Source organism: Pipistrellus kuhlii, unplaced genomic scaffold (assembly GCF_014108245.1).
Source record: "Pipistrellus kuhlii isolate mPipKuh1 unplaced genomic scaffold, mPipKuh1.p scaffold_m20_p_2, whole genome shotgun sequence".
Taxonomy (NCBI): domain Eukaryota; kingdom Metazoa; phylum Chordata; class Mammalia; order Chiroptera; family Vespertilionidae; genus Pipistrellus; species Pipistrellus kuhlii.
The window spans coordinates 2251118-2322388 of NW_023425515.1; the positions used below are offsets into that span (position 1 = coordinate 2251118).

Sequence of the window (71271 nt, forward strand, 5' to 3'; positions counted from 1 at the left end):
GGTGTGTGGATGGGAAAAATAATGAAGACTCCAAGCACAATTCTGAGAGCCGAGGCAGCTGCTAGATGGGAGCCCGGTCAGCAGGCCCCAGCGTGGCCTTCAGCGTGGGGCCAGGCTGAGGCATCAGAGATGGGCTCTTTGAACACAACCCCCACTGACCTTTCCATCTGACACGAAGCTGCCAAGGGCCGGCTCTGTGAACACCCCAGGCAGTCCTCCCCGAGCCCAGCCCCGGACACCTAATTGGGCTAAAAGGGACGGCAGGATACAAGATGACCTTTTCATCCACAAACAGGAAGTCATTTAAACCTTAAAATAGCAGCAGCTTCAGGTAGGGCTGCTGCACTTGACACTGGAAGATGCGGCAGGACGGAGCTCCACGGAGCTGTGGCCGCCGGGCTGTCCTGTGCACGTCTGTCTCTCCCTTCCTCTCTTATTGGTCAGAGCTTCTTTCTTTTTCATTAAAAAAAATATTTTTATTGATTTCAAAAAGAGGAAGGGAGAGGTAGAGAGAGAGAGAGAGAGAGAGAGAGAGAGAGAGAGAGAGAGAGAGAGAGACATCAATGATGAGAAAGAATCACAAATCGGCTGCCTCCTGCACGCCTTTACTGGGGATGGAGCCTGCAACCCAGGCATGTACCCTTGATCAGGATTCGAACCACTGAGCAACACTGGCTGGGTGGCTCTTAGCAAGGAGAGAGATTTCGCCAAGTCCAGATGAGCTGGGAGGTCACATGTGTAAACACAGGTTCTTTTTAGGAAGAGTGAAGGACACAGGAGGAAAAGGAGAGAGTTTACAGAAAACACATTTTCAACATCTTTAAAAAGAATAAAATGTACACTGTTCTCCGGAGTGGCCAGGCGAGGGCGACGGCCAGTGCACAGAGGGGGTGGGGTGGGGACCAAGGGGCAGACGTGCCACCTTATTTGCCGAAACGTCGGAAGGCCGCGGCCTAACATTCCTATCAATCTATTTTTTTCTTTAAAAAGGCAACAAAGCACAGTGGTCCAGGTTTCAAACAGGTCCGCATTGCCAGAACATTTTTTTTTTTTTAATGTTTTAAAAAGTTGGCTTAAAACCTGACTGCATAGAGGTTTTTAAATATCATCTCTTTTCTCATTTCCCAAAGATAAAGTTCTTATTTGTTGGCTTTGGAAAGTGAATCTAATTTTATAGAAAGAGGAGTTTACTGTCTTCAAATACATGCACACTGGGTAAAGTGTTGGAGCCAGCTCGGTGCCAGGCACAGGGGGGAGGGGACGGACAGGAAGAAGGGATGGGAGAGTGGGGGAGGGGGAGGGACAGAAAGCTGGAGGGGGCGTGACCTTGCCCCCTTTCAGGAGGCTGAAGTCCAGGAGGTGAGAGGCAAGGTTGGTGTAAACCAGCCCCAGGGGAATGAGTCTCTGCACACACAGAGGCCTGTAGGATGATGTTGCATTTTCACATCCACAGAGAGGACCTGGACGGCCTCCTGGCCCTGGGTCACGTGCGTGACATCCAGAGGTTGGCAGAGGCTAGACTCTGGAGGAAGGATTCAAATTCAAAACTGCAGGGAATGGGGCGGATGAAGGCTGGAGCCCACTGAGCCCAGCCACCAGGGTGAGGCTGAGACCCGGGTGGGGGTGCATGGCCAACCCCCCTCCTTCCCACCCCATCTCCCCCACTATGCTTGGCCTGTGATTGGGGGAGGAGTGAAGGCAGAGGGAGGGAGGATCCCAGCCAGGAGAATGAGCATCTCTCTCTCTCTCTCTCTCTCTCTCTCTCTCTCTCTTGTCTGGAAGCTCAGAGGTTGGGACATGGTGACACGTGACGAGGCAGAAAAGCTCAGGTGGGACCACGAAGCAGGAGCTGGGTGTTTTATAGCCCCCGTGCCCCGGAGGTAGCACACACACGATGCATTTGTTACGTCTGATGGAAAGCCCCGGGCCCTCCCTGCACAGTCCGTCCCTATAAATAATCCCGAAGAGAGGCTTTGAAAGATGGCCCGCGCTGGCTCTGCACCTCCGGCAGGATGGCGCGTCCACGGAGATGACAATAATCTACCGATATCATAGATTTTTTCATAAATTATGGGACCGCACGTCTGTATTTTAATTCAGCGAGGCTGAAGCATTCCCTGAGATCTAATATAGGAAGCTGTAGATCTAATTCTCTTGAAGTCCCTTCAAAATTTATTTCCCAGCTCCATGCATTCAGGGCGTATATTTTTGCTTAGGCTGGCAGATGCGGGTTTTAATATTCCTGCATCGCCGCGGAGAAAAGGCGGGGTTGAGGGATGGGGAGGAGCTGTCAAGTTCGTGCGGAAACGATAGCTGGGGTCAAGGGTTAAGGTGAGGGGCTCTGCTCTGGGACTCCATCTACTGTGTAATGTGGTGTTTTCCTGATAGGAGGAAAGTCACGGCAGTGATGGGCTGCAGCTGCTTACAGCAGATCGGTGCTTGTGACGGTCAAGGTCAACAATGGTAACACAGGTCCTAAAAGGAGGCTGGGGGCAGGAGGGAGCCTGGGAAGTTTGAAAGGAGTGAGAGATGTGTGCGCGCATGTGTGTGCGTGTGTGTGGGGGCATGCTATCACTGCTTCAAGCAATGATTCTCACACGTGACGGCCTGTCAGACCCATGTGGAAAGACTTAAAGACCGCCCACTTACCATGCTGTCCCTCGGGATTCTGAGATGAGGTCTAGGCTCCCTTCTGCTCTCAGCCTCCTCTCCTGGCCTCCATTTAGGACCTGCATTAGCATTGTTGACCTTGATGGACCTCATCCTGGTCTTTGCTGATGGACCTCATCCTGGTCTGATGGCTGGTCATGTTGGCGCACCAGCTCCCCAAGAGGAGGGGTGAGGCTGAAAGTGGGTGTGAGGGCCCACCTGTTGGGATGGGATGGGAGGGGCATTCAGGGGCCGTGAGCACTGGGGAACTGTGTGGGTACACATGCACTTGCTTCATGTGTGATTCATGAGTGCTGATTTCTCAGTCCTCTCTCTGTGAACACCATCAGCGTGCACCTGCGTCCCCTAAACCAGCACAGCTCCACACTCACAGGAGGTAAAGACATCCTGGACAAACTATCGGGTCCATTGAGTGCCACGTGGGAAACTTGACCAAATTCCTCTGAAGATTCTTCTATTCTTTCCGAATCTTCTCCAGGTGCCGGCTCCGTCACCTGTTTCAGAGTGCTCGGCGGCCATGACAGAGCCCCACAGGCGGGGTGGCTGAGACCACAGACATGTATTGTATTTTCTCACAGCTCTGGAGTGGGGAGCGGGAAGTCTGAACATGGGGTTGGTTTCCCCTGAGGCCTCTCTTCATGGTTTACGGACGGCTGTCTTCTCCCTGAGTCTCCACCTGGTCTTCCCTCTGCAATGGGTCTGTGCCTAGGTTTTCTCTCCTTCTAAGGACACCAGAGCTACAAGATTAGGTCCAACCCCAGGACCTCTTGTTACCTTAGTCACCTCTTTCAAGGCCCTATCTCCAAGGACAGTCCCATTCTGAGATCCTGGGGCGGAGTTTCAGGGTGGAGCCTACAGCCTTGGCATCCTCCAGCCCCGCCTTATGTGGCTCCTGAGTCTCAGTATTCCTCAGGGTCCTTCAGTACTCGCTGCAAGCACCTATGAGAGTGAGGTGCCCTCGAGTTTTGTCTGCTACCAAGCAGTCTAGTCTCTCCTCCAATGGGCCTGGAACTGGGGTTCAGTTCAGTTGGAAGTGGAATTGGAGGTGGCATTCAGAGCAGTCTGGAGCTTTTGTCTCCTTCCCGCCAGGGCAATCCTGCTGCACAGCCAACCGTCCCTTCTCTGCACTTAATGTGCACACCTCCAGGGGCTCTGTCTTTCGCCGCTCCCCCGGGGTTCTGCCTCACAGCCCAGGCTCCCTCCGTATGAGCCTGGGTTCCCAGGGTCTGGCCTAGAACTGGGGTTCAGCGCTGTTGGGTCTGGGGTTCAGCACAATCGGAGCTTTTATCTCCTTCCCGCTAGGGAACGCCAGCCAGGCACTCAGCCGCCCTCCTCTCCGGCTCCATCCTCTCCGCGCGCCCCGCGTGTCTCCGTACCTTGGGCTTTTACAGCTCCTCCGCGCTTCCTTCTGGTTTTCTCCTTACTTCTCGTTGTAGAATTCCCAGTCAGTCGACTTTCCTGTAGTTCTGGGTAATGTCCATTTTATATTTTAGTTGTATTTTATTGAAATTGTTGTGTGTGGCTGTGGTTAGGTGTTTACCTGTGCAGCCATCTTGGATCCTCCTCCTGAATCCTAATGTTTTTGCTGATGGAGGGTCTTGCCTTTATGTTGATCAAAACAACATCTGGCCGAAACTGGTTTGGCTCAGTGGATAGAGCATCGGTCTGCGGACTGGAAGGTTCCAGGTTCAATTTCGGTCAAAGGCATGTACATTGGTTGCGGGCACATCCCCAGTAAGGGGTGTGCAGAAGGCAGCTGGTCAATGTTTCTCTCTCATCAATGTTTCTAGCTCTCTATCCCTCTCCCTTCCTCTCTGTAAGAAATCAATAAAATATATTTAAAAACAAACAAATAAACAAAAACACGTCTGTGAAGCGCAATAAAATGAGGTTTGCTTGTGTATGAATTTGGGGGGGATACAGTTCATCCGCCCTCTCTTCCATAGCCTTTCTAGCCTCCCCCCATTTCGTCCCAAACAATGGGACACTCTACTCAGCCCAGCCACAGCCCAGCGTGGGCACCTCCCATCCTGCCCCAACCCCTGGGAACTCCAGCAGCCGCTCACTGCTCCCCTTGCGTTAAAGAACAGTCTTTGTACCTCCCTCGGACTTTGACTTTTAAAGAAACCTCCTTTGCTTCTCTCCCTGACAGAATGGGGAGCTGTGACCCAGGGTGTGCTCCTTCTTCCGTCCACAAGGTGGCCCTGTGTGCTCTCAGATGCCTGCCAGCTGCTCCGCCAGGTGAATGCCTCTCATTGGCTCAGGGAGGCATGATGCCACGGGCAGCCCTTTTTAAGAGGAAAGCCAGGCTGGCGGAGCAGCGAGCCTCCCTGAGCAGTTCCCGTTCTGAGCTGAGCGGCAGGACCGAGCTGTGCTGAAGCATCATGAGCGAGGTGAGTGGGACTTCCCCTGGGAAAGGGGAACTTGGGGAGCGGGTGGGGGTGGGGGGTGGAATGAGGGGACAGAGAAGAAGGGACCTCAGTTACCTCTGAAGACATGAGAGCCAGCCCTGTGACTACGGGCTTTGGAGACCAGCCCTGTGTATGGCTTGCTGTGCGGGGCAAGTGCAGGGACCGGCTAAGTTTGCAACTTTTAAAAAATTCGCCTTAAAAAGAGAAAGGGACGCATTGTTGGCTTCCCATTGGACTGTGAGTCTGGAGAGCGCTCTGGGGCTGAGCCCTCCGCAGAGGAAGCCGATGGTTGGGGTCTCTCGGGAAGATCTGTGTTACTTCCCCCGGTGTCTGCTCAGGGGACAGCGTCCCGGGCAGGCGGCTGGGGCGCCGGCTTCTGGGGGGCGGGTGTGGGGTGTGGGGAAGGGGTGAGCTGCTGGGTGCTGCGGGGAAGCGGGGCTGTGCAGCCAGCATCTGCAGCTCCTCGGAGTCCCGGGAAGGAGCCCCGCGGACAGACGAGCCGTGAACAGGGCACGTGTCCAGGTGTATGGCTCTGAGACGGGGATGCCGAGCGGAAGAGGGACCATTCTACATGGAAGGTCACGTCTCTGAACACGTCTGCATGGAATCAGTGTGCTGGGCTCATTTTATTTTTTAGGAGACCACGCTCTCTTTCTCTCCCCCTAAGGGGGCGATCTGGGTCATGCGACACCCCCTCCAAGGGGACTCTGTGACCAAGATGGTCCGTGTTCACTTCCCTTCGGTTGGCGCGCAGACAATGACTTTGTGAGATCTTTCATCTTCTCTGTCTCTTTCTTTTTTTTTTTTTTTTTTTTTTTTTGACAGATGGGTGATCCTTTTTAGGAAGTCTAGAGTAAAATTAACAACTTCAGAAATAAAATGTGTCTCGGCCGCTTTTCTCTCTCTGATGGGTGGATGGATGTAAACATGACAGGAAGGAAGGAGCGGCTCACTGAGGAGATGTGGGAACGGGGTCTGGGATGGCGCCCAGGGCTTGCGGGAGGAGGAGGAGGGGGAGGGGAGCACGGGGAGAGGAGGGAGAGGCAGACACCCTTCCAACAACAACAGTAGTAACCACGGCAGCAGCTCCCAGTGGCCCCACGGCGTCAGGGCCCCGCTGGGCGTCCGGCTCCCACTCCTGTTACCTTATTTGAGCCTTCTAACAGCTCTGGGAGGCAGGTGCTCGTGTGAGTCCCACTTGACAGATGAGGAAACCGAGGCGTGGAAAAGTTCAAGGTCAACTAGTTCAAAGCTATCAGCATGCGGAAGACAGACCCAGGACATGGGCTGCAATGCTGGGCAGCTGGCCGCCAGGTGGATGGCCAAGTGCATGAGGGAGTCTCTGGACAGCAGGTGCCAGAGGAGAGAAAGGAGGAGGAGGAGAGAAGGAGGAGGAGGAGGGTGGGAGCTGGGGAAAAGGCGGTGGGGCTCGAAGCAGACACAGAGCTGTGAGATCCAGTCCCCATCTCTTGCATGCTTGGGTGGAGGGGCTTTCTGCTAGACTCCCTGGAGACTCGAGAAGGTTCTCTATTTGTGTCGGCTCACCTTGCCTGCAACAAAAGGGGATGCCGTGTGCAGTGGGTGTTTATGTACAATTTCCCGGTTTCATACAGAAGAAGGACTTGGAGGCGGCAGAGCCCCGGGGCTCCCTTTCTTTGATCAGGTCAGCTGCCAGGAACCCTCCCGACAGCAGGCCTCCAGCCAACTCTGCTCACCGGCGCAGTCACCACCTTCCTGCCCTGCGTCGTACCCAGGAGCCTTCCAGAATGCCCAGCTCCGAGGGCTGGCTCTCGTACGGTGGGTCCCCTGGGAGAGAGCCAGTGTCCCAGACCTCACCCCACGACTGGAGTCACAGCCTCCTTTCTGCTGTATGAACTGAGTGCCCCCCTGCCCCCCGCGTTTCACCAGAGGAGCTGGCAGGCGACTGCGAGGACCCTGCCTTTAATGTTGACAACACCCCACCTCCTCCCTTTGCTGCTCATTCACCCTTCCTTCACTCCTGCACCTCCTCCGCTGGCCCCCAGCCCGGCCCCCGGCTCTCTGGCCCATCTCCCAGTTTCTGGGGGATGGGGGTGCTCCTCAGAGAGCTGGAATGTGTCCTTGGACTAAGACTTAAATCTGCTTAAAGCATTTAATAAAGCTGAGCAGAAGCTCTTTCTGGGGAGGGAACCGGATCCCCTGTTTTCCCCCAAGCTTTTCTTCTGGGAGGAATTACACCGGGCTTCTAGTTTTTATAACTCTCAGGCAGGGATGGATTTCAGATGATTCTTGACTTACACTTGTGCCTCATGACTGCGAGGAACAAGGCACAGGATTTTGCCCGCCACCCTCTGAGTCCTGGGTTTATTGGGGTCTGCTGGGCAATGGATCCTGTGCCAGCTGTCAGGGTATGGTGCCAGCTGCAGAGTTCCTGAGCTCCCATGAGCCCCCTGGGGCCAGGCCTTGAGCCCCGCTGGGCAGAGAGACCCTCCAAGGGCCACATGATCCCCGCCGGGGTGGGTGTGGGACGCAGCTCTGCTCCTCCCCGTCTTCCCATCTTTAAGGGAAGGCGGGCAGGGAAACTGAGTGTGGAGCCGGCTTTAGGCTGGATGACTGCACCGCACCATGTCTTCTGCATCTCCCGTAACATCACTTCTCTGGGGGGAATGACAGGTGATTGAAGAGAGCAGCTCAAGTAAAGCGAGCAAAGTCAAGTCCAAAGTTAGGGTAACGCGAGGGAGCGGGGGTGGCTCTGGGGGCGTCTGATTTACATCTCGGCACTGGTGTCTGTCAGATGCGCCTGCAGCAGCTCTGAGCTGAGCGGGGAGAGGATTTCGCAGGGATCACAACGCAGGCTCAGGGCAGGAGCCGGATCAGAAAGCCTGGCGGCGGAGTGCAATCCACACAGCGCCCTCCTCTCCCCGCCGGACTCCCGGGCCCGGGAGGAGGAAAGCCCACTGTGTGTGGCCACCTCGCACGATTGGAAGACAAGAGTCCCACCAACAATGACCCCGAGTCTCTCGTCTTCGGCAGGGGTCTCTTCTCAAGTTGCTTTGCAAAGGAAGTTACTGAGGAGCGCGAGCGGCGAGATGTCACTGCATCCGTGGGGCACATCCGAGAGTTCATTTCCTAAGGAGGCAGTGCTGCCCTGGGGTGAGGGAGGGGGGCTCTGGCTGCCCCGGCACCGCTGACAGCTGTTACTTAGAGCGGAGGCCCTTGGGAGAGCAGCCTCCCGTCCTCCTGTTCCCCCTCACGCCGCCTTTCTCTCACCGCGTGGATGGGCTGCCAGGCTCATGGCCATTTCTTCCAGCCAGACAGCGGCCGCAGGAGAAGGCCTGCGCCTGTCAGAGGCGTGGTCTGAACACTCCACGGACGTGTAAGGGCACATCTTCAGACCCACACGTCTGTCCTTAGCACGGCGTCAGAAGCTACTGCTCATGCGTGAAATCGCTGCGGAAAGCTGAAGGCAATGCCCGTCATTGTGCTGGGCCAGCAGGGCTGGCTGGCCCCACTTCAGTCCTGGGGCCCTGGCGGCGGGGGGGTGGGGGGGGCACAGGAAAGACTCCATTTTCCCTTCGTCCAAAGTAGCCATTGGTTAAAAAAAATCACGTGACACTGGTCTGGGGGCTTACCTAGTTAGCCATCAGGGCAACCGGCCGATGAGACACACAGTAAGATGAAACAGGTCTAGAATGAGAACTGGTATGGGTGTGATAGTGAGCTATACACAGGTGGATGACGGGATGGGATGGTTAGGTCTGTGAGGAACTGTGTATCTCTGACCAGTTAAGCACAGATCCCAAGGGCAAACGGCACAAAATGTGGATTTTGCCACTGGCCCCCAAGGCCCGGCGACAGAGGTCAAATGACAATTCAATGTCTCGTGTAGCTTTAACCTTCTGGGGGTGTGATGCAGGAAAGATATGGGAAGATCCAGCAAAACCCAAGTGGTTTTGCTGTGTCACACAGTGATAGAGACTCTCTCTCCTGTACCCTGAGATATTGAGTCTAAAAAGACACCCATTACGACGTGGGTTCGACGTCTGACTTTTCCTAACGGAGAAGAGGCCTCAGTTAAACATGCAAATGTGTCTGCGGGGCTGACGCATACGGGTTGCCACACGGTTCATTCCCCGCATCCTGCATGTCATTAAGGAATGCCATGGGACTAAACGCTCATTGTTTTTCTTCTCGAAATTCTAAGAGTGCAAGATGTACTGTACATGTGTGTTTTCCTCCCCGGAAAGAGGGAGTACATGAGTTACAGCTGATTTTCTTAAAGGTTCGGTGGAATCGTGTGATCGTGATGACAAGGAGATGGGGGCTTTGTGATGGAAAATGCCTTGAATTCATGATGAGCAGGCTCCGCTGTTATTTTGTGAAATTCTCATCTCTGCTTTCAGGCTTTCTTCGAGGTGCTGTCCTCGGTGGAGGGTCTTGGCCATCTGTCTGTGGCTCGCCTCGCTCTTTGATCCTATGAATAATGTGAGCCCCACTCTGGGGCTTTTTCATTACCTTAGAATGACGTTCTGGAAAGGGCTTCCCACTGAGGGGAAAGAAGGATCTTAGGGAATGCATATGCACAGGTTTTTATTGTATTATAGTTGGCTGGTATTTGAAGAAAACACAGCATTAAAGATCACGCTGCTAGAGCATTGGCTTTCTTCTGTCCCTGCTGCTGTAACAAAACACCACAGCTGGGTCATTTATAAACAGCAGAAAGCAATTGCTCACAGTTCTGGGGTCTGGAAGTACAAGATCGGGGTGCAACATGGGCGGGTGAGGGCCCGTTCTGGGTCACTTGGTGGAAGGGGTGAGGGAGCTCTGTGGGTCTCCTTTATAAGGGCACTGATTCCATTCACGAGGGCCCCACCCTCACTGTCTACTCAGCTTCCAAAGGCCTCACTCCTAATGCTGTTACCTTTGGGTGTTAGGGTTTTACCATTCGAATTTTGGAAAAACATAAACATTCAGTCCATAGCAAGTATTATGGGTTGCATTTTTTTTTTTTAATTCTCACCTGAGGATATTTTTTCCATTGATTTCTAGAGAGAGTGGAAGGGAGGGAGGAAGGGGAGAAAGAGAGAGAGAGAGAGAGATCGATGTGAGAATAACAAACAGATTGATTGATTGCCTCCTGCACAAGCCCTTACTGGGGCTGGGAAACCTGCAACTGAGAACTGAGGTACATGCCTGGATTAGAACCCACAACCATTCGGTCTGGGGGTCGAGGCTCTAACCACTGAGGAAAACCAGCCAGGGCGGCTGCATCTTATTAATCAGTGTTATCCTACCTAGACGGTGAGCTTCCTGAGGACAGGAACAGTGTTCTGGTTTGGCACCTGGTAGTGTCCAGTTCCTGGATGCATAACCGGATTTCGGGGTGCGGATTGGTCAGTGCATGTGACCAAGGACCAGACCCTCTTTTCTCAGTGCTGAGATTTGTGGCAGAAATGGGGTGGGAGGAGAGACGTTCTGATTTCCTCCTGGTTTGAAATCCGTGCTCGCCATGGAAGTCCCTGTGCGCTGGAAAGAGATGCCTTGTTACGTATGCAAAGCAAACACTTTCCCAGAAGGCCAAAGAGATGAGAAAAACTGGGGAGATCTCAGCAGACAGAACTCTTGACCTTTAGGAAAATGTCAAGGAAAACCAGGGCGCGGGGAACTGTAATGCCCTGTGATGTCCCCGGTGACCAAATCACGTCAGGTAATTTCTGTGAAATTCAAACAAAAGGGGCTGCCGGAGCGAGGCAGAGCCCGGCCGAGCCCCGGAAAATACTCGTGTGTTGAGGTGGGAAACCCACTTGGCTGTGCTCAGCGGGGACTCAGGAGGAGCCCATGCAGGCCTGTAGGAAGGCAGCCCCTCACACTGCATCGCCATCAGCCAGGCTGCCCGTCCCGGCGTGTTGAGACATCAGTATCTATCTAGGATGCAGGAAGCAAGTGGCCGAGTTAAACATTACAATTCCTAGCTAAACAGGAATCCTCAGTGTTCATATGAATTAAAACAAATATTTAATTATAGTCCATCTTTAAGTAATGTTAATGTACAGGGATATTTGACAATTCAGTTGTAAAAAAAGATGGACTGGGAAGTTGGACAGGGTCTGTCTCCACTTCCCTATACCCCACAGGCACCAGCTCTTTGCCATCCTTCTTCCAAGCATTGGACTGAAGCCAAGTATAAAGATGAATTGGGAAACATTCCCCATTGGATTTGGGGGTGGGTATGGCCGTGCAATGGATCACTGTCTTGTACCAGGAGCCAGGCGAGCCTGCCACACCCATCGACGGCCCGGACCCATCAGCCTGCATTCATTTCTGGCTGCTTTACATGAGCAATTCCGAGTGCGTTACCATCCCAGGCATCAATCTGCTGGAATATTGTTTGTGCCTTGCAAATAGCCCTAAATTTATGCTTCAGAATCCCACTGAATCACTTCTCATTCCGCTTCTGAAAGGGAAATGCTGGGCCATATTTATCACACGGCCAGCCGGAAAATCAATCACCCGCTAAATGCCATTATTTCATCTTTTACTCTTAAACTGCCACCTTATAAATAAAAGGAAGACAAATTAAGGCCATAAAGCAGGGAGGTAGCCACCCACAAGGTGAAAAGTCCCCTGCAAACATCTCAGGGGGAAGGCACCAGGAAGTGCCAACCATGCAAATGAGGCGATTTTCCTATCGCGAGCCAGAGGGGAGAGAAAGGTGTTTGTCCCCTGGTGTGAGGGTGACAGTCCCCTCATGTGGGCTTGGCCAAGACGAAAATACCTCAGGCCACCCATAGCACACTCTTTTCTCCATGGTCTGCAACGTCTTCTGAAAGCTGGTGCTTAAATGCCAGTCTAGGACGAGTTGAACTCAGGCCGCGTTTGTACCCTGGCTGGTTTGAGGTTATGCTTTTCCTGGTCCTACAACCCAGAGCTGTTGGGGAGAGGTGTGGCAAAGGTCACGGCCAGCTGTCCCCCTCACGCCACCCCTGGGCCCTGGCCAAGATTCTCACCAAGCGACTCGTTATTTTAATTGTATACAAGGCCTGCAAAGAGGACCCCGGAGGTTGACAATCCTCTTGAGCACTTGTCTTAACAAAATAAGAAAAAAAAAAAAAATATTACAAGGAACTATGTTCCCCTTTTCTCTCAAGTTCTTTTGTTTCGCCAACATACTTTCCTGTCCACCATGGGGCTAAGTGCCATTATGTAAAAGCTAATTAAGAAATTACACTTGTTTGAAAATGTAAGATTCTTGCCTTGGCCGGTTAGATTCAGTGGTTAGAGCATCCGCCCTTGGACTGAAAGGTCCCAGGTCCCATTTTATTCCCGGTCAATGGTACATACCTTGGTTGCAGGTTTACCAGTTTACTCCCCCCCCCCCCCCCCCCCCCCCCCCCCCGCCAACCTCCCATGGGAGGCAATCAATTGCTGTGTCTTTTTCATGTAGCGCTCTCTCTCTCTCTCTTCTCTCTCTCTCTCTCTCTCTCTCTCTCTCTCTCTCTCTCTCTCTCTCTCTCTCTCTCTCTGTCTCCCCTTTTCTTTCTCCCTCCTACTTTCTCTCTTAAAAAAAGTTAATGGAAAAACATCCTCGGGTGAGGATAAAAAAAATTAAGATTCTTACGTACATATTTCCTCATTAAATAATATCCATTGTTCCGTTAGGAGGTGTTAGAAAAAGAGAACGATTCTCTTGGGCCTGGCAAAGGGCTGGTTGTGCCTAGGCATTTCCGATCACATTTCCCCACTTGTTTGAAACCCCAGGGCCATGAATGGGTCCACCTGGGAGCCTGAGAGCAATCGTGCTGGATGGCGCATCCAGGGTGCCCATCCCTCCATCCCTGCGGGTGAGGAGGCATCAGCAGACACCAGTGTTGACACAAACCTGCGCACATTGTAGGTGGGCCAGGGTGTTGGGTCTGCCTTCAGAATTCTCATCTCTTCACCCGTTTCAAAGAACTATAGATGGAGCCAGCAATAAGCAAAACTTCAAACCATTTGCCAGCTATTTCCAACCCTTTCTCATCTCATGACACACATAAACTAATTACTAAAATTCTACGGCACACCAATATATAAATATATAAATATATATATATATATATATATATATATATATATATATATATATGTATGTATATATATGACAAAAAAATAGATATAATTCTGATGCGTTCACACCTGTCGGCTATTGTTATGCTGGCCGATGTCATTCTTTAAAATTTGATAATGTAAAGGAAAAGAGGTTAGTGTTCCTAATGCAAGTTAGGTATTGCATGATATAAAATTCTTGGGATACATCAGTTGAAAATTGCTGCCTTCTGCTAGAGGACATCTCCCCAAACCGGTCAAGGTGCTTAGGTATGACCGTCCTCCCCTACGGAGGGCACTCTCCTACCCAGCCCCTTCTTTGACTTTTCCACAATTAGCTGTCATTGTTCCAACAACAGCCATCAGCAACAGCTTCTCAGCTCCCTGGGAGCTATCCCAGCAGTCCTCCCACAATCCAGCCCAGAGCAATGGATGGGGTCCACAGTGACCTTGGTATCACTCCTCTAGAATATTCACCTCCACAGTTTCTGGAACTGCACCCGCTCCGGAAAAATATTTGAACATGTATGCACAAAGCATTTTCTAAAAATTCATTTTAAAATTACGTATAAGTGCTAATGTACTAATATGCAAAGTATAGTTATGAAACATACAAAAATGAATATTGGAAAGATAAAATTTTTGAGCATGTATGCACAATACGTTTTTAAAAATGTATTTAAAAATTGTAAGTGCTAATATATTAAGTGTGGGTATAAAATATACAAACAAATATTTAAAAATGAGAGAATGATGACGCAAACCATACTTCTAGATAGTTTGCTAATGGTAATGGCTTTATTATCCCTTGCACAATATACATTTGTGAAAGTTCATTGTCAATGGAAAAGCATGGAAATCTATAGTTCACATGGCCTGGGTAACTACTTCTTTTTGAGACGAATTTGATGACGGTGGTTTTTAAGCTCCTATTTGTGCTCAGGAAGATATTCTAACAGTAACAAGTTAGTTAGCATTTCCATAGTTTTATTGCTTTTGCTGGCAGTATTGGCATTGTTTTCAATCTGTGAAAATCGTACTCAGGAATTTTTTATTGTGGTCAAAAAACATAGTAAATTGGCCATCTTACCCATTTTTCTCAGAGTGAAATTCAGTAGCATTACGTTTTCCTACCTCGTTGGGAAACAGATCTGCAGAACATTTCCATCCGGAACAACTGAAACTCTACCCCCGTTAGACAGTAGCTCCCCTCCATGCTGTCCCGCCTTCCTGCTCAACACCGTTCCACTTGGTGTTTTTGTGAAGGTGACTACCCTGGTTACCGCATGTAAGTGGGATCATCCGACATTTGTCTGTTTGTGGCTGGCTCGTTTACCTTAGCAGAATGACCCCAAGGGTCATCCATGTTGTAGCATGTGACCGGGCAGGAATCTTTTAAGTCCGTTTACCTACTATGGAGAGATTACTGCCGTTAAAGGTAGATTGGATAATCTAGAAATCCTCTTACGGGGCACGAGGAACTGCCATGCAGCGTGTGGCGGTATTCTGAGAGCAAGCCAAGAGGGAGGGCGTCCTGGGGCCTCCACTCTTCCCTACCCACTGAGTGACAATGTCAGCAGCAGATATCAGCTATGGATGAAACCTATTTTTTCTTATTGATCTGTGATCCTACACAGATATAAATAGAAATTCTAGAGTTCTCTCTATCATGCACGGTTGTGAGAATTAAGCACCTTCGAACCCCAGAGGTGCCATCAGACTGTGGTGTGTGCCAATGGCGCCCCCTGGGGTTGTGCTGTGTACAGCCCACACAGCTGAGTAGGGTGGCCCTGCCCTCCCCGGGTGCAGGCAGCCTGCTGACAGGCCACTGACCTAGAGAAAGATGGTGGTTTCTATGGCCCCACTTAGAATCTGGGGATTAAGTAGGCTGCACTTGTCATTTCATTCAAAGCATTCATTTTAAAATAGGGAAGTGAGTGCCCTAAGGCGAATCTTGTTTAAAATCAGAGCGCTTCCCAAGGAAAAGCCAGTCTAGGCTTCACTCATTTCCTATCCTATTAAATGTCTCATTTTCTGTCATATCCTCTATACAACCCATTTTTTTTTCCCCACTTGTCCCAATTCCATTTAGGACTTAGCCATGGAACATATGAAAAATAATACTGTCCTGGATATTTTTATTAGTCTCCAGTACCAACAAAGGACAGCCACAGAAGTCTTAACAAAGTCCTTCTGTCCTTCACCAGGTCTTTTGCTTTCTTTGCAGAGATTGGGGTTTGCCCTCTGACCTCCTGATCCTCACCCCAGCCCCACCCCATCCCAATCACAAAGGGAGGACATGACGAATGTGGGCGAACCATCTCGTTAAGGTCTCTGTTGACAAAGCTCTCTTCTGCCTTGTCTGGCAGAGTTCCCCTGACCTGAGTGTGCACCAGTCACCTCCCCTCCTTCTCGTACCCCCCCCCCCCCCCCCCACCCCGGCTCTGTGGGAATAAGAAAGAGCATTCTGAAACCCCAAAGGAAACTCTTAGAGAATATTTTCTCAGGGCGTGGTGGCCCTTTCTGTGGTCAAAACCGTCGCATGTACCATCAGTAATCACTTATTTTGTCAGCCACATTTCTTTTTCTTTTCTTTTTAAAATATTTTTTTTTATTGCTTTTTACAGAGAGGAAGGGAGAGGGATAGAGAGTTAGAAACATCCATCAGCTGCCTGCTGCACACCGCCTATACCTCAGAAATGTGAGCTATGTTATCTCCTCTCTCTCTCTCTCTTTTGTTTACCCTCACCTGAGGATATTTTTCTATTGCTTTTTAGAGAGAGCAGAAGGGAGACACACAGAGAGAAACATCGATGTGAGAGAGACATATTAATTGGTTGCCTTCTGCAAGCACCCTGACCAGGGCTGGGGATTGAGCTTGCAACCGAGGTCATGCCCTTGACTGGAATTGAACTGTGACCCTGTGACTCTTCAGTCCCTGGGCCAACGCTCTGTTCACTGAGTCAAACCGGCTAGGGCATAAGCTATTTTATCTCTTCTTGAAGATAAATTCTTTAAAAAGATGCAGCAACTTGTCAATTACTTCTACCAAATACCATATATATATATATATATATATATATATATATATATATATATATATATTTTTTTTTTTTTTTTAATTGAATTTTTTTCAGGCGACATTGGTTAAAAAATTATATAGTGTTCAGTGTATAATTCTAGAATACATCATCTGTATATTGTATTGTGCGTGTTCACCACCCAAGTCAAATCTCCTTCCATCTCCATTTATCACCCCTTTACCCTCTTCTACCTCCCCCACCTCTTTCCCGTCTGCTAGTCACCATACTGTTGTCTGTGAATTGTTTTTCTTTGCCTAACCCTTCATCTTTTCCACGCAGTCCCACATCCTCCTCCTGTCAGCTGTCAGTCTTCTCTCTATCTATGAGTCTGCTTCTATTTTGTTTGCTAATTTATGTTGTTCATCTAGCTTTAATCTTTCTCCTCTTCGAAGCGGGTTCAGCTCATTTCTGGGGAAACTGTGTTGTGAATTTCCATGTCATCATTTTTTTGCTGAGTTCTCACTGAGAGCCAGATTTGGCTGAAATTCCGGCGAGAGCTCCCCACGGTGGAATTTTGGATGAAGATTTTGAATTCGCACATGACAAAAATAAAAATGCAGTGTAATGCGACTTCAGAGCTGGAAGCAGTGCCCTCAGGGGACCCGCCTCCCGCCCCTCCGTCCCAGTGGTATTACAGCCAGGAAGTGTGATGTAGCGAAGAGTCTAGCAGGTCTCCTCAGAAATGAGGCAATTTAAAAACAAGCAACAGTCCTGCAACCATCCGCTCCGCCTGCCTCTGCAATGAACCTCTCTGAGTGCTGGTGGCTCAGGCAGAGTTGGGGTCTGAGAGCCTGCGACTGGGCAGCAGGGACAGGATCTGGGACATTTTATGGGGCTCAGTGGAAAACAGAAATGCGGGGCTTCATGTGAAGCATTAGGAGGGGTTTCATGACAATACTGACAGAGCAGCAAATCAAGCTCAGGGACTAAGCCAGAGGCCCCGTATGACTGCACAGGTCATCTCGCCATGAGGTGGCCTTTCTTTTCCTGCACACCTGGGTAAGGATGGGATTGCCTGATGGCTTTTTAGTGGAAAAAAGACAGATAGACGGATGGATGAACGAATGAATGAATGGATAGATGGATGGATGGATGGGTGAAATGGATGGAGGACAGATATATAGATATAGAGATAGAGATTCCACCTAGCAGATGCTTGAACAAGAAGCCAGGTGATGCTGGCTGACCCTGCAGGCCTATTGTAAGGATGGAGTAACAAAATGGATTCAGAACCCCTGCAAAGTACATATATTTTAAAGATCACATAAACGCTAACCTGTAATCCCATGTGGAAACCCCCCAATTCTGATCCCAATCGTCTTCACAGAGCATTGGTTGTTCACTCAGAGGAACGCTTTGGTGGCCTGTCTTGTCCTGTGACCTCTGTCTTCACCTTCGGTGCCTGGCAGGGGACACAGAGGGCCGATGTCTGAGGCTGTCCCATTAGAGAGACATTTCTGTGCTGGGGAAGTGAAGGGCTCTTATCGTAGGAAGAGCGGGGTCAGTGCGTGCAGATAGGAGGCCCTTCAGTGGCGTGGGTGTCGCCCTGCTCCTGGAAGGCAACCTTTAACCCACATGTGTCAAACACAAGGCCCGCGGGCCAAATCCGTCCCGCCAGGCCTTGCAATGTGGCCCGCACCGCGCTGTCATCACTGCACTCCGCTGCGTTTCCATCACAATGACAGTTTATGACTGTTGAGTAAACCATTCGGCCCGCGATTTAGGCTGGATTTTAGATTTTGGCCCCTTCTCTGATTGAGTTCGACACCCCTACTTTAACCGAAGGACAGCCGGGTTTATTCTCCAGCAAATGATGTTGTTCGGATGCTGGAGAGATTTTTAAAAAAAAGATATGGAGCCAATACCCGCTCTGAAGGAGACACAGCCGTGGGGCTGACTTGGCAGGTGGTGCTGGTGATGATGGTGGTGGGATGTGATGTGTGCATTTCGTCTTCATGGCGAGATAGCTGGAATTTTCACCTCCCCAGGGAGCAGCTGATCACGTGGTCTATGCAGCTTTTGTCCCTGACTTCTAATCCGTGTCTCCACAGCTGGTTTAGGACAAAGCATGCCCCATTCTTCTAAGAGCTTCTCAGGCTTCTGCTGAGCCCCGAAGCGATTTTCGTGTTAGTTGAGTAGGGCACAAAGCTGTCTGCCTCTTCATTACTGAAAAAGAAAGTGTGCCGTCCCGGAGGGAGAGGCCCTGGGCACACAGCCTGCCAAGCTCACATCTGCTCTTCCTCACGGGCCGAGCTGTAGCTGTCGTGGGAGGAGGGTGCGGACAAGAGGCCCTGGAGCTGGTTCCACATGTGGAACTCAGACCTGGACTAGCAGGCAGAAGGATCCTGAGGCCAGAGCTGTCTGCGTGGTCCTGGGGCCATGACCTCACAGGTGCGCGACCCATATCTGCAGGTTTGGTGTCAGAGTGGACGCGGAACCCCGACAATCTTGTGAAGTGTGTTCACCCCATCTCTTTCCTGCTATGGTCCATGCATTGCCATGCACAGGATTTAGCACAATGTCATGGATTTGCACAATGAGGAGGGTCGGGAAGCATGATTCCCTCCCCCCACCCCCACCCCCCCCCGCCGCCCCGCCCTCATGCCACCAGATGGACTGAGGCATAAAGTGTCTGTCTGCTGTTGGTGGCAGAGGGAGCTGTCTAAGTCGGGGTTCCAGCTCCTCAGCCCGTGGCAAGTGTGCAGTCTGCCCTGATCCAAGCAGCCCTGGGTCCTTGGGGGTGTCACCAAGCCTCTCTGTGGCTCAAGCTCTGTCTCTATCAAACAGGCACACTTGTCGCATCCGCCTCCCAGGATCGAGGTGTCAGGCCGTTTTCGCTCGCAGAGACAGGTGCTTGGTGCAAAAACAAGGCAAAGTCTTTGCAAAACCCAGGAGCGTCACTGCTCACTCGGCCCCACATGGGGCTTCTCTGGCTTCGCGGTGGGTGGTGTGTCCTTCCCTCTCCTGCTCACCGCTTTGCTGCCCGGTGAGAAAGTTGCAGTCTGTAGATCGTGGTGGGCTCGCCCATGTGGAGCCACGTGGCCGTGGCAGGTGACCATCCCACACACAGGATGGCTGGCGTCGGGGAAGAGCAGACATGCTGGCCAGCAGGGCCTGTCCTCCCGGCCACGGGGCGTTTTCTTTTCTTTCTTTTTTTTTTTAAAAAAAAATATATATTTTATTGATTTTTTTACAGAGAGGAAGGGAGAGGGATAGTTAGAAACTTAGATGAGAGAAACATCGATCAACTGCCTCCTACACTCTCTCCATTGGGGATGTGCCCGCAACCAAGATACATGCCCTTGACTGGAATTGAACCCGGGACCCTTCAGTCCACAGGCTGACGCTCTATCCACTGAGCCACACTGATTTTGTCCTGTGGGGCGTTTTCATGCTGTGCTCTTCGTCTGCCCTTTGCCTTCATTCAATTACACCCAGCGCTGAGCTTCCCAGCCCGACTGGGGAAGGAGCGGGGGTGGGATGCTGGTGTTACTGTGAAAGCAAAGCAAAGCTGTGCCTTTCTCTGTGGCCCGTGTCCTCAATCTGGGGAACCACGTGTGGATTTTCTGATCTCACGTCAGCTTCTCTGAAATCGAAAAGTCCCCCCCAAATCCCATGATTCCAGGGGGACGGGCACGGTCAGCGTTTTCTCGATGATACAGTATGGGGTTCATTCAGTCTGGAAAACTGGCCACCCTCCTCCCCATCCGTGTGAGGCGCATTTGTCCTTAAATGAGGTCCTTAATTGGCACGTCTCGGGTTCTGCCTTTACATTTATCTTTCACTGACAGTTCTCTGGCTCCTTTGTCCTTGGCATTTGGCTGGTCAGCCATAACCTCTTGGGATGGAGAGAGAAGGCAAACCTCTCCATCCTGCCCTGCCCTGCCCGAACCTGGCACTTCCGTGTGTGCAGGGAGGAGGGATGGACAGGGGGTATCTGTCTTTGTCTCAGAGCCGAGTGTCTTCTGTTCAGTCATAGCAGCCGTTCTAGAAGGCTCCTGGCCTTTCCTCAGCAGCCTGCATTCCGAGGGTCAACCAGGGGAAGGCAGGGAAGGAAGTGCGCTGGACGAGAAGCGTTCCTTTTGGAGAATCTGCCGATTGAGTAAGAGGCACACACACTGTACCGGGCTGCTACGTTCTCCCAGCCCCCTTCCGCGTCCCCCTCCGGCAATCATTCCACGCTCCTCCTGCGTCTTCTTTTCCTAAAAAAACGCAAGCCGAGGTTGGTACCAAACACACGAGGTACATCCATGCCAGGATCAGAGGCCCCGGACACCTCAATTGACATCGATAACTTAACAACAAACAGGCAGTGGCTGCTCCCCTGATGGACAAAGTGATGACACATATGAATACTCTCCCTTGGGAGTCTCCGAATAGTCATGTGAGATGCACATTTAATTTAATTTCGTCCCCCACAGAGGAGAAACTGAGCAGGTAAAGAAGGAAAGGCGAGAGCAGTGGAATCACTGTTTTACTGTCACTTGGCCACACTGCCTTCAGACCGCTGAGCCCAGCGCCCCGACTCACTGAAGGGAGCACGATGGAGAGGAAGGGGCGGGCCTCTTCCCAAGCCTCTCTCAGCATCACTTTGCTGTCAGGTTCCTTTCAGGGGCCAGATCCAGGCCACGGGACTGTTTCTTTATCTCATTTAATTCTCACAGCCTGAAGAGGTGGGTGCATTGATATTCCCACTTTTAGAAGCAGAAACGGAGGCTCAGAAAAGTCAGGTGACCAGCACAGGGGCATCCAGTTGCTAAGACATGGGGCTGGAACAGCAGGACCATGGGATTCCAGGACGTTCTTTCTTTTCTTTTTTGGATCAGGTGTGATTTACATCTGGTAAACATTACCATGTTTTAGTTGCGTAGTTGATGAGTGTAGACACATTTACAGTCTCACAATGGGGAAGTAGATTGTTGGATCACCCCCAAAAGCTTGTGTCTCTTTAGAGCCAGCCCTTCCCTCCAGCTTTAGCCTAGAACCTGCATCCCTCACCATCACACCCTAAAGTGCAGCGACCCCAACCCCCCGAAGCAAGGAGTTCACACCGTCATGAGGGCGGCATGCTCACACAGGCCTGCAAAGCAATGAAATCACATTGCAACAATTTCCAGACCATGCCCAGATCGGCGGCAGCGCCAGGTAGGAACATGACGGAGGTGGCGGCATCTCCTGTCCTTGTCCCTGTGAGACAGTTCCCGTCTCAAACAGCAGGGACGGCTGTCGGCGAGCAGGGGGAGCCTCCGAGCTGGTCTTGATGTGGGATCGTGCCCGGCTCCCTGAGCTGACACTCGCCTTCACCGCCTTCACCTCGGGCTCCGGTCTGGGGACAGGGCTGCTCCGTACCCTGAGGGCCGTCACCAGAGTGAACTCTGACTGGGGGAGCTAGATGTAGTTTTTTGGTTTCCTCCTTGCATATCTATTTCCAAAGTGTTCATAATGACCAGATCCTCCTTTTATAACTAGGAAACAGAGTGGTTTAAGGAGAATATTGGCCCAAAGGAAAACTTAAAGGTAGAAAATACTCCCTTAAAATATAAGGCTGTAAGGGAAGATATAAATGAAAAGACAAGAAACAAAATCCCCAAACATGAGGGGCTCTGCCATAAATGGTCTCCCCAAATGACAGCGGAACTGCTTGTTTCTGTTCCCCCAAAGGTCAGGATGCAACGCAGGGCAGAGCGGAGTGTTGTGGGGATGGGGGTGGAGGTCCAGCCTCCTGGGCTTACAGAGGCGGGAGCCGGAGCCGAGGAGGGCTTTAGAGGGATCAGACAGGGTGATGCTCCTTGCCTGGAAGAGCCCCATCATTTTTTAAAATGACCATTAAAAGAAAAAAGAAAAAAAGCCCAACCAGTGTGACTCGCTGGCTGAGTGTGGACCTACGGACCACTCTCCCGATGACAGGACCAGTTCATAAACTGTAATCAAGGCCCACAAGAAAGTTCCAAAGGCTGTCTTAGGACAACTCCTGAGCCTCCGCACCACCCCCTTCTCCAATCTCTTCCTTACCCGTGACCACAGCCTGGGAGCCGAGCAGGAGCCTGAGGCCAAAGGAAATATCCACCAGCACAGATGGCCCCTGTCTTATGCAAAATGTCGATATTTGCTTATCATGACTTTTTTTAAAATCCTCACCCTAGGATATTTTTCCATTGATTTTAGAGAGAGTGGGAGAGAGAAGGAAAGAGAGAAACATCAATGTGAGAGAAACACATCAAGTGGTTGCCTCCTGCACTAGTCCCCACGAAGGCCTAAGCCGGGGAGGAGACTGTAACAGAGGTACGTGCCCTTGACTAGAATCGAACCTGGGACCGTTCCGTCCATAGGTGGATGCTCTATCCACTGAGCCAAATGGGCCAGGGTACTTATCATGCCTTTTTGTAGTACTTTTGATTTTTCCAAAATATTGAATTAAAATATTATCTTTTCCATCTCATTGAGGTGTAACTGACAAAATTGTAACCCACGTAAGGAGGGCGCCACGAGGGTCGGATGTATGTCTACCCCGTGAAAGATTCCGCCTCCGAGTTAGTGACCACGTCCATCCCCTGGCATATGTACCTCTTTCTGTGTGAGACCCGAGTTCCACTGTCCTGCCACCTTTCAATTGTACGGCAGTGCTAGCAACTGCAGCCACCGTGTTTGACTCAGATCCTCAGACCTTATTCATCTTAGCCCTTTCGCCCTTCCCTCTGTGGGTCCTCACCCATACCCCTGTTAACCGCCGGTCTACTCTCAGTTCCTATGAGTGGAGTTATTTTTCCATATTTCACATGCAAGTCATCCTGTGCGGTATTTGTCTTAATTAATGAGTTTGTTGGTGCCCCTTATACAGGGCTGGGCAAGAGTAGGTGTATAGTTGTTCATATGGAAAAAGACACGCAGGTTATAATTACTAAAATAGATTTTACTTACCGTATTTTCCAGTGTATAAGACGACCCCTAATTTTACAGTTAAAACATAGGTTTAGGCCTATGTTCGCTGTATAAGACTAACCCCCCCCCCCCCCCCCCCTTCAGAGGCAACACCAGTTCTTTTTTTAATAGACCGCCTCTCTGACTCTGGCCAATCTGAGCAGGCTTTTTTTCGTTTCAAAAGTCATCTTATACGCCGGAAAATACGGTATTTGTTTTGCTGAGACATGATCTTACTGATGTGAGACCAGCCCCCGGATGCAGCATGAGAGTCTCAGACGTGCCTCCATAGCCACTCCAAGCTCAAGGTTGGGGAGAAATGGAACCAAAGTCAGTTTTTTACTGACGGGCTGGCATGGCCCGTTCCTCAGGTCGAGTATCTTATGTAAGGGATTGCCCCTGATTTTGCAACTTGGTTGAAAAGAGTCACCCAGCCAAATCCTGTGCTGAGTCACACATCTCTCACCAGATTGATCCGTGTGGACCCTGTGGGTGGCCTGCTCGGTGTGGGCTCCCCGGGCTCAGGCAGGTGTGAAGGGACAGCTGCCGCCTCCTGCCCACTCTGCGGGCCTCTACCACTCACCTCCTGCCTCGGGGCTTCCTGCTTGTTCCCGGCAGATGCCGAGTTTGAGATGCTGCCCAGGATAGCAGCGCTGAGAACTGTTGCTATAGCACATGTCTGGGACCAGGAGAGGCAGGGGCAGGTGATGATAACTCAACTTCCTCCCGCCTGGGTCAGTCCTCAGCCACAGATCGCCCTGCCCGGAGGGCACAAGATCAGCGTGGCATGCACCTGGCAGTGCCATCTGGATGAAGAACCCTCCATCGCCTCTGTCTTCCTCCTTCCCACCCTCCCTCCTTCCTTCCTGGTGCCCCCTCTTCCGTGTGTAGCACCAACAACATCTGTCTCAGGCTCTGCTTTCTGGGAAGCGAAAAGAAGACACAGTCTTTGTTATTGCCTGTAGCCCTTGCTGCAATGGCCTGTCAGGCAAAAAGACTCCCCAAATGACACCTTTTAATACCGTTCCCACCTTATAGACCCTTGGCACTACTAGATTATTAGGAGGAGCAATCAGATATGCCCTCTCTGGTTAGGCTCCTTTAACTGGGGGTTTATGAAATCCTGAAACCCTAGCTGGTTATTTGTTAGCGTCACCGGGAAGGATGTGGGATGGGAGCTGCTGAGAGGTTAGGGGGTCTGAGAGATGTCCTCTCCGCTGTGGTTCGGCCTCGGACCCTCAGGCTTCCTTGCTGTCACTCAGCAGATCCATAGCCTGGGTCGGAGACGAGGGTGACTACAAGGCTGTGACTTTAACTCCTCGTGTCGCATCCTTAGATGGGCATTTACCATTTCCTAGTGGTGAAGTGGGGACAATAAAAAAAACAGGAAAATGCTTGGAGGAAAATGTCTGTGTTCTAATGAGCCGAGGAGTTTTCTTTTTTTAAAAAAAATATTTTTTATTGATTTCAGAGAGGAAGGGAGAGGAGGAGAGAGGGAATGAGAGATAGAAAGATCAATGATGAGAAAGAATCACTGATAGGCGGCCTCCTGCACAACCCACAATGAGGGATCAAGCCTACAACCTGGGCATGTGCCCTGACCTGGAATTGAACTGTGACCTCCTGGTTCATAGGTCGATGCTCACCCGCTGAGCTATGCCGTCTGTGCCAGAGGAGTTTTCTTATTTGTGATCCTGAGGATAAACTCGTGGCATTCGCTTCCTCACACAAGACCCTTGTCCTTTAAAGAGGCCCTGGGAATGGGGACAGGGAAGCTGTCTTGAGATGGTGGAAGAGGGCGTGCCCCAGTGTGACCCAGGAGGATGGGCACAGGGCTGGCTTGAGCAGTGGGCACTCTGGTTTCAGACAGCTGAAAAAGGCAGTGACTGCTATTCTTCTAGACCCTTCGGTAAGCACAGAAGAAGTGCTGGGTCTGGGGTGGGACAAGGTGTCACAGAGGGTCCCACATAGGATTGCTTTATAAATGTGAAGTCATTAGGGTTGGGTTAGGGCTGGAGTTGACCAGGAGAGGACCTGAATGAGAACATCAGTGTCAAGTACCACGACAAAAAGCAGACAACAAGAAACGTGGTGAGATTCTTCTGGAAGCAGAATTATGAGGAGACTCCCGCCTCTGGTTCTGCTGTGATGAAATTGGGGCTGATTTTTCACCTTCATCTGCCCCCCCCAACCACGGCTGTTCTCAGAGGTCATGGCAATGGCCTCTCTAGATCAGGCTGAAACATGGAGGCAAATCTGCTGATGCAAAGGTGTTGAATGCCACATGCAGCAGGCTCTTCTACATGTGTGCCTGGTACTCTAGGCATTTGGACAGTATGTGACACACACTCTCTTTAACCTGGTGATGGTGACTGCATGTTTGGTCAGAAGCTCCCTGCCTTCTGCATGCCCTAACGTACTATGTTGGATTGGTGTGTAACCTGGATGGTGATGGTGGTGGTGGTGGCCAGGATATCACTGGATCACTTCTGAAGTTCCTAGAAAAGAGCCCAACATCTAGAATCTCACATGGGTTTGCCCCTAAGACAGCCCATCATGCCCCTCCCCTCTTATTTATTAGTCCAGTTAGAATAGTGATATTCTCGAGGTGTGGCTACTTCTGTTCAGCAGGCAACACAGGTTCTCAGGATGCTGAGCTCATGATTGGTGCTAATGGATAAAGGAGGAGGGATCTTCCCTCACTTGGTCATGAGAGTGAGTGGGGAGAACAGGCAGCCTCCTCCCTCAGGGCACTAACTTCTCTGACCTCATGAAACAGGACATTTCCCTATGGACATTTGGGGAATGACAGCCCATCCATCCGTCTGTCCATCCATCCATCTATCCATCCATTTCAACATAGCCTAGCTATGGATCCCTACGTTATTTAAACTTCAATAAAAGATCTCACAGTCATTCTACAATTGATTCCTGTTCTATCAGGTTGACTCTGCTTTTTTCTATAAGTCAGATGCCTCAAACTCTCTGGGTGCTAATGAAATCAAATTGACCTTCACAGGGGATGCCCCCTGTCCCGTTACTTCCCACCTGCTGAGGGAGGCCCTCAGGGGGACATGGAAGATGGTCAGGCTCAGTTTTAAAGGGAAGACCTTGGAGCCAGCATCTCTGGGTCAGAGTTATGTCTCTGCCATTTCCCAGCTGCACGACCTTGATCAAATCCTCTCTGTGCCTTTAGGATGCAATCTGTAAAGTGAAGCTGACGAGGACAAGGATGGTGTGTACCTTGTCAGGAATATTGTCAGAATTCTAAGAGTCCGTGATGCCTGGGAGCCTGGAGGGTGCCTGGCCATGGCATGTGTATGTTGTGGCCAGTCCAATACCAGCCTGACTTACACTCTCCTCATTTACCGGGGAATTTCAGCCCCTTCGCCTGGTGATAGACAATCATGGGTGATGATCACTGAAAGGCCGGCAACAGAAAAGCTCTTGGACAATTACCTCACTGCTCTCAGCCTTGTCTTAAAAATGTCCCGACGTCTCAAAGAATTCTGAAAAAAGGTGCTTTCAATGACTAGTTCTTTTTTGTCAGGATCATTTTCGGATCCGAGACACCATCCCCCTATGACATGTATCAGCTGCATTTTGCCTCCATCAGATGAGACCTGACACAAAACCCTGTCTTAGGAATCCTGGAAAAAGGGCTCCTTTTTGTCCCCTGAGTGCACATCATTTGGTTTCTAAAAGGTGATCTTTTATGAAGAGAAGTATTCATGACATTTGAAAGGTGTCAATGTTTAAGGTAGTTAAATACCACAGTGGGGTTGAGTGTGCGCCTGTTTTGAATGTGTAAGCCATTTAATGCGACTTTATTCAGCTCTAGAACACTTATCCTTTTATTTCGTGGAATTTGATTTGTTTTAATGAGCCATCTCTGCATAATTCGGGGACGGGGAGGATCTGAACACCCAGACGATTGTTGGGTCTCCACCATGGTGATGAGATTTCCATCCAGTGCAATGAACTTACCACCTCCTCTGAGTGTGAAAGGGGAGCCATCAGAACAAACCCAGGCAAGAAGGAAGGAGCATTTTTTACTTGCAAATCCATCTTTCAGAAATGTGTGCTTTGGTTTAAAGGAAGAGGCTGAACATTACAGGTTTAGATAATGATGCCACCATATGGGGACCTCATTGGAGTGTGTTGAAGAATGAATGATGTTTGGCTGAGACCTGAACCTTCTCTCTCCATAGGAACATGGGAGAGAGCCAGCATTCTGAACATGTAAGGTGTTCTAAAACATGAAGAAGGGACCCACATGTATGTAAACTTTCCAACTTGTCACCTTTCCTTCCACTTCCGGCCAGAGAGAAGTGGTTTTTCCCCTCTCAGAGTAGTCCTACCACCTGATCTGGGTGGGCATTTGCACTTCACATTGACTGGTGTGGGGTGTGCATGTGCGTGTGGCAGACGTGGTAATAAACAGGAGACTTGAGGTTGCCTCTTTTGGGTTGTCATCTACAAAGACCATATGCATACAAAAGATGGTTAACTTCATTAACACGAGTGTTTATTATTCACCCCATTTATTTACACTAATCAGAACTCTAAAGCAGCATTTTCTCACTCAAGGTTGACTAAGGACCCAGGAATTTCTCATGACAACATGGAATACTAATGGAAACTGATTAATGGATTATTATTTTCTTGATATTATTTTTAGGCTGAAGTCGTGGACCAAAATATAAATTTTGAGGGCACCTTTATCCCTTAGCAGGAGTCACCCATATGGTTTTCTCCTTGCCCCTGCTCTGCCTCTCTCTCCAAGGTGCCAGGCAGATAGTTATGTAACAGTGACAATTCCTGCACCACATTGGACCTCTGGGCCAGAGAGTCCAGTCTCCAGTCTTGTCTGCAACCTTATGCAAGTCAGTCTTCCTATCTGGCTTCATTTTTTTTTCCCCACCTAAAAGTTAGAGACTTTACATCTCTTCAATCCTTTTCAACTTAAAGCATGTCTTCTGATAATTACCAGAAAATTTGATGGACAAAATACTTCTCTCTCCACAGCCTACAATTCTGATCATCATGTTATTTAAAAAGCAGTAGCTAAAGAAGCTATGAGGAAGCATGCTATGTATTTACATGTGTATTTCACTCAGCTCCCCGACCTCATACCTCATGCAAATCCAACCATGAAATATTCATACTTCTGGTCAACCTGGTAAAATAAAAATGTGCTGGGGAGCGGGGGAGGAGGCATAAACGATGACAGCAAAGTAACTCAACAATAGGAGAACAAATCATTATTAACCTGATATATCAGTTGACCAAATTTATTTAAATAAGACATTGAACACTGTGGTTGGAATGATGAAGGTGACAGCGCCGATATTCTCACAGACACTTGGCTGTTTCCCTCATATTTTCAATGAGGTTATGCTCCGTCAGCACAATCTCTCATCTACTGTCCCTCGATACGAACAAGGAGGCAGCCTGTGCCACTTCAGTAGATATTATACTTTCCTGGTCTCAGGCGCATCTGGTTTTAACCACCTGAGCCAAAGTAATGTAACACTTGATATAATGAAAGAGATACTTGAAACGATAAGAGAGACAACATAATTTTGAATATATTTGATAACGATTTCTTTTCTTTTCTTTATACCTTTAGAGACAAGGAGCTGGCGCAACCAATGGAAAAGACAAGACGTCTGGCGAAAACGGTAAGACCACACGAGTAGTCCCACTACCTGCTGTTTTCCCACCTGCAGCTGTGGGCACACGTGGCAGAAATCAGCTCCCTCTGCATGTCTGCGCTTTGGTGCAGAGTGGATTTTAGCGATTCTCAGTAGCAACACGGTCTGGTTTTACAGAGGAAGCCGAGGTAGCTAAATGCAGTGGTAAGAACAGCTCCCTCCTCGAAGGAGGACTCCCATTTTGGGCAACAGGATAATTACAAGGCAAATAGAGTTCTCTGCTTGCTTCATTAGGGCTGGTGAGAACCACCCCAGTTGTTGTGAGGATAAAATAAGATCAAATGAGATAAGTGCTTTGAAAACTGTGAAGTGCTTGACTTCTTAAAGGATGTTTTCAAATCTGCACGGGGCTGGCCCCGGGGAAGGGGCGGGAGCTGTGCGTATCCCTGCGGTCGCTCATAGAAACTAAAAGGGTGTAGTGGAGACCGGACTATTTGTGTGTTGGGACTCCAGCCTCCACAGGGGCCTTCCATTGTAGGAAGGATCATATTTTATGGATGGGGAACTAAGGCTTGGCGTGGAGGAGCTGGGATGTGACCAGGAACAGGAAGAACATGGCCTTGGAAGGCAAAAGTCAGTAACAACCCCAAGACATCTGGAAGTGAACGAAAGACGTTTGTCTAAAAATCCAAGTTTCTTCATTTCCTTATTCTTCAGTTCATAATGCGAGAAGATCATCTTGGAATTTCTGAGCCAACCTAATAATGCATTCCACTGAAAATCAGATTATTTCATCCTGTTATCACAGGTACCCCGAGAGCTCTTTTATCTTAATGTATATTTTCTCCTAACACCAATGAAGCTGCCTACCTGTGTTGAAGGAGCAGGCACCCAGGAGAATAGAACTGTGAAGCGCGGAGCATTAAAACGTTATGAGATTTGGATAGCAGTCAGATGATCGTAAGTAGTCGATTAGTCCCAGACTTCATTAGTCATCGACAAGGCAGCGTGTTCTTGTCTCAAATACCACGCACGTGGTTTAGGTCTCCAGTTAACACTGAAAGCATGCGTTATGGGCGCCCTGGAGATTGCAATTTGGGTCGCAAAAGACACACGTCAGAGCCATTACCACTCCAGAGGGACCTCCTGGGCTCTGCTGGCATTTCGTTATATTAAATATTATCTCGAGAGGGACATTGGCTGGGAATCTAGACCCTTGTTGTTGTTGCCATGGTAGTTATTGATGTGAAATATGACGTTTACCCACCCCATTCCCAGAATGCCTTTTCACTTCCCCACCTCTGAATACATGACCCAGCAAGCTCAGATGTTCTTCATAGTCTTTGTGGTGTGGAGACAGGTTTTTCAGAAATACAGAGCATCCTCCCCCCCCCCCCCCCCCCAAAAAAAAAAATGCATACACGCTTTGAAGAATTATTCATTCCAACGGGTTCACTCTGTAAAGAAAGAAACATTGGTTGAGCTGGCAGCTGTTAAGTGTGCATACATTTTTGGGGGGGACACCCTATATAGGCTTATTATTATTTTTGTAATTAAAAAATGAATTCATTAGGATCTTGGTGGCTCAGAGATTTTCATTCCCCTATGAACAAAGCACCTTCATTATCTGATTAGGCCAAGAATTTCATTTTTTTCTTGACATAATGCCCTACTTGAGCGAAACGAGTGTTCGGAGCTCCGGTTGCAATTCCTCTCCTGCGGTGAGTCCTTAGGCACAGACAGACACAGCCTTCTAACTCTCGATTCTGCGTCGCCCACGTTCAGCTTGGGGACGGTCAGAAGACTTTTTTCGCCTCACAGCAACGTTGCTGGGTATCTGGATCCCTATCTTGAACTTGGGCATCCAGTGAGACTCGAAGAGTTAAAATTTTTATTGACACAGAGAAGTAGAAAAACACGGGAGGGAAGTGGCTGCTGGGAGGACTCCAATCCCCGGGAAAGATTTATGAATAATAAGCCTCTGACGGGCTTGCTCTCAGAGCTGGGAGGCTTACCCCAGCGAAATTGGATTTCTAAATCGGGAATGGATTTCTCCTGACTTGGTGAGCGGCGGTACATTTGTTTCCAAAAGGCTCTGTCTTTGGAGGTGAAAGGCAGAGCGGTGCCTCATTTTAGCCAAAGAATCTCCTCCGATCCCACTGCCGGAAAATGCCTGAGGCAGTTATTATTCTGAGCAAAGAACGGTGGGGCCAAGGACAGTGGCATTATGTTGAATTAAGTGTGCCCATGTTTTTGGGACACAGATTTTGGCTTGCGAAATTTCTAGTAGGTGTGGGGAGCTGCTTGGAGCACATAGATTTAGTTTGCTTTCATATCGTGACATGCTGGCTAACAATGAATAACCTGAGATGTTGTTTTGGATAAAACCCAAACCATAGCAGTCTGTCTCAGATTTAGATTTGAGGACACACACACACACACACACACACACTATAAATGTATTTTTCTGCTGTCAAGTCAGTGGAGAGATTAATTGAGCAGGACCTGATTCATAGACAGATAGATACATTATTATTAATCTGAGCATGGCTTTTCCAATAAGAAATAAAACTCAATATTCCCCAAGCGCTGCACACATGCCCTCCTTGGCTCCAGATCAGCCCGTAGATGCTAAAAATCTCCCCTTCGGCGTCCTTGGTGCCTGATGGACCGACCTATCGGTGCCAATGACCTGACCTGGGCAGATGCTGCTTGGGATCCACTGGCCCTCTCACTGCTCTGTGGTTTGGGGAAGGGCGTGGGTGAGGTTGCACGTGGGAGGTGAGAGATCAGCTTGGCGCCAGGAGGAATCCCCGGTGACTGAGCGCTCAGTGCTGGGCCCGAAAGAGAAGGTCACTCTGGCAGGGCTGGGCCTGGCTGTCCTACTTCTGAGCCTGGAAGGTGGGGATGGATGGCAAGGGGAGGAAATGCGATTTCTAAAGAGGCTTCAGCGGGCTTGTGCCCGGCGTCTGTCTAAAGCGGTGACATGACTTGGTCCTGCTGCAGAGGGGGCCGGTGACAGAGAGGAGCCCTCCGCCTGCAGCAGAGAGTCCCGGCGTTTCCAGGCTGCCTGTGTGGCGTCGGGGAGCAGGGGTTTGCATGGCGACCTAAGGTGCCAGTTCTGCGCGAGCCGCAGTGGGAGTGTAGGTGGGAGCTCTTTGTCCTGAGCTAAGCCTCTTGGAAAAGGGAAAAGGCAGCTGGGAATGTTGAGAGGCAGCGTGGATCAGACACGTGCAGTTTAAAATCTTCACGGACTGGCCTGGCTGGCGTAGCTCAGTGGTTGGATCAGGAGGTTGTGGGTCCATCCCTGGTCGGTGCATATGCCCAGGTTGTGGGCTTGATTCCCAGTGTGGGGAGTGCAGGAGGCGGCTGATCCATGATTCTCTCTCATCTTTGATGTTTCTGCCTTTCTCTCCCTCTCCCTTCTTCTCTGAAATCAATAAATATATATTTAAAAGACAAAGAAAATCTGGGCGCCCTGGAGATTGCAATTTGGGTCGCAAAAGACACACGTCAGAGCCATTACCACTCCAGAGGGACCTCCTGGATGAGAGAGCATCTGGCTGTGGGAATGGCCTCCCTGAAGGACGGATCTGTAAGATGGGCTGCCATTCCCAGGCCAGGAGCTCTCATCTCCCCCACTGCTGTCATACAGCCGCGAGGCCAGGGCCTCCCGCCGTGCGGAACCCTGCGCGCTGCCTGAGCACAGCAGACCCACGGTGCTTTCGAGGCGAAAAGTCAAAGGACTCTGGTCTCCATCTGGGTCTCTTGGCCCTTTTTCCCCCTCATTTTTTACCCCCCGTATTTGAAGCAACCAGAAAAAAATAAAAACAGCAGTGGATGAAACACATATTACAGTGGGCCATGTCCTTTGGGCTGCTGGCTGGGAACACTCTAAGGATATACACTGAGTGGCCAGATTAGGATGATCTCTGAATGCATAATAATCTGGACACTCAGTGGATATCCTATATAATAAAAGGCTAATATGCAAATTGTCCCCTTGACCAGGAGTTCGACCAGCAGGCAGGCCGACCAACCACCCATGTACCCTCCCCCTGGCCAGGCTGGCTGGACCCCACCCATGCACGAATTTATGCACTGGGCCTCTAATACACACACACACACACACACACACACACACACACACACACACACTGAGTGGCCAGATTATTATGCGTTCAGAGATCATCATAATCTGGCCACTCAGTGTATATTCTAGGAGGAAGACTCGATACACAGGTGGCTTTGATATCGACCCAGATGGGGAAAGAATGCGATAGCAATTGCTCATGAAAGCCAGACCTTCACGCATCGGGGTCTCCACGCCAACCCGGTCAGTGGGAACCCTGTCCGGGAGGAGTATGTGTGGCGGTTATTTCGGGAATGGGCGCTGACGGGGGCTGTATTGCCATCAACGTCCACTGGGACAGCAGGTTCCTTTCCTGCCTTTGTCACCTCCGTGTGCAGGCACTACCTGGGTAAACGCGGTGCTTGTCACCCTCCGAACACGCGTGAAGCCCGTCAGTGGGGGTGGAGATGTGTGCCTGCGCCTGTCACCATCCTCTGCACCCGCACACAGTGCCTCAGTGAAAACGCTCTTACACAACCTTCTGGTCCCACTGCAGACTTGGCGCGTGGGTAGGAGGCCGTGCCAGGCAGCACTTCCTCAGGAAGCCAGGTGATTTTCCAAGGTCGCCCCACCACCGGAGGAGGAGAGCTTTGGCTCGCTGGCCTTGGGGCCAATCACAGTGGCCTGCCTTCACTTACCCTCTCCCTGAGCGCCCTCTGCCCTGGGGGTCCTGGTTGTAAACTGGCAGCTAGGCTGGCTGTGGTCGGAGCCCCTGGAACGGAACTGGTAACAGACTTACGTCTTGGCCACACTGACAATGTAGTCTCAACAGCACCACTATCTCCGCAACCTCGTTAACCCATTGCGGACCAGCAGTTTCATTACTGGCTTTACCCAGTGGCCAGGTAAGTCTCTATTGAACGAGTACAAAAAACATTTTACATAACTGTTAAAGGCACACTTTAAAAGCAAACACCCATTGCATTTTGAAGTTATTTATTCCATGTTCTTACAAGCTAATATCTTTTTAAAGTACGATGCTTTGTAAAACACTGTGTAATGTGAAGCGAGAATGCTCGCGATGCGTCTGCAATGTGTTAACTCACCTTTGACAAGGACATGTGACCCCAGAGGAGTTACAGGGCCAGCCATGCTATTTTTTTTTTTTTTAAATCTTCACCCAATGATATTTTGTCATTGATTTTTTTTTTTTTCTTTTTGAGACAGGAGAAGAGAGGGGGAGAGACACAGAGAGAAACATCGATGTGAGAGAGACACACCGATTAATTGCTTCCCACGCATGCCCCAGGCTGGGGCCAGGGATTAAGCCTTTGACCAGAATTGAACCCCCAACCCTTCAGTCTGAGGGCCGGTGCTCTAACCACTGAACAACGGGCCAGGGCAGCCATGTTAATTTTTAAAACCAAAACGTTCAAGCCACGTGTTAATTTGTGGGCTTATCCATATATTTTCCCCTTCCTTACTTCTTTCTTTTTGAGATTAAATACTGGATAAATTTAGACTAACTGAAGACAGAATTTTGTTCCAAATCATCCGGAGAAGGCCCTTCTTTCTGCTTTGGTGCAAAACTAAAACGATAAATTATGCTAAAAATTGTCGTTGAAGATCTTTTAAGCCATGAAGCAGATAGACTAAGAAAATGACAACACTACTCTTAGGAGTCCTGCCCAAACCAGGAAATTGGAGTGTCCCATTTTCTTCTTATCAATGACTAGTATGGAAATATGATTTTCAAGGGCGTGGAAATGCTTTACTTTTTGTAAGTAGGTAAGACACTCATAGTTTTGTTTATAGAGTTAGTTTGCGAAGCAAGCAGCTTTCCAAAAGAGGGAAGCGGCTTGAATTTCAGCCGGCCTGCCTGCGTGGTAAGATGGTGTGAAGATGTGGTTTCCTATCAGTGGGTTCCTCTGTGAGCACCCCACTGGGGAAGGCAAGGGGAAGTGCTAATAGCTCCTTGGGAAGGGGTGTTCCCGCCCAGACTGGGCCTCATTGTCTCCAGAAGCTGCCCCTCCTCCCCGGGCTGCACCTGCTCTCCCATCAGGGAACTCAGAGCCCAGGTGTCCCTTAGGAACGGCTCTGGGACAATCTTGTAGCCACCACAGGACTCCCTTCAGACCAGGGGGCAGACATCTCCTCGTGTCTCGCCAAAAAGCTCTGGGCCAGGATTCTAGAACAGAGTGCCAGGGTGGGGGAGCAGCCGGAGAGATGGGGGCAGCCTGCTATGAGCTCATTAAAGCTCCACCCAACACTGTTGACCCCTTTGTTTGTGCCAGCACTCATAGTCAGGAACACAGGGGCGTGTCCCGCCCGCGCTAATGATTCCTGAGGATCTGGTGCCACTTAGACCAGTGGTCAGCAAACCACGGCTCACATGCTACATGTGGCTCTTTGGCCCCTTGAGTGTGGCTCTTCCACAAAATACCACGGCCTGGGCGAGTCTATTTTGAAGAAGTGGCATTAGAAGAAGTTTAAGTTTAAAAATTGTGGCTCTCCAAAGAAATCTCAATCACTGTCTTGTTGATATTTGGCTCTGTGGATGAATGAGTTTGCCGACCGCTGCCTTAGACCGTTCAGCGCAGAAGAGGGGCTGGGCTGTTCCCTCCACATGCGATTTTCATTTCCTCCTGAGCGGGCCGCCCCTCCTCGGTGTCAGGAAGGGGCCAGTTTTCATCAGTGTGAGCAGGCTGAGAGCAGATCGGCCCTGAATCCTCTTAAAATCTTTTCATTAAATGATCGTTGACACACGATGTCGTATTAGTTCAGTTGTACAACACAGCGACTTGACATTTACATACCTCCCCACGTGATCACCTCTTGGTCCAGCACCTGTCTGTGGGCGTGCCATCATCACGATGCTGTGGCCTGCATCCCTGCGCTGCCCACCACCGCCCTGTGCAGGCGGGGCTTCTGGCCCCGCACGCAGACCTGGCCTGGCAGCCGGGGCAGCGCTGCGGCCTGCTCCGGGGGCAGGCGCCTCTTTGCCTGCTCTCCCAGGGAGTCAGGAAGCAGAGAAATGCCGGGTCACCACACACCAGATTGTCTGGAGGCAGAGCAATTGCACTCAGCCACGTTCAGGAAGACCAGCCCCTAACACCCCCCTCAGGGCCCCTCCTTCCCTTCCTGCCCCCAACAGGAGCCTTTGCTGAGCGGTCACTGGGTGAGGCATGGGTCACGCGTGGGGACCTGTGATGGCTGCCACTTAAAACTTCTGTTTTCAAAACGACCCTGACTTCCCAAAGCATCATCTTCCCTCCAGCATTTCCTAAACTGCTCTCTCGGTGCAAGCACAGCAGATAATGGGAAGCTTTTGGGTGTGAAAATTAATTTGAATCTAATTTTCCAGATAAGGGGCATAACGCCGCCCTGCTCTTTCTGGCTTTCTGTCCTTCCTAACGGACGTGGTGGATATTCCCGGGTCGCTTTGTGCATTGGTTGCAGTTTTGCGGGGTTTCTGGTTTGGGGTCCTACTTTGCAGGGGATTAAATGTGGCTCCAAAGTCCTCGGCCCTTGGGGGGCGGTTCTGAGTCCCCTCGCCCAGGGCCGTGGGGGCAGGCTGTGTGTGACCCGCAGACGGCTTAGCACAGTGCAGAGGGAGGCCTGCGGCTTTCTGGCTCCAGAGCTGAAGAACTGGGCAGCTTCCCCGTTCTCTCTCCGGGATGCGTGCAGAGAGAAGGCCGTTCCCCAGAAGCCATCCTGGCTGTAGGAAGCCCGAGCTGGCCCCTCGAGCAGCCCAGCCAGCCAGGGACCGTGCTGGCTGCCCCGGCCCGGCTGGCAGGCAGGCGGGGGAAGGTCCTGCAGGTGACCCCAGCCCCAGGGCCATCTGGCTGCAACTCCAGGAACCAGCAGAGTGCCCAGCGGGGCCTGCCAACCTACAGACAGGGGGACAGAACCCTCACTTCCTGTGTTTAGGCTGCTAAGTGTTGGGGTCATTCGTTCCGGGGCCATGTTACCCGGATCATACAGCAATCTCTCCTCTTTGTACCGTAGCCTCGTCCTTTCCCCTCATGCCACTTCACGTACCTGCAATTGTTTTTTTCTTCTCCTTTTGCTGGTTAGAATATAATCTCTCCAGGATATAGACCTTGAGGCCCTCCATAACTAGAAAAGTGATATTGCAAAAACTCTAGCTTTGTTTTGCTCATTCATTCAGTTAAGAAATATTTGCCGAGCACCTAACAGGGGCTGGAGGCTGTAAGTGAGCTGGCGATGGGGTATTTTCAAAGGGAAATGCTGGCAGAGTGGAGTCCGAAGGCCCCAGTGGCGGATGTGTCCGCCATGATCCTGGGAGGAGACGGAGGGCCAGGCCAGCGGAGTGCTCTGAGGCTAGTTAACCACCAAAGGGACTGTTTGCAAAGGTGTGTGCGGGGCCTAGGGAGACTCACAAAGAACACAGCACCCAGACTAGCAGTGGCAGGCCTGCAGGGAGGCACCAGCCCCAGAGAAGGTGCTGGGTGGGGGCAGGCCTGCGAGGGCTGCCTCTGGGGAAGGACAGGTCTGAGCTTTGGGCAATTGTGCACACATTCAGAGTTGCTAGATTTGAAACATAAAAACACGCGTGCCTAGTTACATTTCTGCTGTGTTGTAGAAGCAAAAGCACGTTTTTTCTTAATAGTGTACATTTGTCCCATGGAATATTGGAGCATCCTGATACTGAACACTGTTTGTTTTTGTTTTTTTAAAAAAAATCTGAAATCCGTATTTAACTGGAAAGTCTATATTTTATCTGGCAGCTCTCGCAGAAAAAGAGGCCAGGAAATATTGATAAATGCCCAGATCTCTCTCTCTCTCTCTCTCTCTCTCTCTCTCTCTCTCTCTCTCTCTCTCTCTTTCTGTCTTCTGATTGCCTCTAGTGCCACCCATGGGACAAATGCAGGCAAAGCTACAATGCGAGGCCCAGGAAGAGGGGCAGAGGGCGGACTGCGGGGGGTGGGGGTGGGGTGGGGGAGTGGGGGAAGAGGCGGGGACTGGGGGGGGGGGTGCTGGGGGGGCGCAGAGCTGAACATCGCCCTGGTTCTTAGCGCCTTTCTCTCCCCAGGCCCTGGGTCCAGGTCACCCCGAGCCTGCCTCAGGCTTCCCTAATTAAAAAAACGCAGCCTCTTGTAAATGATTGCCGCTTCACAGAGACAAAGCAGGAGTGATTTTCGTGCACGGATTCCAGATTGGTTTTAGAAAAGTGACAAAGCAGAGAGCAGCCTCCCATCCATCTCCCCATCTGGTTTTAACTGCGGGGGGTCATGGGTCGGCTTCGAATTCTTAAGGAGAGGAGAACTGTCAGCGCTGGTGGGAAGATGGCATGTCTGACATTCTTGGTGCAATTAGGCTGTCCGGGGGAGGTTAACGTGTGCTCCAGGCAGTCAGCGAGCCCCTCCCAGCCCCCTGCGGGTGTCATTCAGGCAGGGAAGGGGGGTGGCCAAAGCCAGGGGTGGGGGTGCTTAACAGGAATCAGGCAGATGTTGCCCATGGAAGTGGGGTTCTTGTGGTGGGGCCCATGCCGATTGGGAAATGGATAGGGGTGTGGGTGGGGGTGCAGAGCTGGTACAGTTCCCCCTGAAAGTGAGGTTTATCAGAGCAGCAGGGAGGTAGTCGCGGCTCCCAGCCCCCAGAGACCAAATTGGGATGGGGGGTTGCATGCCCCCCGCAGTGAGCTGTGGCAGGAAGTCACGCCCAGCTGCCCTGGCTCCTGGGAAGGGGGGGACCCCAGGTATTTTGGGGAGGCCTGGATGGTGGTTGCCTGGCGGGCTTTGGTGCTGCTCTGGGAAGGAGGCAGCTCTGAGCTCTCTCCAGCTCGCAGTCCAGACACGAGCTGTAGGAGACAGCTCCGCGGGCCTTCCCTGTCCAGGAGATGCTGCCTGGACCGCTCCGTGGGGTTCCCGTGGTGTCTCCAGCGACAAGAGGATGCAGTCTGGTGGCAAGATTTTTCTGTGACTCAAGATAACAGATGCCCCTCCGCCGGCCCGTCTCCGTCTGTCTCGCCATGGAAACAGGGGCAGAGAGAGAGAGAGAGAGGCCTTGTCCAGAGAGTCTGGGCCGGATGGAAGCTCAGTCCCAGGCCCGCTCCGGGGACTGTGCCGTGGTACCCAGGCTCCCGCTGAAGCCCGGCGGCTGCTTGGCGATGGGGAGAGAACAGGCGAGCACTGGGGCCAGTGCAGCCACGGAGGGCGCAGCAATGTGTCTCCAGGGGTCGGAACCAGGAGCCTTTTCCAGATAACCAGTCCGCTTCCCACACAAACAGGCTGCGCTGGGGCCCGCCCTCAGCCAACCCTCTTTTTCCAGGTTAGATGGACAGCACACCCCCTGCACCTTGTTGACTTTGCTGAGCATGTCCTTACCTCCCTCTGCTGCAGCTCCCGTACACACCGTCTGTACTGGAGCGGGGAGGAGGGGTGCTAACCCCCTTGGACCATGCTGGGATCCTCTGGGGTGTGCAGCCCTCATTTCCTGGGGAAGCAAACAAGCTCCTGTCCCATCCGCTCTGCTTCCTTCCCCTCATTAGTACCTCGCTAACGGTGACAACACAGAGGCCCCAGGGCCAGACCTGCTGTCCCCAGGGCCCTCCGGGAGTCCCCAGCTTCACAACCGGAGTTATACTTCAGACTTGTTCCTGGCCAGTGTGGCTCAATGGTTGGGCGTTGACCCAGGCCCCAGGAGGTCCCAGTTTGAACCCTTGTCAGGGCACAAGCGGAGTTTGCCGCCTTGATCCCCAGCAGGGGGCTTGCAGGAGCCAGCCGGTCTGTGTTGATGTCGATGTTTCTATCTCCCTCTCCTTTCCTCTCTAAAATCAATAAAAAAGCCCCCATATTTTTAAAAAAAAGTGTTTTAAAAACAAAACAGCAACAAAACTTCAGACTTGCGACTGTGACATCAGCTGCTTAAACCTGTGAGCAATGACCGTCTCTTTCTTTCAATTCAGTCCAAACTATAACCCAAATCTTCACTCCTCCCCTCCCCAGCCACGGAGATGGCTCTCGTGTCCCTCAGCGAGGGTCTATGCCCCCAAAAAGCGCGGGCCTGACCCCCCTTCAATCAAACCACACTGCGAACCTTCAGGAGGGGAGGAGGAGAACGAGTATTGTGGGATTACTGCATTTAGACTGTAACTATTTATAAACTCTGCTTTTCCCAGCATTCATGTGACGCATTTATTATTCCTTTAAAAAAAAAATAGAAATGGCCCCTTGTCGTGAGTGAGAAGGCTAATGACGGGCATGTTACTAGATGTAATGCAATAAGACATGAACATGATACACCTCCTCCCAATACCGGAACCACCCCCCCTGGGAGTCCCTGGGTTCTGGCCACGGTCATCCCGTTCCAGCTGCCACGCCCCTTTCCTGTTGGGCTCTGGACTGAGTGACCACTGAGCAGCTGAAACGTAGTGACCCAGACACAGGTGGGGGGTGGTGGTGGTGGTGGGGGGAGGCAGCCGCAGGGCCCCTGAGCACTCCCTCAGTAATTTGCCATCATGTGCAACGGAGCCTGCTGCTGCTTCTGTGCTGGCAGGGGCTTCTTCAGTATTCCTAAAGCACCTCGCTCTCTCGCGCTCCCTCTCTCTCTCTCTCTCTCTCTCTCTCTCTCTCTCTCTCTCTCTCTCTCCCCCCACCCCCGTTCCGCCCAGGCCCCGGAGTTGAACAGTGCTCCGCATCCATTTAGGAAGCCGTCCCCTCCAGCTCAGACAGCTGTCCCGTAGGACACGCTGCCATGCCCACGCCAGCCTCCTCCCGTGGCGGGAGCGCGGGCCCGGGTGCACCAGGGCCTTGGCACGGCGGGCGGAACCTGCGCCCCGCACACAGCTCCACCGCCTCTGCGAATCCCAAAGGTCATGCCTCTGACCTGGCTTAGGCTCCGGGATTCCGGGTTGTGAGGCACAGGCCGTGTGACTGGACAGGCGCTCACAGAATCCATGCCCACGGCGCACGGGAAGGCATTTCCCCCTGCGCTTCCCCAGCGGCCGTCGTCAGAACCGGCCAGGAAGGTGCTGGGTAGATGACGCCCCCTTTCTGCCAGGAAAGTGCTGGAAATGGTCCTACCAGGTAGCCGTACCCAGTAAGAGTTTCCTAGGAATTTCAGGAGAAAATAGAGAGAGGGTGAGTGTCAGACTTTCGCTGGGTTTAACCAGGGATCAGCTGGCAGCAGCCGCCTCCTCTCCAGCCTACCCCCACACCCCTGCGTGTTAGTGGGCTGCTCTTAGTGGGCTTATTTTTAGGCCGTTCCCCTGGTTTCAGGGCCTCTGAGCTGCTCGGCCTGGTCCTGTTTGCTGTGAAGTGGGGGGCGGGGGCAGACAGGGAGTCCCCAGAGTCCCAGTCTCCGCGGTCCTGTGGCTTGGCCATCTGCCGGTGGTTACCGTGGGTGAGTCATCCCTCTCCTCGGGCCCCGGTTCCTCCTTGTGGGATGCTGCTGTCTCTAGGTTCTGCCTGGACGGCACGTTAGGACTCGGTGGCTGTCTGTGGCCCGGGACACGATGAGAAGTTTGACTTCTTTGGAGTTTATCTTCTGACAATTTCGAGGGCTCAGGGCCTGCGTCCGAAGGAGAAATGGAATGCTGCTTGCTGGTGGAGGCAGTAGGGGGAAGAGGCATTGGATAGAATCTGACAGGACTGTTTCCAGCTGTGAACATGTGATAACAAGCAACATATTTCACCAAAACGAGGAGACATGGGGACACTCGGTCTTTTCTCTGGACAAACGGCATTTCCATGGCATGCATTCTGGTTTGCTATGAGGCCGCCCGGTTAGTGACTGCCCTCCCAGCAAGGACAGATGTCGCCGTGGGTCCACTCATCACAGGAACACCCATGAGGTGGGGGCCTCCAGCTGTCAACCCCCCCTCCCACCCCGCCATACCTCTGAGGTTAAAGGTACAGCTTTTCCCTTGTGGGCCTGGACAATGCCAGCTGGTGCCACATGCTGCTGGTGCTGTGCCTGATGTTGCCAGCCTGTACCCTCCCCAACTACCCACGGGGCAATGGCATGGTGAGTTACGGCTACTTCTTGAAATGTCTTCTTGCATTTAAATCCAGCCCATCTTCACCTTAAAGTAAGGCAATACCCGGGGGAGCTGAACTATAATTTTGAGACCATGAGCCAGATCAGTCCATGCAAAGCTAGAATTGGGTCCTAGGAAGACGTGGTGAGCTTCTTGCAGATAAGATGTGCCGCCGTGTCCTGTCCACACGTCTTAAAGTGGAACAAAACCCTCCAATCCTGCCAATGATGGAGATGGGCTAGGAGGTGCCCGGTAGGCCGCCCGGGCCATTCACAGCTGGCAAAATACCCCCCAGCGTCTAGCTCTTCAGTTCAGCTGGAAACGACGTTAGTGAAAGGTCAGAGGTGACTGCTCTGGGGACCCGTCCGCTCTCTGAAAGACCGATGCTAGACGCTTCCCCCCTAACTTTCCATCCAAATTGGTTTCTCCCATCGCTTTTTTGACATCAGCCTCTATTAATGCTCCCTCGAGCCAGAGCATCCAAAAATGGATATTTTATCCCTGCTTCAGTTTCTGATCTAGACAGAAATACTTCTGCAGCCTCAGTCAATCGTTCCAATGCTCCAAGGGATGTTTCAGTGCTGGTCCTTTGAGAAATTATGTTTCCTTTTTTTTTTTTAAACAAACAAACAAACAAACAACCAACCCCACCCCATTTCAAAACAGAATGCTTTCGGATCCTATTGCCTGATGCTGGAATTTCCCTGTGTTTGGGATTCTTGAATTAAAAGCCCTCTGCCCCACTTTGGGTCTGTGAGCACTTCTGGAGGGGGCATTGATGGGTGCACAGAGGGCAGGTACCTGCTGTCCTGCCCCAAGGTCCCATAAAAGACCCGGGTTCAACAGTGGTGATGGCTCCTCGGGCAAGCAGAGCCCACATCTGAATTCTTCTGGAGCTTCACAACTTTTATTTTTCTTCAAAAAGTATTCTTATTGATTTCAGAGAGGAAGGGAGAAGGAAAAATCGAGACAAAGGTCAATGATGAGAGAGAATCACTGATTGAGCCTGCAACCTGGGCATGTGCCCTGACTGGGAATCGAACTATGACTTCTTGGTTCCTAGGTTGATGCTCAGCCACTGAGCCACACTAGCCACAACTTTGCCACGGCCTTGGAAAGCACATTGATTCTTGGAATCAGCTGTCAGCACATTATTATTAAATAATGTAAAAACGGAGAGAAAACCCTGTGGTCAGCTAGTCCTCTGAGTCTGGGCTACCCCGGTTTCTCAGCTTCCTGGTCTGGAACCACATAACTTTGCTCCTTTGTGGGAACTTGATTTTATCCTCTTTACAAATATGTGAACCCAGCCTCTTGCTAAGTAGAATAGCAAAGCCCAAAGCTTAAGATGACTCACCTCCATAAAGCTATTTCCAACCAATCATTAAGTACGTGGCCACGAGATCTTAAAATGGTGTCCCGAAAAGAAACAGATAGAAGCGATGCATCTTTGCCTTAGACACACAGGAAGGGACGTGTGAGACAGGCTGTGGGGTGAGAAACCAGCGCGCGTGGAGCTCAAACCCCCGGTTCCCAGAAGCCAACGCACACCTTCGTTTACACAAAAGTACACGTAACGGACAGGCAGCCGCCTCTGCAGAAGCCACCCATCCCTGCCATCGGGACATTCCCACGCGAGCCCATGGCCACGGTCAGAAAATGGGAGGAGAATTTCAAAACACGGAAGGCAGGGATGTCTGTGGTCTTGTCTATTTCTGCTCCCTTTTCTGCCGCTCCTGAGAAGTGCAGAGATGGAAGTGACCGTTGGGGACCCCGGGTTGGTGGCAGCCTGGAGTCTGAGATTTTTAAAAAAACATATTTTATTGATTTTTTACAGAGAGGAAGAGAGAGGGATAGAGAGTTAGAAACATTGATGAGAGAGAATCATCGATCAGCTGCCTCTTGCACACCCCCTACTGGGGATGTGCCTGCAACCAAGGTACATGCCCTTGACCGGAATTGAACCTGGGACTTTCCAGTCCGCAAGCCGATGCTCTATCCACTGAACCAAACCGGTTTTGGCTGGAGTCTGAGATTTTGAGCAGCTCTGAGCATGACCCAGCCTGGCTGCCGCTGGACCCAGCTGTGGCTTGGTTTCCCAGACCCCTTTCAAGGCGTCCCCCCGAGCTTTGCACCCAAAGTCCTATTCTATATGCCAGGGTCACATCTGCCCAAAAGCTCTGTGCGCCCAGGAAAACCCATAGTCCCTGCAAACCCGCAGAGGAAGCCCCATCCGCCTGGATGGGAGGGCTTTCAGTGTGAGAAGTTAAAGCAGTTATCTGAGGTCAAAGAATAGCTGTTCGGGAGGCACTGACTCAGCAGAAGCCTAAACAGAGGAGACAGTGATGGGAAGGTACGTAAGAGAAAGGGAAGGGACAGTGACATCCACAGAAAGAAGGCATTACTCTAGTGCAGACAGCGTACCACAGTGACTCTAACGCTAAGTGTTCTTAATTTTCAGGCCGTTCTGTCGTCCTCCATCCTCTAGTCATACGCTTTCCTGTTATCTTTGAAAACAGTTACCTGGGACAGGAGCTAGGTGTTATTTTCCCTGTTCCAACATTCCAAGGGTTTGAGGCACAAGGCGGGCCAGGCAGTTCCTCTGGGTTGGCAGCCCACCCCCACCCCCTGGTTCCTTTTAAAGTGGCTCAGTTTATTATTTTTGACATCGTTACGGGAGGGAAATGAAGGCCTACTGTGCACAGGGATGTAGAGTTCCATTTCTGTCACCAGCTTGAAATGCAATGTTTGCCGATGAGCTATACACTTAACGTGTGTAAGTAGATGAGGCTCATCTATAAGAAGCCAACATCCTAAAGCCAACAACTGAAGCAATAAAGTCTGTTCCTCTCTCACATAAAGGAATCTGGAGGAAGGCAGTTGAGGGGAGTCAGGGTAGCTTTTTTGAGAGGATTGCTATTGGGGAAGTGAGCTGCCGATTCCTGGGAAGGCATTTCCATTCGTTCCAAGCGCTCAGAAGAGGAAGGAAACGTTTGGTACATTATTTTCACCCCGAGAAAATTTACCTACTTCCATTCAAATGTTTCTCCAGGAAGTACAGCCTGCGATCCAATCCCTGAAGACATGGGGTCACGCCTTTCCTTCCACAGATCTCCATCTCCCTTCTCTCCTCCCCCCCCCCCCAGCCCCACCCTCTGGAAAGCAGGCGTGCCCGTAGGAGATGGTGGTGCAGACAACAGAATCCACTCTTGCTCAGATCGGTAGAATTTCTGGAAGGCAGGAAACCCAGCCTGGACCATGCACAGCCGTGGGTGAGGCACGTGGGAAGCACCCCACCACCCCTCGGTCATGCCAACAAGAGCCCCTGCTGCTCCACTGACTGGCATGAGGCAGCAGGCACAGGCCATGCTCCTGCAGCTGCCCCAGGGAAACCCACTCTGCCCCGGAGCATGCCAGGAGTGGGGGCTCCGTGTGCTTGGCCACTATCCAGGGACTCACTTTTGGACCCTGCTTCCATGCTGCCGCCTGACCCTAAGCCTCGGTGGCTGAGTTCTACCCCCAGGACACCCGGGATGGATCTCCTCCAGCCTCTCTCCCACCCGTGGTGGGAGAGAAGCTGGAGGGAGAGAATACGGGGTGAGCCAGGGTGTGGACCACCATCTCAGGAAGTAGGCCTTTCCCCCAATGGCCCTTCACACAGCGAGCTTCCTCTCCACACCCCTCCAACCCGCTAAGACAAACCTGAACATGTGGTGAGTTATAAGTGTGTAAACTATGGGGAGAGAAGCAAACCGGGATGCATTGTCACCCCCATTGCGGACCCGGGGAAGGATTGGAGCCCCAGAAGGGAGAAGCTGGCCTCGCTCCCACAGCGGGAGCTTGGATGGGAGCCTTCCCAGAGATCCCGTCTCTCTCAGACCTCATCCACCTGCCTTCGCCTCCCCTAGAGGCAGTTTGACTGTTGCCCCTGAGCTGTGGCCTCCCTGGAATTTATGTGCGGAAGCCCTAACCCTCCAGTGTTTTAGGAGGTGACTTTATCTGGAAATCGGGTCTTTAAAGAGGTGATGACGTTAGCATGAGGCCGTGCAGGTGGGGTCAAAGTTAGAATAACTGGGTTCTTAGTAGAAGAGGAGACTGGGACACAGACACATGCCGAGAGCTGACCCTGTGAGGACACTCGGAGATGGTCAGAGAGAGCAGCCTCCTCACCCTGCGGACGCCTGATCCTGAGCGTCCGGCCAGCAGAACTATAGGGAGACACATTTCTGTGGTCCAAGGGGCTCAGCCCGGGCCGTATTGGTACAACAGCTTGAGCTGACCGATACAGTCGGGGGCGTGTGACATTTTTCCGATGGAAGAATGCAGGGAGTGGTGCTCACGCAGTCATTGTGGGTCACATGTGGGGAGTCTGACACCGGATGGGAAAACCATTCATACAGCCACTGTCTTATTTGGTTCCCTTAATGTAGGGGTGTCGAACTCAATCAGAGAAGGGGCCAAAATCTAAAATCCAGCCTAAATCGCGGGCCGAATGGTTTACTCAACAGTCATAAACTGTCATTGTGATGGAAACGCAGCGGAGTGCAGTGCTGACAGCGCGGTGCGGGCCACATTGCAAGGCCTGGCGGGACGGTTTTGGCCCGCGGGCCTTGTGTTTGACACATGTGCCTTAATGAATCGGGGGAGATAACTGATCTCATCAGTGTTCATTCTCTTCCAGGCACGCATTTGATGATGTAGTATCACAGCTGGGGAGTCATTTTGTGAAGCCAGGGCCAGGCGGCCGGGGGCCAGAGGAACGGGACCATGGGGAGCAGAGGACCCAGGGGGCTGGGAGCAAGCTGTCGCCTTCAGCCTCCCAGATCAGGCTCCGCATTAACCGAAGCACGGTGTGAACAGAGAAGATGGTGTGTGTGTGTGAGAGAGAGAGAGAGAGAGAGAGAGAATGAGCACCTCTATTTTAGGGCCCAAGAGGATTTCTATCTCCTGGAAAAAGCAGTGAACACCAAGGAAGGTGCGAACCCGGCAAATGGAAAGTTAGCAGAAACGGGAATTGCATTTTTATTTGATGTGAGAACCCTTTAGATGCAGAAAGCCCCCTGCCTGCCGCCACTAATGCCTGACCCAGCTCGTTAATCCCTGCTGCTTAGCCAGGACCTGGGAAATTGCAATTCTCCGCCCCAGCAGCCCCCGTCCAATAAGCCCCGAGCCAGCGGGCAGGAACGGGCATTGCTGGGAGCCGGGCTCCGGCCGCCTGGGGACCCCCTCCGTGCAGCGAGGGGGGCCGTCACACCAGCCACCAACAGCGGAGATCCCGCTGAGTCCCGCCTCTTAGGAGAACGCTGGTTTTGTCACGGCTTTCACAAGACGGTGCTGGTGCATTGTGGGGCGCTAGGCGTATAAATTTATTTTATTACTTCTTTCCTTGGGAGGAATTGACCTTTTCTCTAACAGCAGAGGCCTTGTTCTCTGAGGATATTTTGATCCACTTTGAGGCTTAAGGGATAAAAATTGCGATCCGGACTTGATTTTCTGACTCGTCTCTTTGCTTTCCTTGCATCTTGGGCCGGGCTGGCTCTCTGTGGCCCTGGGTGGTGCCCTGATGGGGAGAGGGTGCTGCCGGCTAAGAGGCCGAGGCAAGCACAGGGTCCGTTACCTTAACGATCTCAGGAGCGACACAGGTACCAGCCATCAGTTCCGTCTCAGTTACTATTCCACTCTGAAGGAGGCGGGGCATTTCGAGGACCGTGGCACCCTAATGCCCGGTCTGCAAGGCACACGGGAGCCGAATGGCCGTTATTTCTGTGTGGCGTGTGGAATGTGGGTCCTTTTATAGTGCCTCCTACTCAGGCCGACTCCCACGCAGGACGGTTATAGCCCAATTTACTGCTCAGGCGCGAGCTTCTGATGCATGCGATTAGGCCTCGGGAGCTAAGGTGTTGCTATAAAATAAATCTGAAAACGTGGCGAGTTATACATGTGTAAAGGAAAGCCTTTACCACGGTGTGTGTCTGTTAATGTGTATGTGAGTGTATGTGAGTGTATGTGTGTGTGTGTGTGTGTGTGTGTGTGTGTGTATGAGTGTGAATGTGTGTGTAAGCCCCTGTGTTCATGACTTACTGTTCTAGGCAAGGACTTTACAGCATTATAAACTCAAAAACATACAACTGAGTCCCTTTTAGGGAGCCTGGAGGTTAATATGATATGTTTTGGAGTGATGTGAGCTTCGTTTTTTTAAAAATTTTTATTACACCTTGGCTGTTCAGGATCCATGAATAGCTCTGTTTTGCCCCGGATGACTGCACGTCTGTTAATTTCTAAAGGATTTATGCTAACGACTTGAAGTCGGCTACTTCGGTGGTGAACGTGTAAGTCAAGACTAATTTTTCACGCAGCGAAGACTCATTTTTCACAGAGTTTCTTGCTGCCGAGGGGCTCCCAGTGCCCCTCCCTCCGGGGCGGGGGCCGTAGGCGCTCACACATTCTCCGTCCCCGAGGCCTAACCGGCCGCCTGGACACACGCTCTCCCAGTCACCGCTCGGTTTTATTGCTGCATGTACCTTCCTGCTGTCCACTTCCCCGGCAGAGCAGGGGCGGGCTTTGCTCTCTGCTCTCTCCTAGGCCCTGAGTATGCATGCCGACCCTCTACTAAAGGATGGGATTTGGTATCAGTTGTCTTGGGACCCCTGGGGAACAAGCAGATTCTGCAAAGTAGTTGACGCATCCTGTGTTTGGACTTGGGTCACTTACTACCGTGTTTCCTCGAAAATAAGACATCCTCCGAAAATAAGACCTAGCGCATGGAAAGATAAAACATCCCCCGAAAAGAAGACCTAGCGCAACTTTGGGAGGAAAATTAATATAAGACACTGTCTTATTTTCGGGGAAACAGGGTAGATGTCCGCCCCCTTCCCCATTAGCTGGGCCCTGCGTGAGCGGCTGAGCAAGGCCTGCGATGCCTCCCCTCCTGGGGCTCACACTGCGATGGGTGATGGGCGACAGCACAGGGAGGACAGGAAGGAGGAGAGTAAGGGGGAGTGTAAGGTGCAGAGCTGTACTGTGTGTATGTGGGGGGAGGAGGTGCGCCCTCCTGGTCCCAGCAGACATGGCTGAGCTCGCCTCTCTGGTTTTAGCAGCAGAAGGGCCCTGGTGCTGCTGGTGGGCCCGCTCTGTCCTGGAGGGGAGCTTGGGAGGGGCCTCTCAGAGGGCCGCCTGCACACTGCTATTCCCACCGCAAGGGCACAGGGCTCCACAGAGGGCTCTGAGGCTGGGACTGATTGTGGTCCCTCCAGATCACACCCTGCGTCACCCCTCGCCCCTGCTCAGAGCTGTGCTTTTCCAGCGCCCGGGACCCCTGTGCCACTGAATCTAATTTGCTGTCTCTTCTCCACCACGCGGGTCCCCCTCCTCAGCCTCAGACCCCCAGGCCAGCTGGGAGGGAGGAGGAGCAATGCAGACCCGCTCTCCCCCCCCCCCCCGCCCCGGCAGGGGACCCTCCCCTCCAGAATAAACAGAAGAGAGTGATTCTGGCACCCCGTGCTTTGCTCTTTAGACACGCTCCTGTTCTCCAAACGAGGAGGAATCTGCTAGTATGCGTCGCTTTTGGCTGGAGATACTAGTTTAGGATATAATTGTGAAATTTGTTTTTATGGCCTGTCCCACTGTCTTATGCTATCGTCCCTAAATACACATCATTTTCTGCATCTTCCTTTATCGTTTGTCAAAACATATTGCTGTTTTATTTTTGTTATTACCGACAGAAAGAGATGAATCAGGCTTCCCAAAACTTCAGGCTGCGGCAGCACTTTTAATCTGAAAGGGGACCCTCCCGTTCTTTCTGAATCCAAGTTCCCTTGTCCCCCTTGCGATCATGGCACAGTAGACACAGTAGACACAGGGATTCCTGGGAGGAAAAGGACTGGGGACTCTAACTCACCTCGTGAGTGACACTCCCTAGTGTGAATGCGCTGCCTCGGTGGATGTCATTGGTACTAACGGGTAACTGTTGTGAGCACATGGATTGCTGTGTGCACTTGGGATACTGTGTGAGCACGGGGGCTGCTGTGTGAGCACGGGGGCTGCTGAGAGCACATGGGCTGCTGTGTGAGCACGGGGGCTGCTGTGTGAGCACGGGGGCTGCTGAGAGCACGTGGGCTGCTGTGTGAGCACGGGGGCTGCTGAGTGCACGGGGGCTGCTGTGTGAGCACGGGGGCTGCTGAGAGCACGGGGGCCTTCTTCCTGTCTCCATGTCCCCGATTCTCCTGTCCCCAACCTGGACAGCGCTCCTCACACTGCCGGCTCCCTCTGCAAGCTCAGGTGCAGGGAGGCTCTTGTCCGGGCGCCGAGTGGGGGTGCTGCCCCCAGCTGTGCCTCGAGCTGACGCCAGGCCCTTACTTGTCCCTTCATCTGTAGACCGCGGAGCTGGGTCTTCACTTGGGCTGCACGTTAGAGCCACCTGAGCGCCTTCTGGGAAAGTGGGCGGTGGGGCCCGGCCTGGAGGCACAGATGGTCCAGCTTGGTTTTGCTCTCAGGAGCCCTTCCCACTTCGTCTGTGCAACGGGGGAACCCCGAGTCTGGGGTGGGCCCAGTTTCTATATTTAAAAAGCCACGGGTGCTGTGGGTGCCTCTGATGATTCGCTTTCACTGGACTGAGGGGTTTTAAGATTCTCCTCTTCCATGACTAGAGCATTTTACTTGTTTGTTTTTGGTGTTTGCCGAAAAGTAAGGTGCTTGGCACCGAGGGACACCAGCTCATGCTTTCCCTTAGATTTGGCTTCTGCGGTGTTTTCAACCATTGTTGCTGTGAATGCGTTAATCCCTCTGTCTTAGCAACACACTGCTGACCTATCTGCTAGAACAAGTGCAAGTTCGGCCTCATTGCTAAGGCCACACGGTGCTACCCATCTGTGACGGTGGTAAGAACAGAGGCCTGAATTCCATAAGCCAAGCTCATCGGCCTTCAAGTTCACACAGAGACTCGAGTCTAACACGGAGCTGATGTGAATGTCCGCTGCCCCTGTCACTATCGGTGGCACCGTCCACACTGTATCTACAGGAAGTAGCAGGAGGGAGGGACAGCACCGCCCTCTGTCTAACACTGTCTATAACATATGAACACGAGGAGCAGAAAACTGCAGACAATGTCTGAGGGGCGGAAGCTATCCTTGAGTTCCATCGTCCCTTGCAGGTGTGGCATTAGGGCAGCCGGAAGACGGCTGATTTGGATGAGGGTCAGGACAGGAGCCCCTGGACCGTGGCTTGCACACTTGGTCTTGGGCTGGGGGTGGCGTGCCATGTGGCTGCCTGGGGGCTGTCCCTTCCAGAGCCACCGCCTGCCTTCCTGCTGGCTTCTGGCTCAGTGATTGCCTTCTGTCTGTGTTTTTCTTGCTACAGATGGGCAGAAGAAAGTTCAAGAAGAATTTGACATCGATATGGATGCGCCCGAGACAGAACGTGCGGCTGTGGCCATTCAGTCCCAGTTCAGAAAATTCCAGAAGAAAAAGGCGGGATCCCAGTCCTAGCGGGACTGCCGGAAGACACCGAGTTCAACCATCATCCGTCAAGCAATGAAAGAAAACACCCTCCAGAGCCGCCATCTGCACACAGCACACGCCCCTCAGTCCCACATGCATGTACAGAGACCCGACACTCACTCACGCCCTGTAGAAGGTGTAGGCCATGCCGCTGAGCGTGGCTTTATCTCTGTGTTCATCTCCACTATCACTCCTCCTGCAACTGCTTTCCTTGGTGTTGTAATAAAGTGGAGCTAAGATGCGTGATTCAAGGGTCCGCCTCTGTCTCTCCTTTCTGTCGATCTGTGATGTGCCCACTGCTGACGGACTGTCAGCCGGATGCCTGCTTTCTCCTTCCCTTCAGGATGGAGCTGAAACACAGCGCCTCTGTCCTTTCTCTCTCCTGCTGAGGGCCAGAGGCCCATTCTCACCTGCTGGGCTCAGTTGGAGAGTCCTAAATGTATGGCGATGGCAAGACATTTTGTTCTTGCGATGGGAAGAGAGCCCTGCACCCAGGGGTGCCAAAGACTCAGAGCTTTCGCTGGGCCAGTGGTTGGCAAACTCATTAGTCCACAGAGCCAAATACCCACAGGACTACGATTGAAATTCCTTTTGAGAGCCACATTTTTTAAACTTCTTCTAATGCCACTTCTTCAAAATAGACTTACCCAGGCTGTGGCATTTTGTGGAAGAGCCACACTCATAGGGCCAAAGAGCTGCATGTGGCTCGCGAGCCACAGTTTGCCGACCACGGCACTGGGGAATTGTGAGCCATCCAGGAGAATGAGGGGCAGGGGACACACTTGTGTTCAGCAGGTGTCATCAGGTTAGCTCAGCAGATTGCAGAGCGTCAAATGGATGCCCCACAGGTGAGGGCCATTCTGCCCCTTACCTGCAATGCTTTGTACCTGGGCTCCAGGGGGCTGGTCCTCCTGCCTCCCCCGCCCCCCCACCTCTGTGCTCCCCACACTGTGATTGGCTACCTCTTAGGGTTATCCACCACACCTGCAACTTGGAGACACTCTGTCTTCTCCCCTGACCCATCACTCCCCTTGCAAAGCTCACAGGCAAGTAGCTTTGCACACCTCACTTCCAAGGGCTACGAAGGCATCAGAAATGACCCGTTGGGTGGGGAGGATGGAGCCAAGGCCCGGGGGTTAGTATGTGCCTGCCTTGGGGCCCCAGCTGGCAAGATCCCTCATCCCCCAGAGTCGGGCTGCTGTTTGAACTTCGTCAGGAGAGAACATGTGCAGGAGTCACCCCTCGCCCTCAGCACCCCGAGGGGCTGCATGACAACCTTGTTCCTCTGCGGGGTGTCGGTGTGTTCCCCTTGGCAGCTCCTTAACCAAGGATCCTGGTGGAAGGTGAGAAAGGGGGGGAGTAAGAGGGACTCTGTGTGTGCCTGTGTGTGTGTGTGTGTGTGCTCACATGTGTGTGTGCTCACATGTGTGTGGGGGTGCAGGTGGAAGGTGTGGCAGGAGCTGCGAGCAGCATGAAGGTGATGATGGGCAGAGGCAAGCTGTTCCTGTTTGCCATCACAAGGGCAGAGGTGGAGATGAGAGGCAGGCTTGGGAGGATTCACTGTCTAGAAAAATCCATCTGAAAATGTGTTTATTGTTTCGTGTAAGGAGATTTTTCCTGCTGGACGATTCTCGGTTAGGGATGAGGTGGGTGGGGGCAGAAGTTCTGGGTTCCTCGGATGGGTATCTAACAGAGAAACACTGACTGGAATCACTTTGGCCCTAGGGACGAGGCAGGGCTTTCTGGAGGCACCTGGTGGACTTTGGTCTCCACTGAAAAGGGGAAGCAGGTTGGGGAACACACCATAGAAAGCTTCCTGAGGGGAGTGTGAGTGTGAGTGTGTGTGTGTGTGTGTGTGTGTGTGTGTACATGTACAAATGCCGCATAAACGAGAAGGGTGTGATCTAGGCTTCTATGGAGTTCCCTGAAGTACCCACAGAAAGGAAGCTGGGAACAAAACAAGCGCTTACATAACTCAGATGCAGTCCCTCCACACCCTGTGTTCCCAGCACCCCATTGTTCCTCATCCTCTGAGCGGGTCACAGACCGGAAGCAGTGCCTCCCTCACGGGGTGTGTCTGCCCTGGTGGCCCGGCCTCCTCCCACTCTGACCTGCCTGGAAGCAGACCTGGCTTTATAGTGAAGTTGCTCCCCCTGGAGGGGACCGTCCCTGCAAAGCAGGACTCCCCGGGAGGCCAGTGTCCCCAGGGACAGGCAGAGCTCACTCAGCAGCAATGCCCCATCAGTGCAGGGGACTGGGGTGAGGGCTCTGATGGTGGGAACGGCCCCTCAAGGGTTCTGATACAACTCCCTGCCCCCGATCACAGGTGTGGGTACCTCTGACTTCCTTTGAGCCACAGGGATGAGTCTAGTTTTTTACCTCTCAGCTGGATTCATGAGAGTATGGAACTCCAGCCGACAGCAAGCAGATTTTAACCTGCCTCCTCTGCCTGGGCTTTGTGGGTGGTGAGTCTATGACCTCTTAGCGCCCGAGGGAGGTAGAGTGGCCTAGGCTCCCTGCTTCGGAGGTCCTTCCTTCCCCATGGGCTGCAGTCTTCACCCTAGAACAGTGTTTCCCAAACTTCTCTCAGGATGAGAATCACCTGGAAAAGTTGTTAAACTACAGATTGCTGAATCCCAACTCAGAAGTGCTAAACTAGTTAAGTATACAATTTTACCTATATGTTTCCCCAAATTCTAGTTTAGCACTTCTGAGTTGGGATTCAGGAATCTGTATTTTAACAACTCCACCAGGTGATTCTCATCCTGAGAGAAGTTTGGGAAACACTGCCCTAGAAGGAAGGAGGGAACGCCCTCAGGGTGCCCCCAAACAACTTGGAGCATCACTAATTCAACTGGGCTTCGCACATGTTTATTAAACTCCTACCATGCGTGTGTGCTGGGTGCCATGGCCTTCCTCCATCAAGGCACGTGGGAGGCGGCCAGATGAACAGATGCTAAAATGGGAGGGGGGGTTCATGCTGCAGCGGGACAGAGGGGAGGCAGCTCAGGCAGCTCAGGCAGGCTCGGCCAGGTGGGGAGGGTCCACTAGATCTCCCTGAGGAACTGCCCCCCTCAGCGATCCATCAGGAAGACGATGGGAGTTCCAGGCGGACAGGGCGTGTGGCTGGCTGCTGGGGAAGTGTCTCAGCAAAGCCCAGGAGGAGGGGCTACTCAGGCTTGCAGACCCAGAGGCACCCTTTGTCAGAACACCCCAGCCTGGAGGACGTGGCTCTGCAACCCTGACTTGGGCGAGGAGCACCCCAACACTTGAGACGCGGAACTGGGTTCATCTTTGACGTTCAGGCCAGTCAGCCAAGAGACTGCAGAGAAGCCACCTGCCTTGAGACGCTGGTTTCCTTATCATCAAGGTGATGATAACATCGACTTGGCGAGATGCATGGAAAATGTTAGGAATGAAAATGAGATTAAATGCCTCAGAGCCCGCTCAGGGTAGGTGTCTAATAAATGGCAGGCATTAGTAATGGAAGACCTATGTGATGAGAGACATCATGGCCTCGATCACCAACACCCTTCCTCCCCACTCAGCCCAGCCCAGCCCAGGGTTCCATGGGCTTCTGCTCCTCTTGGCTACAGCCGGGTGGGTCAGTGGTAGAAACCTGACCCACGGGGTGAGCTCAGCACATTAGAATTCTCTTGTGAGTCTGGCCTAATGGTCACGGGGAATGGGTCAGTGAATGGCAAGAAGTTGCTGAGTTGGGGGCCAAAGCCCGTATTGTGGCAAAACAAACTTTTGTTTTTGTAGGAAGTTGCAGAAGCCCATTTGGAGAGAGATTTCAGAAGGATGCATGAGAGGATTTGAGCTCCACTAGACTGAATTAGCCCTCACAGAAAGGCTCTCTGCCCTGGAGGCTGGCCTGGGCAGCGCGTTGCCCCTGCGGCTTTCCTCACGGCTCAGGTGTAGCTCGGGCTCTTTTGTGTGATGTGATTGCACCCAGCCAGCAGCCTCTGCAGCGCAGGGCACCGAGCCAAGCCGCTGGGCACAGCGGCCGTGGAAATGGCCTCGCCGCTGCAGAGCTGTGAGCAGGAGGGAGCCAGGCAGGTTCTGCGCCATTTGCAAGGTCCCTATGGCCTCCGGCCCCACACTGCAGCCCGGCTCCCAGCAGAGGCAGGCACGCACAACCATCCTCCTCTCGCTGGTGAGGGGCGGGGTGAAGCAGGAAGCCAGGATGCTTTATTAATTTGATAACCTGCTGGGTGAGCACGTGACGGTGAGGGAGCTCCAGGGTGCTGTTTTTGGGATTGTTTGGGACTAATTGGACTGTTGGCCTAAAACACAAAAAGGCCTTTCAAAGGGAAAGGTGAACAATCATGTGATCAAGAAGAATAGCTGTTCCGTAATCACTGACTCAGGCAGAGGCTCAAGCAGCGCTCCTGTTAGGAGGCAAAGGTGAGGGGTATTGATGAGGAAGGGAAGGGGCCAGGTGAGGGGTATTGATGAGGAAGGGAAGGGTCCAGGTGAGGGGTATTGATGAGGGAGGAAAGGGGCCAGGTGAGGGGTATTGATGAGGGAGGGAAGGGGCCAGGTGAGGGATATTGATGAGGGAGGAAAGGGGCCAGGTGAGGGGGATTGATGAGGAAGGGAAGGGGCCAGGTGAGGGGGATTGATGAGGAAGGGAAGGGGCCAGGGGAGAGATATTGATGAGGGAGGAAAGGGGCCACATGAGGGGGATTGATGAGGAAGAGAAGGGGCCAGGTGAGGGGTATTGATGAGGAAGGGAAGGGGCCAGGCGAGGGGTATTGATGAGGGAGGGAAGGGGCCAGGGGAGGGGTATTGATGAGGAAGGGAAGGGTCCAGGTGAGGGGTATTGATGAGGGAGGAAAGGGGCCAGGGGAGGGGTATTGATGAGGGAGGGAAGGGGCCAGGGGAGGGATATTGATGAGGGATGAAAGGGGCCAGGTGAGGGGGATTGATGAGGAAGGGAAGGAGCCAGGTGAGGGGTATTGATGAGGAAGGGAAGGGGCCAGGCGAGGGGTATTGATGAGGGAGGGAAGGGGCCAGGGGAGGGGTATTGATGAGGAAGGGAAGGGGCATTCCATCCGCAGAGGGAAGGCACTTCTATTGGTGTGAGGAGCGGGACAGCGACATTAATTCCAAATGATGCTCTTAACAGTCAGCCCAGTAGTCACCAGCCCAGTGGCCATCATATCCGCTCCCTTGTTATCTTCGCAGCAGTCTTTGGAACACAAGGTTCTTAAGCTCAGTCCATAGGTCACTGTGCCCTGTTCTGACAGTCCAAGATGCCCCGGCAGTTCCTCTGGCATGGCACTCCGGCTCCACCCGGACGCGGCTCCTTTATATTATCGGTTACAGAACACAGGCCTTTTGTGGCTCCCCCGTGAGCTGCCGGCTCTCCATCCAGCTCTCATTACCGGTACTCTCACCGCCTCTGCAGCTGCTCAGGTACCTCCTGTCCGTAAATCAAACCGCATTCAGGGTGCAGTCGCTATAGCGATCCCGTCCACCCTGCGTCTTACAAACCAGCAAAGCAAAGCTCGGAGGAGCGGGCTGGCTTGCCAAGGCCATGCGGCCAGGCCCCGGCCCAGGGTTCTTCAGGGCCCGGGTGTCACCGGAGGAAACGACCCACAAGCAGGGCCCGGGCAACCCACCCCCCACTTCCCATCAGAGCCGCGAGGGCGAGGCCCTGCCTAGGCCAGCCCGGCCAGGTGGCGCAGCCTTTGCTAACATTCCCTGGGAATGGAAGCAGAAGGGAGCTCAGCCACAAATAAACCGAGGGTCATTCCGTAGCTATTTAGTCCGAATCTCAGAAGAGCGGAGGGGAGGAGGCCTGGCGGTCAGGATGAAAGCTCCGCAGCTTTAACCAACACCCCAAATAGCAGTGGCCCTGCAGGAGGCTGTCCGTCCTGAGACAGATTGACTGAGGCACTGATAGGGCCCCGAGGGCTTCTGGGATCAGGACCGGTGTCCCTTCTACCTGCGCATCTCTCCTCCCTTAGTTCTGCTGCTGCCCTCTTGGGTTAGATGGGTCCCTGGGTGTCCCCTCTCCAGTTCCAAGCAGAGGGCACGGGGCGGATGATGGGGAGGATGGCTGCAGAGGGGCCTCTTCTGTGGCCTGACGTAGGGACAGGAGCATGGACATGGCCCACGTTCCCCGGACAGTGGGCGTCTGTCCTCTCCTCTCACTGTGCACAGCGCCGGGATGCTAATGCTCTCCCTCCGGCCTCTCCTGGCCCAGCAGCCCGCCCTAGCCCAGGGCCCCTCCTGGGGTTCTGGGAGCGAGGGGCGCCACTGCAACTCAGCGCGGTGGGCTTGATGGGAATTAGCCTTCCTCACGCGAGATGGCTCTGCTCTGAAGCCCTTCCCTCCTGCCTCCCATGGCTCCCTAGAGGGGACAGCCCTGAATGGCACACCTACCCGCTCAGTGAGGCACCCCTGCTGGCTTTGCTCCCTGTGCCCACTCCCTGTCCCTCGCTTCCTCAGGTAACCTCCCAGAGGAGCCTCATATTTAAATCCTTGCCTCAAAGTTTGCTCTGGGAGGGAACCTAACCCAAGACATATGGCCAGGGAGACGTGTGGGCAGTTCCGGCTAAACTCCAGGTTCCAAGGATTCTGCACCATATGGACCATATGTTTTGTTTACACCATATTTTTCACAACTTGCCTTTATTAAGAAATCTGCCTCTTCATATGAAGTTGGGTAAGAATCGACTTCGTTTTTCTCCATCAAGAGTTGTTATCTTCCTTTCTTAGGAGGAAAAGCTCACCTGTAAGGGTGAAGGGAAAGGGGGTGGGTGTCGGGGGGGGGGGGGAGGGAGGATGGTGGAACCAATCTGCTTAGCGTCAGGCTCTGGCTTAGTCCCATAGAAACAAAAAAGAGAGAGACATGGCCTCTATTTCCCCTGCAAGGCTCATTCCAATGGGCGATTCAAGATGTAAGTATGTGAGCCTGGACGGTGTGGCTCAGTAGTTGAACCAGGAGGTCACCGGGTTAGGGCACATGCCTGGGTTGTGGGCACGATCCCCAGTAGGGGGCATGCCAGAGGCAGCCTATTAATGATTCTCTCTCATCATTGATGTTTCTATCTCTCTCTCCAAATCAATAAAACAACAACAACAAAAACCCCAAACAAAAACACAACAAAAATAGGTAAACATATGAGAAGGAAATGAAAACCTCAAAGAGCAGGGCAAGATGTGACCCAGAGGAGCTGGTGTTTTTGAGAAAGCAATGATATTCTTGAGACATGAAGAGGTCTCCATGCAGGCTGGGAAGCCAGACGCTTCCAGGACTGAAGAGCTGGCGGGAGGAGAAAGGACATTCCAAGAGTGAGGGTTACAACGTCCATAACAAGATCACGTGTTTCCGCATCAATTTCACCTCCTTGATCACAGGAACTTCAGCCATGAAACCCTCCCTCCTGGCTCCTTGGGTCTTGCACAGGCAGCTTCTCTCCACTTTTTCACGTCAGCAGAACAGGAATTTCATATCGCTTCAGGGGCACTGCTTTCTTCACTGATTTGTTGTGACTGGGCGCTCTGGTCTCTGGGATCTGCTTCTGCATCTCAGGATAAACAGGGATGGTGGTCTCCACACAGGTCCACGCAGAACAGCTCCCTGAGCTCGGTCCTGCCTCAGTTACCTCAGGCTCTCTGCCCGAGGGGGACTGGCTTCCCAGGAGGCTCCCTGATGCCTTGTGACAATACTTCTCTGGTGGACACCAGCGCTCAGTGGTCTGGCTACAGGCAACCTGGAGGCTGTGGTCTGCACGGAACTGAACCTGTCCCCATGCTATTCATGCAGAAATATTCCAGTTAAAATCAATTCCATTTGGGATGAGACTGACTACACTGTGGCCCATCACAATTTCCTGAGTCCCATCTCTACTATTTTCCTATGGTTTCTTTCTTTTTTAAAAAATATATTTTTATTGATTTTTTTACAGAGAGGAAGAGAGAGGGATAGAGAGTTAGAAACATCCACCAGCTGCCTCTTGCACACCCCCTGCTGGGGATATGTCCACAACCAAGGTACATGCCCTTGACCGGAATCGAACCTGGGACTTTTCAGTCCGCAGGCCAATGCTCTATCCACTGCGCCAAGCCAGTTTCGGCTCCTATGGGTTTTAAGCCCCAGGCTGACTCCCCAGTTCTCTTCATGGGCAATCAGACAAGAAGAGGTGTCTTCCAGAAAATGATATCACCTCTGTCTTGCTTTAAAGTGGATGCTGGATGGAATCAGTCCTGAGTGGCTTAAAACAGAAATTTATTGTCTCACATTTCAGGAGGCTAAAGTCCACATGAAGGTGTTAGCAGAGTTGGTTCCTTCTGGAGATACTGAGGGGGGATTTGTTCCACGCCTCTCTCCCGATGTCTGTGCTCCTGCAGTCCTGAGTCTCCTGGCTTGCAGACACACAACTCTAACCTCTGTCCTCATAGTCACTTGGCCCTCTTCTCAGTGGATCTGTGTCTTCACTCTTTCTTCCTGTCATACGGACATCTGTCACCTGATTTAGGACCATCCTAAACCCAGGATCATGTCATTCAGAGATCTCAGCTTCACTTCATGCACAAAGACTCTTTTTGTCTTCTCCAGATGAAGTCGCTTTCACAGATCCTGGGGATTAGGATCTGAACATAGCCCTTGGAGGTCTATTCAACTGTCCATGGTTTGTTTCATTGTCAGTCCTAGAGCAGCACACAAGTGCACCCACATTCCACTGGCCGAGACTAATCACACACAGCCGTCATTGCAAGGGAGCCTGGGAAATGTCTTCCTATTTGCTCAGAGGGAGAAAATAGACATGGTGGGCACCTGGCCAGTCTCCGATGTTGGTGATGCTTGAGAAGCACGCATACTGTGCCAGGTGCCCCGATAACGACATTGCAAGGATGATCTCACTTTAATAATTTTCATCCTCACAAGAAACCTCCAAGGTAGATACTCTGAGTTATTCAGCTTTCAGATAAGTAAACAGAGGAAACTCAAATCATTTTGAATGATTTCAAAACCAAGGTCATTTATAAAAGGCGGAACCGCTGTTGTCACCAGGCAGACTGTTTTCAGAGCGGGTGCCTTTAGCTCCTGTGTGACGAGGCTGAGGCCTCTCACTGGATGGACTCCTGGCTATTTGTCCTGGTGGGACAGAGCTAGCACCCTCCCCCACATGCCATGGCCGGCTCTCAGACCTTCCTCTGCTCATCGCAGGGACCGACCTGCCAGGAGCAGAGCCCTGCCTTCCTTCACTCTGCAAAGGGTCAGCGTCCTTTCCTTCACAATAACCTGTTCCAGGTCACCTCCGCGGACACTGGTAAAACAGCCAAAGTCCTTACTTTCTAGTCCAGCAACTGGATGGCACCAACGGGTAGGACTGACAACGCAGATGTCCCATGTGATTGAAGTAAACGCTGACAAGCTCATCTGCCAGATGCGGGTACGTCCAACACCGCTCCTGATTCTGAGTGAGAAGATGCTGCAAAGTCATCTCTTCTTTGCCTGCTCACCGTCCTGCATTTCTAGGCAGGTCAGCTTGAGCATAATCTACCGCAAGCTGCAAGCATCAATGGACATCCTCTTTGAAGAGGATCCAAACTACCTTGTCCGAATAAAGCAACACAGCACTTTGTGAGCAAGGAGCCTTTGGATTCCCTCACATGGGGAGGAGGACATCAGGGTTCCCGCTGACCCTCTGCTATGGAAGACTTTCTGCTGGCATGCGGCAGTCCAAAGAAGTCCCAAAGGATGCTGGCACTTCATCACTGGTTATTGATCCAAATCGGCCTTGTACACAGAGCAGAGCTAGAAAAGTACTTTTAAAGAAATAAAGTCCAGGAGAGGAGTGAGGTTGGAGGAAGCATAAGAAGAAGGACGAAAATAATTTAAAAATGGGGAGAGAGAGGCAGGAAGGGAAAAGAAAAAGGAAACAAATTAGAAAAGACAATAATTTTCCTCTAGCTTGGTTTTGTGGTAAGAAAAGACATTTCTCACCATGCCCTTGACAAGTGCATAGTTTGGGAATATCCATGCCCGCTAAAAACTTTCTGAGACCTGCCCTCCATTTCTGCAGATGCAACTCCTCAGTATAACAGCTGGAGAGCTGTGGTCAGTCCATGGATGGGGCATCTTAAGGCATGAGTTGGCACTAGTTCACTTTGCACCTACTGAATACAAGACATGGTACCAATTCTACAGGGACAGAGAATGAAGGATGCAATGGGCACAAATAGTTCTTGTGTCCACCCGGGTTAGGCACAATGCGGAGATGTGACCATCGTCTGCAAGGAGATTGCTTTTTAATGGAGTTGGGAGATATGCCACAAATAAAGTGAAAATAACAAGTTCTTTGGCAGATGAATAGATGAAGAAGAGGAAGGGCGTGAGATTAATTCCAACTAAGAGATACTTCGTGGAGAGGAATGGGTCTTGTCATCTGCTAGAAAAAAGAAGCAGATTCCATAGGTGAGTGGAAGGTTAAGTTTTTGAAACTTCATAACCATTTCTTACCATGCCAGTTACCACTATTGCCACCATTAATACTGCCAACACCAACACTACTGTTATCACCATCACCACCAACACTCCCCCACCCTAGTTACCACCACCATCACCATCATGACTACAACTATCATTACTGCGGACACGAGTACTGAGCACACATGTTGTGCCAGTGTTGTTACAAGTATTCTCACATTTTATCTTGTTTAACTCTGTCATTATGATGAACTCCATTTTGAAGGTGTATTTAGTCATTAGTTACGTTCTAGATTTCAGAATTCTTAGCCTCTCTCTGCTTTTGCAGTTCTTTGAAGTCATGGTATTTAGGTGGTGATTTAGGCTGTTTCCCTAATCATGGACCTGCATTTTGTTTCCCTAAATCACGGACCTGCATTTAATCAAATGTGTGGTAGTCTTCAAATGTGTGGTAGTCTTCAAATGTGTGGTAGTCTTAGTTAGTCTTGAAGCATAGATCAGTGTATTTAAAGGTGAGCATATCACCTGCAGATGGAAGTGCTACAGCTATTGCCTTCATAACTGTCCTTCACTATTATGACTTTTAACTCTAGTGATAAAATTATGCAGAATAGAACAAAAGGAACAGTTTGTTTGAGAAATAAAATGAGGTGTTTAGGGACTTGACGTATAAAGGAACAGAAAAGTGATGAAGGTGGGTTTCCAAACAAAATGTTCTGACCTGTGTGCTGAATCCTTTTGCCACCTCTATCAATTCCTTCCACTTCTCTGCAACCACCATTGTTTATTGATCTTGCTCCACAGACACATGGCCTACATCTCAAAACTTTCTCTCCATTCCTTCCAACATCTCCATTTCACTTTCATTTCTTCCCCAGCTCTGCCTCCATCACAACCACTTTTTAGGGTACACATTCCCCTCCCCTCTTGATGCATTGTCTGTATGTTTTTGGTTAAAATTTCCTTTTAAAAGTATTACATAATTTCACAACATTTGGAACAAAACAGTAATGCTCTGGCCCCATCCCTTCCCAGCTCCAGGTAGTGTTTCCCAAAGGAAATATCCTTCAGCTTTTTCAGATGTTTCTTTGAGCATTTATGACCATGCTTCTAAAACATCTTTCAGTTTCACAAGTTATATATGGATTTTCTAAATGGAATATGAAGATTTATCTCCTGCTTGATATTTCGCTTCTCCTATTCCATCAATATAATTCTGTTACAATCAATTTTGGTATTTTCATTATATCCATGATACTATAATCCAGAGCTGAGGCATTTAATGTGCTGTTACTATATTTTCTTTCCCCAGAGTTAATAATTGTCTAATTTTTCTTTGCTTTAGGTTTTATGTACTTACCACTATTTTAACTTTACACTTTCCATAGAAAGTATATCCGGTCCTCAATATATTCAAATACCTCAAGTCATCTGTAATTTCTTTTATTATTATTTGTTTCTGACATATTCCTCCTTCCTCTTGTTCCAAATGATTGCAGCACAGCTTTCACTCCAGAGTGTCTACCTACCTGTCCCTCAGGCAGTCATTCTACCTTTCTCCTGTGTTGGGAGTTCCTGTCTCTGGCAATTGTATGTTCCTTATTCTTGGTTAACTTTCATGTTGATGGAGTATGTCCTTGGGTTTCTACTAAAAGGGAGCATCTGGAAGTTGTATTTTTTGAGACAGTTCATTTTTGAAGATGTATTCTTCTTGACTCTGACATTTGAATGATAGGTATAAAATTCTAGGCTATGAATAATTATTTTCAGATTTCTTATATTATTTTCTCCTCTGGCTTTAAAGATTCATTATTTACAGACAATAAAAATTAATTCATTGAAAGTATGTAATTTTATGATTTTGGTAATTATATATAATTGTGTCACTACTACTATAATATATAAAACATTTCTATTACTCTAAAAGGTTGCTCCTCTACAGTTAATTCTCAGGTTACCAATGACTGATTTGTGGTTTTTCCTTTTCCAAAACTTCTTATAAATAGAATCATACAGTTTTTAGACTCTTGTGTTTGTCCTTTTTACTCACTATAATGTTTAGAAGTTTTCCATGTCATTATATGTATTACTTTCTTGTTCCTTTTTGTGGCTGAAAAGTATCTCATAGTATGAATATACTTCATTTTCTCCCCATCAATAACTGATGAATATTTTGCTTGTATCAGTTTTGGAATCTTAATAATTCTGCAATAAAAATGTACAGACAAATCTCTGTGTGGACATAAACATTTTTGTGTGTTTTTATTTCATTTCTTTATGAGTGTGTGGTATTTGCGGGTTGTATGGTAAGTTTGTGTTTATATTTGTAAGACATGATTTCTAGAGAGGCTGTGTCATTTTGCTTTTCTCCTTGCAATGTACGGGAGTTGCACTAATTCCACATCCTTGTCAGCACTTGGTATTTTTTCTTAAGATTTTTGAAGGTGCTCTTTATTATGCTATTGGCTCAATTTTAATGAGGAGAAAACACATTTCCAATCTTTTGTTTTGCCTTTTTGGTTTTTCTTTTTATCCCAGTTTACTGAAACTTTACAGTGATGTGGTTTGAAGAAAATTTCTTTTATCCTTTTATACCAAATGTTTAAAGCAAACTTTCCAATTGGAGTCTCATCCACTTCAGTTCATGGAAATTTTCCTAAATTATTTATTTGGTAATTATTCCACTCCACTCTTCTCTGAAAATCAGTCACTTTCTAAAACATCTATTGTTTTGATGTTGGCTTTCTGGAATAAAATTTTGTTTAGTTTTCTCTCCTATTTCTCATTTATCTTTAATTGTGTCTTCTTAGCTGAAAGATTTTTTTCAATTTTATCTATCAATACTTTTATTGCATTTTCTATTTTGATCTCACATTTCTAGTTTCCAAGACCTTTTTGTTGATTGAATGCAATTGCTTTGAATAACAGTCTATTCTTATTTTATTAAAACAGCATCCACCAGGATATTAATTATAGTCCCGCCTCCCCAAAGATCTATTATTATCCTTGTATCACCCTTGTTTCCTTTTTCTTATTTGCTTGTTTTAGGATTTGTCTTTCTTTTCATGCTAGATCAGTGATACTCAACTGGGCAGGTGGGCAAAGGAGGAGGAGAAGGCGTATTTTATATTTGGTAATGCCAGGAGATATTTTGGGTTGTCACAACTGGAGTGGGTAGAGGCTAGGGATGTTGCTAAGCATATTTCAATGCACAGAATACCCCCACCCTAAAAAAGAATCATTCAGCCCCAAATGTTAATAGAGCTTGAGAAACCCTGTGCTGCTAGATGCTTTTGCCAAATGTCTGCTGGTCCTTGGCTGCCAGTTCATATTCCATGTGCATTAAAGATCATCTATTGGCAGAGCTTGTTGGTTGGTGGCTGGGATTTTTCATTGCTACACATAGGTCATTGTCAGAGCTGCAGAGAAACCCTAAACTCTCTCAGTGTGAGTGTACAGAAGAGGGTAAGCCTGGAAGCCCGTGTGCTTCATACTGGAGAGGAAAGGGGCTCAGGGGCTCACCATTGAGGATGTAAACTTTAGTGTTCTTATGTTTTGGTCTGTGCCATGACATAAGCTCTATATACTCTGCCTCTGTTTCAGTCTCTCCTGAGAATAAGCTTCAGCTTCTCCCAGGTTGAGGTGGATAGCTCAGGATGTGATGCCCTTGGCCAGACTTTCTGTTTACAGTGACACCTGAGCTCCAACTGCAGCCCATCCTCTCTGGGGATCCCTTCCTCTTCCTGAGTCCACTTTGTTGCTTTTCCACAGCAGCTGCTCACACCCTTTCAATACTCCTTAAACCCAATTCTATGATCAGCTGTTCCCTAAACTCTTAGTGTAAACTCATTTCCCATCTTAACTAAAGGTCTCGCCTCCCATATGACATAAACCCCAGACTCCTCTCTTAGGGACACGATTTCTTAGCCCCAGCTCTGCTCCTGTCCCTTTTCACGAAGGAACATCTCTTTCCTGTGAAGGTGCAGCGTTGTCCTCCTGCGGGGCAGTCTCTTTAGGAAAGGCATTCCACATTTTTATTTTTGTTCTTGAGTTCCTAGTTTCTCCTTCATCCTCCTAGCCTCCTTTTCCTCTGTAAAAACATGGAAAAAACATTTTCTTTAAAGTAAGAGTAAGATTTCACTAAGAGTAAGAATTGAGTCTTGGCCCAAAGAGAATAAAAATGTTGAAAATAAAAGTCTTTAAAAACAAAACCATTCCACAATCCTGATATTTCCTTAGACTCCTCTCCTTCCCTTCACAGCCAGCTTTCTGTTTGAAAGTTGTCTACACCTTTCAAACACCCTCCCCTGCCTGGCATTGTGAGCTGGGCCCTCACCTGCATCCTTTCACATGTCGCTGATAGTAATCTTGACTTGCACACACTCAGATCATCCCATGCTTCTCTGTCCTCCTGTTGCTGCTCTCTCTCCCCACTGGCTTCCTCTCTCCCCTCTCCTGGGTCTTCCTCTTCTTCTTACACCCCAACAAATGGAGGACTAGCTTCAAGCTCTACACTCAGCTTTCATTTCTTCTCTCCAGAACAATCTTATTTATACCCATGGCTTCTATGGGCTGGCTACCAAATTTCTAGCACCAGCAACCTGGTTTTCAATGTTCCACATAAGAGATACCTGAGGAAAATACTCTTTGATTGCAGATTATGTGGAGGGAAAGAAGATGGTAGCCCAAATATTGCTAGACACATGAGTGCTGAGAGCCTGCTATCAGGCTGCTGTGGATTGTGGGTAGACCCCATCATCAAACGTGGGAAGCAGCCTCTACCTCAGTGAAAGATTCAGTATTTGTGCCCTTCTTCCACAGTCAATCCTTTTCTTATTCTGCCTTAAATTGGGACCCTATTAAACCCCTAAACTATTCACCTATTCCTGTTTCCCAAATTACCCTGAAATTACATGTTATTGTCCATCTGTAGTTAGACCAAAGAAACATGGTCTTTCTTTCATTCTTTCTAAGTGTAAATGAAGTACAGGTTTGTGAATTCTGTTCCTTGGCACACAAAGGAGCGGGGCAATGCTCTCCTGAAACCCGCCTTCACTCACCCACTCATTATGCTGCCCCTGGATTAAACGTCGTGGTTTAGGCTCTTGGCCCTGGATCACACCATGGTTGCCTGGGGTGCTTTTAGAAAACAGCAGCATCTGGGCTCTACTCTGAACCAATTATGGGGCGTAGGCAGCCCTGCTCTTACAGAGCTTTCCATGTGACTCCCATGTGCTCTCAGTGCTGAGAGCCACAGCTCCAGGGGGTGTTTTCTTTGTCCAACTTGTATTCTCTTTGGGCCAAGACTCAAATCTTAGTGGTTCTCAAACTTTAGTGTCTATGACAATCACCTGGAACACTATGAAGACAGATCTCTGACACCTCCCCCACCCTTCAAGTTTCTCTATCAGCGGGTCTGGGATGGGGCCCAATGATGGGCATTTATAAAAAGTTACCAGGAGTTGCTCTCCTCCTGGTCTGGGGACCACACGCTGAGAGCCACTGCCTGACTCTGCGAAGGGTGTTAGTCTTCGGGGGTCTGTCCCTCAGAGGTAGGTAACCAACTAGTCTTCATGATGGCACTAAAACTCCCTTGTCTTGGGAAACCCATCAGCATCAGGAAAACTGGGACAATTAATCACCCAAAAACTATGTTCATGTCCTAATCCCCAGAACCTGTGAAGGTGACCTTAATTGGCAAGGAAGGAGGATGAAGAGGGCAAAGGGGGTCAAATACATGGTGACAGAAGACTAGAGCTTGGATGGTTGAGCACACAGTGCAATATACAGATGATATATTCTAGAATTCTCTACCTGAAACTTATGAAGCAATGTCACCCCAATGCATTTACACACACACACACACACACACACACACACACACACACATATTTTAGAGGCCCAGTGCATGAATTTGTGTGTGCATGGATGGGGTCTGGCCAGCCTGGCCAGGGGGAGGGGACATGGGCAGTTGGCCGGTTTGCCTGCTGGTCAAACTCCTGGTTGCGGGGACAATTTGCATATTAGCCTTTTATTATATAGGATATACACTGAGTGACCAGATTATTATGCATTCAGAGATCATAATAATCTGGTTACTCAGTGTATACACACAAGGGAGAAGATAGCTACATGCAGCTGTGAGGTGCAAGTGTAACAGGGAAAGGGGAGGGGAGTGTCTGCAGTTCGGCCTTCAGAAGCTCAAAGTCCAATAACAAGGTGGCTAATCTTCTATGACATCATAAACAGCTCAGCCCATTCTTGGGACCGGAGAATGGTCAGTGTTCCTGAGGCAAACTCCTGGAAGGGGTCAGGGTACAGGCATAGCCACCGAATCGAAGTGTGAAGTGTCCTTGGTCTGTTCTCAAAATGTATTTCTTTTCTGAGTAATGGACCCATCAGGCATCTTATCTTTTTACAGCCTTGTTTCACCCTCCAGATTCCCCGAATCTGTACGAAAACTTTTATCTACAGTTAGTAAGGTGAGTAATTATTAAACAACCGTGGCTCTATTCTCATTACGTGCCCTTCCCCATGATCAGAAGGACATGGAATGGATTCTTCCCTGGAGTCCTCAGAGGGAGGGTAACTACTGATGCCTTGACTTTGGACTTCTCCAGAACTGTGAGAGAAGATACTTCTCTTGTTTTTAAGCCACTGGTTTTGTAGTCATTTATTACAGCAGCCACAGGAAATTAATACAGTTCCAGTTGCCCCAACCGCTGCTCTCGTAGGGGTGTGTGTGTGTGTATTTCCTGTCTCTTGTGTTTATCAAAAGTGAGATATTCTGAAAACACATCTCCTCCGCCAGGACTGGCCGGTTGACTAATGAGTCTATAAAAATGCTTTCCAGAAAGAATGGGCTAGGAACCACTGGAATTCAGCTCCTCTGACATAGTAACAGCTTTGAAGATTGTCCACAGTAGGCCATTAAGCAGCAAATGATGTAAATAAAACTCTATGAATATTCAATGTGCACTTTGTCATGCAGGCCAACCATTGTGGACGGCCTCTGAGAATTTTTTTGGAGGAATTGTGCTCTGGGCACAAAAAAGAGACCACGTGGAGCCACGTGGAGAGTGTTCAAGGCCATTGAGAGAGCGCTTCACGCTAGACCAGTGGTTCCCAACCGTTTTTTTGGCCACGCCCCACCTAAGCATCTCTAAAATCTTTATTCCTCTCCTCCCCCAACACTCGTGATATAGAATTCTTATTATTCAAACAGTGAACTGCTATTCATGTGAAGGAAGCCTCTTAACTTGATCCAAACAAGCTCTCAAAGAACATGGCAGCCATGAAAGAGAAAAATAAAAGAAAGAAAGGACAGCTGAAGTCCTGAGGAAGACATCACCAAGAAATTGTCAAAAAGAAGTGATATGAAAGAATAGTAAATAAAGTTTCAAAACATATAATAGAGAATTGACATGCATAAATATGTCACAATATATATTTACATACTGTATATAAGACCCCTAGAACCATAAAAAATGCAAAACATTTACTGTTAATAACTCATTCTCAAATTGCCTCTCTTACAAATCAAAATGCCCCCCATGTGGAAACCATTGCCCTAGACTCGGGCACTGAAGGCTTTTCTGTGCTCTGAGAAGGTGCTGGTACCTTCCCATCATTGGACAACACTAAGCCAGAGATAATGAAAGGGCTGCACCACCCCCAAGGCACATCCTGTCAACTCCAGGTCACTCCAAGGCCCATGGCCAAAATGCTTGTTGGAAGAGGAAGATGAAGATGCAATAGAAAACTCCAGAAATGGCAGATTGCCTGGATAGTCTTTGAATTCTAATGCCCTGGGTTGGTCCTGCCCCAGAAAACCAGGTGTAGATCTATAGGCCCCTGGACTGGAGTGCGCTGCTTCCTGAATCTCTTCTGAGTGCTCTATCTGCTTCTGGCGGAGCTCTGGCTCTCCCATCCCTGCTGAAGTCTGAGCCATGGCTTCCTCCTGATGCTCAGCCTCTATGCTGGACCCTGAAGGTACCGCTGTGTGAGCCACCCGGTTTAGGTTTCCCACTCAGCTGAGGTCCGCACATATGGCGCCTCATTACACTTTTCTTCTGTGTATTTTCAAAGGCCGTTCATCAGTCATTTCATGCACACTCCCTTCACACTGACATGATGAATTACTTAAAGACCAGAATCAGGCCACCTGCTTTTTCTAACTTGCAAGTACCCAGGCTTGGCACCAGTGCAAATAGGATTTTATCTGGTGTAGACATAGTCATAATTCCCCACTATTAGTTATTAATATTATTGAATCTAAATATTAGTAAAACCCTCCTAGTGCAGCTGGGGCTTGAATGGGGCCCTGAATGGGCCTCAAAAGCTGGTTAGGTGTTCTAGGGCATGAGGGAGGGGATCAACCTGGCACAGCTGGGAGAGGAGAGTGGGACCCCGGGCACAACTTAATACCTGGCACCCTGGCAAACATTCAGGGCGTATTGCTGCCCCAGGGAATGATCAGCGTCCAACAACTCGCAATAGCACACTCTGGGGTGCTTTTGCTTTGGAGAAGGAATCTATTTTGAAACTCCAGTTCTGCAGTGGCTGTTCCTATGGGACTGACTTCGTTTCTGAGATCACTGGGGAAAACCCCTAAGTTATATTTTGTGTCATGTCCAGCCCAAGACATGGCCAGCCCAAAGGCCCCACATGTGTTTGAAAGCTGGTGGTGTAGCCTGACATTCCCACACAAGCTCATTCTGTTCTCTAGTCACCACCAGGGATGACTTCAGTCTTCAGGGGAGACCTGCCAAGTGAGGTGTGCTCCTTTCCTCCCACTCTTCCTGAACCTTGGGGCTCAGGGTCCACCTGCATAGCCTTCAAACGTGACTGGGAGGGTGTTAACATAGAGACTTGAAAGAGGGAGTGATGAACATGGATTACAAAATATAAAGAAGTAAGATCTGATACTTAGTTCTCTCAGCGAACTCTACCATCAGCTGTGAAGGGTGATCTTAGAGAAAATGTAAATGCTTATTGTTAAAAATAGAAGCCACCTGTGGAGATGCAATGGGCTAAATAGTGGTCGGCAAACTCATGACTCCACAGAGCCAACTATCAATAGCACAACGATTGAAATTTCTTTGGAGAGCCACATTTTTTAAACTTAAACATATTCTAACGCCACTTCTTCAAAATAGACTTGCCCAGGCCGTGGTGTTTTGTGGAAGAGCCACACACAAGGGGCCAAAGAGCCGCATGTGGCTCGAGAGCTGCAGTTTGCCTACCATGGGGCTAATATAACAGGCTCTGCAACCTTCTCCCCCCCACTCCTCCTAAGTGGAATTGCTACCGTAGTAGCTAAAATGCAGAGGAATTTTAATGCACAGTCTTATAGCTGAAACTTTTGATTTGGGATGGCTAATATAAAAATGCTTTGCCTACAAAGCTGTCAGTAATTGAGATGATGGTTTCTATGGAACATATTTGC

At 50.5% G+C, this 71271-nt stretch overlaps 1 protein-coding gene across 1 annotated transcript; it reads left to right on the forward strand.

Annotated features, from left to right (window-relative positions):
• The first annotated feature begins 4916 nt into the window (after window positions 1-4916).
• PCP4 (Purkinje cell protein 4) lies at window positions 4917-51619 on the forward strand. Its single transcript, XM_036447144.2, has 3 exons — window positions 4917-5063; window positions 28779-28830; window positions 51234-51619. Exons 1-3 carry the CDS (start codon window positions 5055-5057, stop codon window positions 51359-51361), a joined length of 189 nt encoding a protein of 62 aa, XP_036303037.1. The 5' UTR covers window positions 4917-5054; the 3' UTR covers window positions 51362-51619.
• Window positions 51620-71271: the final 19652 nt, after the last annotated feature.

What these genes read in the sequence shown, in the direction of transcription:
- PCP4 (XM_036447144.2), top strand. An exon ending in CAAGACGTCTGGCGAAAACG is followed by an intron (nt 28,831 to 51,233) that starts GTAAGACCACAC and finishes TTCTTGCTACAG; the next exon opens with ATGGGCAGAAGAAAGTTCAA.